The following is a 72089-nucleotide window of genomic DNA, read 5'->3' on the forward strand; positions in this document are numbered from 1 at the left end:
GCGAGTAGTATCAACTGATGGTATTGGAAAAAGGGACTACATGTGTCCTCGCTTTGTGCGGTTTTCATGTAGTGATGGCAGTCAGAAATGTTGCTGCTGGTGGAAAACTCAAAGAAGAATTGTTGCAAAAGATGCCCAATGCTAGAATTGATGTCATGGAGATTGATCTCAATTCAATGGATTCGGTACGGAAATTTGCTTCAGCATATATTTCTCGCGGTCTTCCTCTCAACATTCTCATGTAAGAAGGGCCTTGCATTGCTAAAAATATTAAATCATCAAATAATTTCAGAACAATGCCATTGACAGACTGTTACCTAACTTATATTTTTGTTGTTAATTTTGTAGTAACAATGCAGGTATCATACCTGCTACCAAGTTCACATTTTCAAAAGACAACATTGAACAAGTATTTGCAGTCAACCATTTGGGTATGTTCAGTACTGGTTTTAATTAATTGCATAGTTCAGATGGAGATTGTGAGTTTTTATAAGAAATTATGACCTTATAACTAATGTTACCCTTAATTACTTTAATTTCCTCAGGTCAATTTCTTTTGACGAACCTTTTGTTGGACACCATGAAAAAGACAGCCCGTGAAAGCAAGATTGAGGGAAGAATTATTAATCTATCATCGGACTTGCACAGACGGGGTCTTGAAAAAGAAAGAATTATTTTTTATGAGATCAACGACAAGAAAAGGTATGATCAGTTCATATATTTCATCTAATTCAAATGCACCATGTAACATCGATGTGCGGTGTTCATGTAGTGATGGCAGTGAGAAATGTTGTTGCTAGTGGAAAACTCAAAGAAGAATTCTTGCAAAAGATGCCCAATGCTAGAATTGATGTCATGGAGATTGATCTTAATTCAATGAATTCGGTCCGGAAATTTGCTTCAACATATATTTGTCGCAGTCTTCCTCTCAACATTCTCATGTAAGAAGGGCCTTGCATTGATAAAAATATTGAATCATCAAATAATTTCAGAACAATGCCATTGACAGACTGTTACTGAACAATGCCATTGGGTAAAACATATCAAAATTGATTCGTAAATGAGTTGAGCATGAACTAATATCTCTTATGCTATAACAGGAAGAGGGAGCTAATATAACTGCAAACTCACTTCATCCGTGACTTATAGCGACCAATCTCTTTTCAGCCAATGGTGGAGCAGTAAACTGTAAGTATCTAAGCCTTCGCAGTGCTTCTTTATAAGCCTGTGCAAAATGCATTTTTGATGTTAATGATTTTCTGAAATCAATTGCATGGATAATGACTAAGGTTATGGTACACATACTAAAAAACATTGAACATGTTTGTTCTCTCTCTATTCATTTGTTCAATTTAATGTCCTGTATAATTTATCCTACAAAGCGATTGGCAACAAGTTATTGTTGGTTTTAGGGAGCATCAACTTCATGCTATTTGGAACTGAATCTAAAAGTTAGTTCCTGATCTTTGAAATTGTTGATTTGTTTGCAGATCTTTTAGCTACTTTGCACACTAACTGTTTGATTGATTGTTTACTTCAATATGTTAGTAGTGTATATTTTAATAGATGTACATGAATTCTGTTTCCATTATATGTTCTTTGTTTGTGTTATCTTAACATGATTTGTAAAAATCATCTCCTTCACCGTGTTCAAGTAATTAGATTGCTATTTTAATTATTTGTCAAACTTAAGTTGACATCATTGTCTGGGTAGAAAATATGTTTCCTTTTCTTTAGTGGAATATTGGATAAGTATGAAAGGTTTTAGAATGCCAGACTCTCGGTACTTACTTTTATTGACCTTTTAAGAATTTTACAATTTAATGTTGGTATAGGTTGCTCAAAGGCCACAGCTTTCCTGGAAAAGTTTAATAACCAGGAGAACATACCCGACTGATTACCCAACCTTGTTGTCCTCAAGCATTAGGAGTCCTACAGATCATAACTGTGGACCAAGTAATAACATGGATGATTCTGTTGAGGTACTGTTGATAGTATTTCTTTAGTATATTACAACAGATATAGTATATAGAAAGCAATCTAGGTCGTATCATTTATATTGTACTTCTCTATAACTGTTTAATGTAGAAAGAAGCTCACATTACAAGCCAGATAAACACTGATTCAATTTATAGTAAATTGAAAACATCAACTTCTACTAATGAGAGTGCAACCAAAGAGGTCCAGAAGTCTACAATGGGTGCCAGAGCTACTGATTCTGCTAGGATACTGAATTTTACTAAAGAGTTGTCTGCACCAGATGTCATTTTAGGTATCTTATTTCTTAAAATATCATATTATTAAGTCATGAGTTTTTATTTAGTTATTTAAAATATATATGTATGTATAAGTAAGCATTTTTTTTGAGTGATGTAAAACTTTGTAAAGTTCCACAGCTTAATGGAGCTATTACCTTTAAATTTCCATTGATTTGGGATTCTTGATTGCCTGTGAATAAAATTTATCTTGCTGCTGTTAGACATACTTGTGGCATTTTATTAGTTTGTTTGTGTGAATTTTCTCAGAAGTTTAAATCATTGCTTAATATATTTGTCCAGTCTGAATTTAACTCACCAGAAACTGACATTCATTTGTTGTAGTTTTATTTATTCATCTTTTTCTCATTGTATTGTAGTGCCAATGTGCAATCTTCTCATCAATTAGATTTCTTCTTCATGTCTATGTTACGATCTCTCCCGAAGCCTCCATCTCTTTAGTGCTTGGTAAATTGAACGTGCCGTCAAGAAGTTCTGCTAGCCATCTACAGCTCATCTTAGAGGTATGTAGATTTGAAATACTTTCTGAAAATCCAATTATAGTGAGTTGTGGAACCCGCGGGTGAATGCGGTTCCTAATAAGAAATGGAAATTATGCCAGACGGTACTTGGAAGTTAGGTATGTTTCTATATATTTAAGGATCCCCACCTCTGTTATATAATAAAAATAGTTGACAGTATTAGAATGAAGTAGTTATAGTAACATATTTTCAATTTAATATTTTAATTATTGTCAAATTTAAGTTGACATCATTGTCGGGGTAGTAAATGTTTTTCCTTTTGTTTAATATCTAACTACATTCTATCAAAACACATAAAACAAACCACAACCTGTAAGTCGTCACTAATTAAAAAGAAAAGTCATTACTTTCATATTTCCATTTTAAAAAACCAATTAAATGAAATTTGACCTTTGTATTTAGAACAAAAATAAGTTATATATATCACATTCTTAACAACTGTTTTTAATTTTTTTTCAAAAAATTATGTTTCAACCATGAGCAGGCAAGGCATTCTAGTGTATATATACCATCTCAGTTATGGACGAAGGGCTTCTTGGTCTCCTTCTGCACTTCACTAGGATCCCAGATCTAGAATCTATTAACATCATTAAAGAGCAACGTATTATGACGATTTTCTGTGAGAAGCTCATTTTCAGTTTAAAGGCAAAAGAGAGAAAGTTGGTTGCACTAGGTTTGAAGTACCTGTCAGAAACTGGACGAGCAATTTTTGGTGGGGAATCAGAGCCACAACCTCCTCATGGGTTCTGCTCATCTCTATTATTCATGTTTAGGAAACGTTCATCAAAACCTGCTTATCTTATACACAATTCCCCATGTGAAGAAGAAAGCCAGTTGTGCTTGTTGAGGGGTAATTGCATTAAGCCACTGGTTGATCTCCCAAATGATGAACATACAACCGTTCAAATCGCTGCAGTGGAAGCCCTCTCAGCACTAGTATTAGATACTTATAGTGCTAATTTTGAATATGTTGTTGATGAGCTTGAACGTCTAGGTGTAGTTAGTGCCATGTTTTTGCTGTTTTGGCTTTAGCAACACATTTGCACCCCTGGTCCTGGGCATATCCACAGCAACACTTTAACTACAATTTTCATTTGTAACCCTTTGGTATCCAGTACTTTGTTCTCTGAAAATGATGACCCGATCCTGTAATTACGACAATGCATGTTATTCTCTTATGAAAATAATGTTCTCAAATCTGAAATAATTAAGACATTTTGCTAAGTGCTGATGGAGATGTGGAAATAGATACCTATGCACATAGAAATCACACCATAATGAGAATCTTTACCCCGTTGCTTCATCTCATTCAATAAAGTTGCAACACGACGAGCACCTAAAAAGAAAGTAAAGGTCTTCAGGTCGACAATCTGCCAATTGAATAAACCATTTGCATATCCATCAAATTAGATGGAAGTAGAGGCAAGAGGGGAAGCTGCATACTGGATCATTTTCTGGAGTTGGTTAATATTTGTAAAATTAAGGAGAGACGAGTCCATGACACTACCTTTGTATGAACTGGAATAATTATATCCTTAAATCTTCCAGATGTATTTGTAGCAGGAGCACGCTTATGAGATAAGACCATGGAGACAGAAAGAAGAGGTGTACACCAGAGCAATTTCATGCTCGGAGAATTTCTTTCCACAAAGACATAAGAACTTACTGCAGCCTGATCTTGCTCTTCACGTGTCACGCCATAACGATGTGCAACATTTTCAGATGTAATTCTGTCAACTCCATTAATGGAGTATATTCAAGCTTAAGAACACTCATGTGAGAAGAAGATAATAAAACTGTTTTGATATATTTCTCTCTTAGAGAGAGGCAGTGTGGCTACATCATTTATATATATACAGGTCCTGATTCTAACTAACTGACAAAGCAGCCTAACAAACTTTTCTTCTAGAAGCACTAGTCTATTTGCTACATTATGCATCTGAGCTGGCACCAGTAAGCTGCTTTGCTGGCATAGTTCCATCATCCCCCCTCAAGCGAGGAGGTGCATACAATTTAAGCACTCCAAGCTTGGACATTAACAAACTTAAGGCATAAGAAGGGAGAGCCCTGGTAAATAGATCAGCAGGTTGATCCTTGGAAGCAATATAAGTTGTGGAAATAACCCCCTTCTGTAGTTTCTCATGAACGAGATGGCAGTCAATTTCAATATACTTTGTGCGCTCATGGAAAACAGGGTTAGCAGCAATATACATGGCTGAACGATTATCACAAAACAAGGTAACAGGCTTAAGGTTATGAAAACCAAGTTCATGAAATAAGGTCAATAACTAGGTGATTTCACAGCAAACATCTGCCATAGCGTGATATTCAGCTTCTGCTGAAGAGCGGGAAATAGTGTGCTATTTTTTAGATTTCCAGGACAATAGTGACGTGCCCATGGTGACACAGTATCCAGTAAGGGAGTATCCAGACTGACGAGTGAGAGGGCAACCTCCCCAATCAGCATCAGCAAAAGCAGTTAGAGTTAAAGAGCTGGTAGCAGATAAAAGCAGACCTTGGCCAAGAGTATGCTTAAGATATCGAACCACACGAAATGCAGCATCAAGATGACATTGTCGGGGAGATGAGAGAAACTGTGATAAAACATGAACAGCATAAGAAATATCTGGCCTTGTAATGGTCAAATATATAAGGCGACCAACTAAACGACGATAAGGTGCAGGATTAAACAAGAATGGAGATGTAATATCACTAAGCAAATTGTGATTTTGCTCAATCGAATGGTAGCAATTCGAGCATTTTCAAAACCAATATCTTTGATAATGTCAAATGTGTATTTCCGTTGATTAAGGTAGATGCCAGAGTCTGATCTAGCTGCTTCAATTCCTAAAAAATATTTAATAGGACCCAAATCTTTAATTTTGAAATGACCAGTAAGGTAAAGTTTGAAAGTAGCAATGGTTGATTGCACATTACCAACCACAAGAATGTCGTCGACATAGACTAACACAGCAATGAAACAAGCGGAAGTAGCCAAAATGAATAAAATGTGATCAGAGCTTGCCTGTGTGAAGCCATAAGCAAGAACCACAGAATGAAATTTTGAAAACCATTCACGAGGGGATTGGTTTAAACCATAAAGTGACTTGATCAGTTTACAGACCAAAGGGACTTTAGCATCATAAGTAGCAAACTCAGCTGGTAGACAATAACCTTATGGAATGGACATATACACTTCTTCATGTAAATTGCCATAAAGAAATGCGTTTGTAACATCCATTTGGGTGACAGACCAATTGTGAACAGCATCCATGGATAATAAGACACGAACCGTGGACATTTTAGCAACAGGAGTGAATGTCTCAAAATAATATAACTCTTCTGTTTGAGTAAAACCCCTGGCTACCAGACGTGCTTTATACCGCTCTACAGTACCATCTTGATGAAATTTAACTTTGTACAACCACTTACAACTAACCACCCTTTTTCCGGGAGGAAGGGGCATGACCTGCCATGTGTTATTAGCTTCAAGAGCAGCAAGCTCAGTAGCCATTGCTGCACACCATACATCATGTTGACAAGCAATTTTATAGGATGTAGGTTCAGGGACATGAGTAATATTGGCAATAAAAGCTTGATACTGAGATGTGAAGTTAGTTGTAGGTGAAAGGACATAGAAGTTGTTTACTTTGGGTGCCAAAGTGGAAGGAAGACCCACAAAATCCTGAAACTTGTTAGGAACATACCTCAAACGAGTACTCTGTCTAGTACTGATAACAGGAATAGGGTCAACAGGAGCTATGTCAACAGGAACCATAGGGGAGGCAGATGGAGAAGTAGTCGGCTGAACTATAGGAGGAACAGGAATATCGTGAAGTGATACAGAAGGACCTGGAACTAGTATATCAGTATAGAATGGATCCTCAGGCTGAGATATATGTGAGTTAAATAAATGAGCAGGAGTAGGTGAACGAGTCATAGTAGCAAAAGGAAAGACTGTTTCATGAAATAATACATCCATGGACACAAAAACCTTTCGAGTTGCAAGATCCATGATTTTATAAGCCTTTTGTGCAAAAGGATAGCCCAGAAAGATGCATCTAATAGCTCGATTACTAAATTTATCCTTATGAGGCAGAGTATTTGTAGCATAACATAGTGTACCAAAAATTCTAAGATGATCATACACAGGTGATTTTGAGAACAACACATGATAAGGAGTCAAACCCTTAAGACTGGAAACAGGAGTTCGATTAAGCAGATATGTTGCTGTTAAAATACAATCTCCCCAAAAAGAAATTGGGAGAGAAGCTTGAACTCTAAGAGCTCGAGCTGTGTTAAGAAGAGATTTGTGTTTTCTCTCCATAACACCATTCTGTTGTGGAATGTAAGTGCAGCTCTTTTGATGAATTATACCAAAAGAGGTTAAATGAGACTGAAAATCAGAATGTAAAAATTCGGTACCATTATCTGTACGGATGATTTTGACAGAACAGGAGAACTGTTTATGAACATAAGCAATAAAGCTTTTTAGAAGATTAGATACCTAACTTTTATTAGCAAACAAGAACACCCAAGTAGCTCTAGATAAGTCTTCGACAATAGTCAAGAAATAGCTGTAATTACCATGTATCTTGTATTTGTAGGGGCCCCAAACATCAACATGAATAAGCTCAAACAAAGATGAGCTAGAGGTAACACTATCAGAAAATTGTAATCGAGTCTGCTGAGCTAAATGACAAGTATCACAATCAGCAAAAATAACAGATTGATTAAACATTACAGCTGGTAGAAATTTCATAGTAGATACAGAAGGGTGTCCTAAACGAGCATGCCACAAATTCGAAATAGTGGCAGAGTTAACACTATTACAATTGTTTATAGTTTGTACATTATGACAACTAGAAGAACATTGAACAGATTTAGGTACAACTGATAGAGTTTCAGAATTAGACATATGATGATGCAAAAGATAGAGTCCCTCATGAAGTTCACCAATCTCGATGGTCCTCTTCAAGACATGGTCCTGAATATAACAAGCATCCTTATTAAAAAAGATAGCACATGAACTGGTAGATGTGAGTTTTGGTATAGAGAGTAGATTGTAATGAAAACTAGGCACATACAAGACATCAGTCAAAACAATGTTAGTGTGTAAGATCACAGAACCAACATGTGTGACTGTGGTATGATGTCCATTTGGTAGATGCAACACATAATTGATTGTGTGTACATTAGATAACAAATTTAAATGAGGTGTGATATGATCTGTGGCACCAGAATCAATAATCCATGTAGTAGCATCTAAAGAATGTTTACTATGTGTATGACGGACAAAATGAGTGACATTGCCAGCCATATGTTGTTGACTAGTAGAAGCAGAAGGCCAAGCCATGCTAGTTGAAGGTGCTGAGCTAGTAGCTGCAGTTAGCTCTTTGAAACCACTTTGGATCATAGACATTAACTGTTGACATTGTGCAGAAGTGAAACCTTTAGCTTCAGCAACTTTAGAGGTCTGCACTACATCAGAAGTATTAGTGCTAACATTATAAGCATGAGACGTCCGGATCTGACTTTTAGGTCGTGGCTTCGGCTTGCCATAAAGACGATGCCAAGGTGGATATCCATGGACACAGAAACACTTGTCTTTAGTATGACCAGACATTTGGCAGAATTCACAAATAACTGAGTTATCAGAAGCAGATTTCTTAACATTGCTTTGTCTACCAATCTTATTGACAAACTGCCCTGTATTGTTCACTTGATGATCATGACTCTTAACAGATAGAGCCATAGAATCAGGCATATTACTCCCAATTTCTCGCTGATTCTCCTCTTGCATCAATAGGCTATAAGCATTACTCAAGGTAGGAACTGGAGTCATTAAGAGCAGATGACCTCTAATAGTAGTGTATTGCTCGCTCAAACCCATGAGAAATTGGGACAATTTTGCAGTTTTGCTGAAATTATCCAACTTAGCATTGACATTGCAAGACCATTTACCACAGTCACATTATGGTACAGAAGATAAAGCATCTAACTCTTCATTGAGTGACCTAAATTTTGTAAAATACGCAGAGATTGACATATTTCCCTGACTTAAGTAGGCAAGTTCTTTCTTCAAATTGAACAATTTTGGCACATTAGTTTGAGCAAATATGATGATAAGATCACCCCAAATACACTTTGACAAATTTCTGACGAAATAGTGTTTAGGATCCATGAAATCACAATATCGTTACAACGATTCCAATGCATAAGTAGAGCAGCATTAGACACAGGTTTAACATAAGTTCCATCAACGAAACCTAACTTCAACTTAGATGATAATGCAATTTTCATTGACCTAGACCACTACGAAACCTAACTTCAACTTAGATGATAATGCAATTTTCATTGACCTAGACCACTGATTATAATTTTGCTCATTCAACGTGATCGTAAGCATTTATGAAATAAATTAAGTGAGATATAAATTGTGAAATGATCATATGTTTGTTCTCATTGAGGCTACACCGCTTGGACAGGTTAATATTGACACTCTTGAGGCTTGAACGAGCTGATTAGCATTTTGCCTATTTTGTTTGTTAGTTTTATACATTTTCAGGCATGTAGTGATTTACCAACACAATTTTATAAATTTCGAATTCGGGATCAATTTGAAGATTCTGACGTGTTAGAGGTGTTCATGCCAGAAATGACACATTTTGAGCGATCATAACTTTTTTTCTTAACATATTTGTTAGCTATCTAGTCGGTTTGGCTAAATTACAAATTATGAATATAGTCTCAACTTGACATGGTAAACTTTGAATCAAGATTGGCGCCACAATTAAACCAATAAACTTGCAACAATTCCCTTGTCTTGTTCCTTAGTTGCAGCTTGCAACTCTTTTTCACTGCTATCGTTGTTTGTAACAGTAGCGTACCGACTTCACCAAAAAAACACGAGTTGTATTTACACATATGAAGATGACAAGTACAGTACAGGATCCCGTAGTCAAAGTATTGGCTATCATTTGCAGTTTCCTCTGCATATGAGTTTCCATGCGATGCAAACTCTATATTCTCTGCTTATTTATGACGCGTTCAAGTACATTATATGATTACAAGTCAAACTTTTGGTTTTCATATGCAAATCCACTTTTTTTTTTGTGACTTCGCTTCCTAATACATTCTCAAATATGGGCATGATCTGGAATACATGTAAGCCAGAGCTGAATCAGAGATGTAACTCTAATCAGGTCTAATTTCTCTTCTTTTTTTTTACATTTTGTCGGGATTAAAAATTAAAAATTAAGATTTACCTGTCACTCGGAGGTCAGCCGGGACTCGAGCACTAATTTTGCCACAACTCCAAATGTATAACAAAGTCTAAAAAATTAAGGTTGACTCCAATATATGACCATACTAATGCTAAAAAATGTCAAAGTTAACTCGTTGGTAGTACTAAAGCAATTACGCACACACATTACACATATGTGTTCATTAGACAAGTTGAGTGACTTTGTGAGGTCTGGATTGATTCATGAATACATGAACACTGATGATATTGAGTTGTTAACAAAAGTCAAATGACTACTCTTATATAAAGGATCTAAGCTACATTGAAAAAAAATATACTCTACTATCATCATTATTAATAGCATCTCATATTATGGACAAACTTTTCATACTTCTTCTCTTATCAGCTCTTTTCCATATATTGGTTAGTGCAGATGGTGAGTGTCTTTGCTCTGTTTCACTTGTTTGCATGTTTTTATTATATAAGTTTAGTTATTTCAATGTAGCTTCAGACTGGCTAACGCTCGTATATCTACCATAACTTTGCAGTTGCCTATTACATTGATTGTGGTTCTGAATTGAGCACCACTGATAGTTTTGGTACAATATGGCAAGGAGACGGAGACCTTATACAAAGTGGGGTGATACAAAAGGTGCAATCTAGCAATGCAGATCCTGATCCTATAATGGACACTCTTAGACTATTTACTACTGGGAAAAAGAATTGTTATGCATTTGATGTGGATGAAGGTGGAAGGTTTCTTGTCCGCGCAAGCTTTAGATATGGAAATTATGACAAGAAGTCCTCTCCGCCTACATTTGATCTTCAGTTTGATGGGAATTTCTGGACCACTGTTGAGACTTCGAATGATGAAGTCGTGACTCATGAAGTTACATACGTTGCAAAGAAAAATGTTTTGAGTGTGTGCGTGGCACAAACAAAGGCTGATCAGTTTCCATTTATATCAGCTCTCCAAGTTCGTAGTGTGGATTCAGATGTTTACAGCAATGCAGATCTCAGTTATGCTTTGCTTTTGCAAAGTAGGGTTGCTTATGGGGCAGATGTTGTTATCAGGTACTACTGATAAATTTCTAGCTAGACCTTGTTATCAGGTACAACTTCTTGCAATTTTTTTAATGTTTTTCAGAATAGCTACTTAAATTCCCTTGATTTTTTCAGGGTATCGAACGACTTCGATCGAACTTGGACTCCTGCAATATTAGGGGATGGACTGATGAATGTCACAAACGATTCACTAGATTTTATTGTTACAGCCGAGAGCCCCCCTATAGAGGTGCTGCGAAATGCAATCACAACATCAACCACTTCAGATGCATTGATTTTGGCTTCTGGATTTCCATCTGATGTTGTTTCTGTGTACATAAGCATGTACTTTTCTGAACCAACAGAGGTGACAAAAACAAGATCCTTTAAATTGTATGTCGACAACCAAGAGGCCTCGGATACAAATATTGAACCACCATATGGAAACGTAGAACACGATAGAGGTACTATCGATGTTTCTTCAAACACAACATTGTCATTGGTAGCTACCACGGGTTCAGAGCTTCCGCCTCTCATCAACGCTATGGAACTTTTTTATGTGAGCAAGGACCAACTAACAAATGGAACACATGCTGATGACTGTAAGTAAATAAACTAGTCATGTCTATAATAATTTAATCAGTTCTTATAATAACTGTTTTTGTTTTCTGTTTTTTTGTTACTATTAGTGGAAGCTTTGGGTTTGCTTCAAACCACATTTCCTGCTTTACAAGATTATAGTGATCCTTGTCTTCCAGCAACATTTACTTGGGACTGGGTCGAGTGTAGTAATGATTCCACGCCTCGCGTAACAGCACTGTAAATAATCTTCCTTCTCTTGTACATATTGTTCAGTCAAACCTGATATTTCTGTATCTAGAAAAGTTGATCGTCCGACTTTGAGAAACATCATTTTATAAATTTATAACTCTTATCAAAAGGAAATAAGTATCCTTGATCACCATTGTGAAACTTATGCCAGGCTCCTTCTTTTCGATTATTTATTAAATCAGTGACATCAAAACTTGTATTACAGGCATCTTGATAGTTATGATCTGACGGGATCACTTCCAGATTTAAGTTCCATGATTGGTCTCAAAACAATGTGAGTTCTATATTCATCTACTCTCCTCCTTGAACCTTAAATAAAGGAAACCGTGGTCCGTGGTCCCTGTCTCCGTATATTAATGTTTATTACTCACAATATATGATGAAATTGTCCATTAATGCAGAGATTTGCACAATAATAGCTTCACAGGAGATATTCCAGATTACCTTGGCACCTTGCCTAACCTTAAAGAATTGTGAGTAAAAAACATTCTACCACAAATATGCAGACGATGCAATAGTGTGTGTTATTGTTTACCATCCTCCACTCGACTAGCTGACAATCTCTAATAATCGGTTTACTTTCTTACACAGGAATTTGGCGGATAATCAGCTAAGTGGGAGCATACCGACATTACTTTCAGAAAATAAAAAGATTAAACTAAAGTAAGCCCATTTTATCGATACAAATGTATATGAGAGGATGCCATATTCTGGATTTATGTAATGCTCAATTAATTTGGAAAATTGTACTGGCAGTGTTGCAGGAAACCCCAACTTGTGTACATCAGGGAAATCATGTGATGATGCAACAACCACTACCACTACGACTACCAGTACGGATACTTTTGATTTCCCAACAAGAAAATCTTCATCTTCAACTGGTAAAAAGAAGAACAAAAAGCTTCCAGTGATTCTTGGCACCACAATTCCATTAGGCCTGTTTGGCTCTGCTTTTGTAAGCCTTCTTGCATGGCTGCGCCACAAGAAGAAGAAAGTATCTAAGGCTTCAACACACCATGCAGGTTCGGGTAAATTCTTCATTTCATTAGTGTCGCATTATATAATGTAAACAAAATTTTGGCATGAGCTAGCCCTTACACGTCATGTACTAAAACACAAGCCTCCGCCTAGACCCGAACTCTGAAATCTTTCATTCCGCAGAGTCCATTAGCATATGCTGGCTATATGTTCAACAGATTCTGCATTATACATAAAAAGATTCGTTAACATTTGTAGGACAAAATTTTGGAGGAAGGGGTGAAGCTGTAATGGAATCGATAAAGGTGGACATAGAGAATGAAGTTGTAGATGAGGCGTCTGATGTAACTATTCAGGAGGAGCCAATACTACACAACTCAGCTTCTTAAATTCTTCATTATCCGTCTGTGTTCATTTCGATTCTCTTCCACGTATATTGCACTCAAATTAGTGCAGCAGTTCTATTTTTTTTTCCTCTACGAAGATAAATATAAGATTTTGTAGGATTTGTGGTACATTTTTTTTGGTGTTGAACATACAGATGAGTTATTGTGCACATTGTTGTCAACATAGCTTAAGACTGTTCATGTACTTTAGAGATTGAATAGTAGTTCATGTCTTCTAAAAAGAAATAATCACGTTCATCCTTTTTTTAAAAAAATTTCATAAGAGATCATTATTTTTAATTTATCTGGATCGAAATTAAAAATTATTTTTAAGGATAAGTTTTACTCATAAATGGAATAATTTAACAAATTAAAATTCGTTGAACAGGTCATAGAAAAAAAAATAAGATCAGTTCCGTTCTTATTAATCTCATAAGCTAAAGTTAACTGACTTTGGTGATGAAAAGTCAACATATTGCCAATAGGAAGGAGCTATCATTCAAAGTTCAAACAGCCTTTTTCACTGACTTTGTTGATAGTACAATCCGATAGTATCTCTTCTGTTATATACAAATCGTGGAAGAATAATGCCAAAGTTGTCAAAGTAAACTTGTTAATACAACTACAAATATAGTAAACTAAAACAATGGAATTTTTGGTTAGTAGAACTCCAGCAATCTTGAGTTGTTAAGCAGAAGAAGTCAGAAGACCACTCTTTTATAAAATGGCCTAAGCTGCAATGTTAATGTCATACTTACTCATATTATGGCCCAACTTTTCATGCTGTTTCTCTTGTTAGCTCTGTTGGACAAAGTTAGTATTTTAGACTAAGTTGTGAATCATTTTGAGACTCTATATGAGTGAGACACATTATGTGTTAGTGGTGTGTATTTATTGGAACATATTCTCCTCTTCGAGGGAATTCCAACGCATATTTACACGCTCAAAATGAGTAAAAGGTGAATGAGAACTGATGTTCCAAAGTTTTATCTTTTAATATGAAAAGTGGTTTTGTACCACATCGAGAGTAGCACAAACCTATTTCTTAGTTTTTCTTATAAATACCATGTACCACATCGAAAAGAAAAACAAGTCCTTTCAAGCCTCTCTTTATAAATAGAGTCTTAGGGCATCAGTTTTATTAAGTCAAGGGAATAAGAGTCCTCTCTTTCATTCTCGGTCTCTTTAGTCTTAAATTTTCCAATACTCCGGTGATAGTTCTCGGGCTTAGTTCAAGTTCGCTGAGAGTATATTCGATCTATCGATTATACTGGTATCTCGTTTTATCCTGTGAGGCTATCGACTCGCACATACGGTGAGAGGCGAAATAGCTTTAAGGAGACAGTTTCAACTGGACTCGAGGATTTCCATTTGGTTATATTCTTCCTTTCTTTGTTTGATTTCGTTTACTCACGCACACACTTATTTGATTTATATGTATTAATCGCAGATTGTATTCACAATCTTAAAACTATTTATTTTATATACATCTGTGACTGATACATCTGTATCTGCTTGTTTTGTTGAGTAATAGATCGATGGAGAACCAAACTGTGAACGATTCGATGAACATGACGGCTGATCCCAACGCACAGATCACTGGATCTGATGGGGTTCACCAGCAGCCGATTAACCCTAACGCACGGATCGTACGATCTGATGAGGGTCAAACGCCTGTTGGACATGTGCCTTCGGGACATGTGCCTGTGGGACACACTGTCATTGGACAGTTTAGTGTTCCTCTTGGACAGATATCGGCAGGATTCACTCCTCCGATCATACATGCGGTGCCTACTGGTGTGCATACACCTGTAGTACAGACGCACGTACCATCTGTTCCACCTGTAGTGCCTGCTGTACCTGTTATGCCAACTGTGCCTGCTGCACATGCTGAAAAACCTGAGAAGTTCAACGGAACGAACTTCAAACGTTGGCAACAAAAGATGCACTTTTATCTGACCACGTTGCATATGGATCGCTTCCTTGAGGAAGAACCACCGTTGCTTACTGCTGAGAGTAACATGCAGACTGTGTATGCTGCTGATGCTTGGAAGCACTCTGACTACATCTGTCGGAACTATGTGTTAAATTGTTTGTCTGACTCGTTGTATAACGTATACAGCGCGAAGCCAACAACTAAGGTCTTATGGGAGTCACTTGACCATAAGTATAAAACCGAGGACGCTGGGGCAAAGAAGTGGATTGTTGGCCGCTTTCTTGATTATAAGATGGCAGACTCTAAGACTGTGGTCAGTCAGGTGCAGGAACTGCAGGTGATCATTCATGACATTCATGCTGAGGGAATGGTCATAAGTGAGTCTTTCCAAGTTGCTGTTGTTATTGAAAAGCTTCCACCTGGATGGAAAGATTTTAAGAACTACCTTAAGCACAAGCGAAAGGAGATGTCTATGGAGGATCTTATTGTTAGACTTCGTATTGAAGAAGACAACAGAGGGTCCGAGAAGAAAGTTAATGTTGTCACTGAGAAGGCAAACATGGTGGAGCACGCTCAAAGCTCCAAGCCCAAGAAGACTAATTCTAGTAAAGGGGCAAAGCTGACACCCAAAGGAGGGATTTCGAAGTCGAAATTTCAGGGGAAGTGCTACAACTGTGATAAAGTTGGTCATAGGTCTTCTGACTGCAAGAAGCCCAAGAAGCCCAACAAGAAGAAAGAAGCAAACATGGTAGAGAATATCTCCAAGGATATGGGTGATATAGACCTCTGTGCTACGGTCTCTGAAGTGAACCTGGTCGGTTCTAATCCACGTGAATGGTGGATTGATACTGATGCTACTAGGCATGTTTGCTCAGACAAGGCGATTTTCTCTAGCCTCAAAGCTTCTGATGCTGGTGAGAAGCTCTACATGGGGAATTCAGCAACTTCTACCATTGAGGGTGAAGGCACGGTGATCCTGAAGATGACCTCTGGGAAGAATCTGACTTTAAAGAATGTACTTTATGTGCCTGATATTCGCAAGAACCTTGTGTCTGGTTCTCTGTTGAGTAAGCATGGCTTTCGCATTTTAATAGAGTCAGATAAAGTAATTTTGTCTAAGAGTGGTATGTTTGTATGCAAGGGTTATTTAACCGATGGGCTTTTTAAGCTCAATGTAATGTCCGTTAAGGACGATAATGAAATGAAGAATTCTTCTGCTTACTTGCTTGAGTCTCCTAATTTATGGCATGCTAGATTAGGACATGTAAATTATGACACTTTACGACGTTTAAGTGCAAAAGAATACATACCTAAACTTACTATCGATTCAAAACATAAGTGTGAGACTTATGTTGAGGAAAAATTAACGAGATCACCATTTAAACGTGTGGAAAGGAACACCAAAGTGCTAGACCTAATACATAGCGACATATGTGATTTAAAATTCGCTCCAACAAGAGGAGGAAACATGTATTTTATTACATTCATTGATGATTGTACAAAATACTGCTATGTATATTTGTTGAAAAGCAAAGACGAAGCTATAGATGAATTTAAAATCTATAAGGAAGAAGTTGAGACACAACAGACTGAGAAAATCAAAGCGATACGAAGTGATCGTGGAGGTGAATATGTTGAACCATTTGGAGAATTCTGTTCACAACATGGTATAATCCATGAGGTCACTGCACCATACTCCCCTCAGTCAAATGGTGTGGCTGAAAGGAAGAATCGCACTTTGAAAGAAATGATGAATGCGATGTTGTTAAGCTCTGGGCTTCCACAATCGATGTGGGGAGAAGCCATCTTAAGCGCAAATAATATTTTAAATATTACGATGCGCAAGAATAAGGATGTAAGTCCTTATGAAATATGGAAGAAAAAGAAACCAAGTTATCAACACCTGAAAGTGTGGGGGTGCCTTGCAAAGGTACTGATCCCTACACCGAAGAAGGTGAAGATAGGTCCTAAGACTGTGGATTGTATTTTCATCGGATATCCTCCACATAGTACTGCATATCGGTTTCTTGTTCATGAATCCAAGATTCCTGATATTCAAAAGAATACCATTATGGAATCAAGGAGTGCCTCATTCTTTGAGACGATGTTTCCCTGTAATCCAGGAAACCAACAACCTACGACGTCTAAACGATCTCATGAGTCTGTAGATGACGATAATGAGAGTGACGAAAGTGAAGACGAAAATGTGGGGGTAGTGAGAAGGAGCAAAAGACAATGAACGGAGAAATCCTATGGGTCTGATTTTATGACCTATTTGCTCGAAGAAGGTGACCCAAAAACCTATAAGGAGGCGGTTACCTCACCTGATGGACCTATGTGGAAAGAGGCCATCAAGAATGAAGTTGATTCAATTATGCAGAATCATACTTGGGAACTAGTGGACTTGCCAATTGGTTGCAAACCATTAGGTAGCAAGTGGGTTTTCAAGAAGAAGTTGAAAACTAATGGCACTATTGATAAGTATAAGGCCAGACTTGTGATTAAAGGATACAAGCAACAAAAAGGCCTTGATTATTTTGATACATATTCTCCTGTAACGAGAATAACGTCCATAAGGATGATGTTTGCTATTGCTGCAATGCGTAATCTAACTGTACATCAAATGGATGTGAAAACAGCCTTCCTAAATGGGGACATAGATGAGGAAATCTATATGGAACAACCCGAAGGGTTTGTTGTCCCAGGACAAGAAAGGAAAGTTTGTAGATTGGTGAAATCATTGTATGGTTTGAAGCAAGCGCCTATGAAATGGCATGAAAAATTTGACGAGGTCGTGCTGGCTAATGGCTTCAAAATCAATGAATGTGATAGTTGTGCCTATTACAAGGATAACGAGAGTGGCTATGTCATAATGACGCTATATGTAGATGATCTACTTATTGCCGGAAGCAATGATAAAGTGATCAAATCTACCAAGGACATGTTGAAATCAAGATTCGACATGAAAGACATGGGACTAGCAAATGTAATTCTGGGAATTCAAATTTCTAGAACATCAGAGGGTCTCACATTAAGTCAACCACATTTTATTGACAAGATCCTTGAGAAGTTTCTTAAGGATGACTTTGAGAAAGCTAGGACACCTGTGGATATGACTTTGCACCTATCCAAGAACAAATGTGTAGCTGTTTCCCAATTGGAATACTCGAGGATAATTGGTAGTCTGATGTACCTCATGAGCTGTACAAGACCAGACATTGCATACTCAATTAGCAAGTTGAGTAGGTTTACGAGTAATCCGGGAGCTGATCACTGGAAAGCGATCATAAGGGTACTAAGGTACTTGAGGGGAACTCGAGACTATGGACTGCACTATGCCAGATACCCAGCAGTATTAGAAGGATATACTGACGCAAATTGGATATCTAGCAAGAAAGCACTTAAGTCTACGAGCGGCTATGTGTTTACATTAGCTGGAGCGGTAATATCATGGAAATCCTCAAAACAAACGGTGATAACTCATTCCATGATGGAAGCTGAGTTTGTGGCACTAGATAAATGCGCCGAAGAGGCTGAATATCTACGTTAGTTTCTAGAGGATATTCCAAGATGGCCAAAGCCTGTAACTGCAATAGGGATTCATTGTGATAGTCAATCCGCTATTGGCAGAGCGCAGAGCACGATGTAAAATGGAAAGTCTCGTCATATATGACGATGACACAGTTCCATTAGACAATTGATCTCAACCGGAATTATCACTATTGACTATATACCGTCAAAAGATAATATTGCGGATCCACTAACCAAAGGGTTATCAAAAGAAGTGGTTGATAAATCATCGAGAGGGATGGGCCTTAAGCTTATTGCTTAACGGCATCATGGTGGACACCCAACCATTGCTGACTGGAGATCCCAAGAACTTGGTTCAATGGGACAACTAAATCATGATGACCAAATCACTGTGGGGTAACCCCTGGCCTGTTCCTATGATGAGGAAACAGTGAGACCCGTAAGGTACGAGGTTAAGCTTTGAGCTTTTAATGATCTTTGATGAATACATGGAGTTCAGGAGTGAACGCATGGAATTCAGTTGAGTAAACGCGGGTTACTCTATAAGATAAAGATCACCTATGTGGGAGAGAAGTGGGGCCGCTTCAAAGGAGAATTGCGAGGCACAATTCTTTAAAAACTCCTGCAGAACCAGGACGATGTTCCATGGCCAAAATGGACATAATCATGAGAACTGAATGAGTCAGGAAAGATATAGTGATGAGTATGTCATCGTTTACACAAACGGTCGAACAGTTCAAGGACATCGCGTCATACTGTCTACCAGTAAAGTCGATATACTTATTCGAGCGAAGGTTCAAGGAGCATTCTCTACCTATCGTATGCTATATCTGACCGCCGGAACTATCACCAAGTCAAGCTCCGCGTCTGTCTGTCTATGTGGTGCGTGCTACTGGACCATCAATCTCATTTGTGGGGGATTGTTGGACAAACTTAGTATTTTAGACTAAGTTGTGAATCATTTTGAGACTCTATATGAGTGAGACACATTATGTGTTAGTGGTGTGTATTTATTGGAACATATTCTCCTCTTCGAGGGGATTCCAACGCATATTTACACGCTCAAAATGAGTAAAAGGTGAATGAGAACTGATGTTCCAAAGTTTTACCTTTTAATATGAAAAGTGGTTTTGTACCACATCGAGAGTAGCACAAACCTATTCCTTAGTTTTTCTTATAAATACCATGTACCACATCGAAAAGAAAAGCAAGTCCTTTCAAGCCTCACTTTATAAATAGAGTCTTAGGGCATCAGTTTTATTAAGTCAAGGGAATAAGAGTCCTCTCTTTCATTCTCGGTCTCTTTAGTCTTAAATTTTCCAATACTCCGGTGATAGTTCTCGGGCTTAGTTCAAATTCGCTGAGAGTATATTCGATCTATCGATTATACTGGTATCTCGTTTTATCCTGAGAGGCTATCGACTCGCGCATACGGTGAGAGGCGAAATAGCTTTAAGGAGACAGTTTCAACTGGACTCGAGGATTTCCATTTGGTTATATTCTTCCTTTCTCTGTTTGATTTCGTTTACTCACGCACACACTTGTTTGATTTATATGTATTAATCGCAGATTGTATTTGCAATCTCTTTGCAATATATTGGTCAGTGCCCAAGGTGAGTTTGTTCAGCATCTGCATTGTTTCACTTCTTGCATGTTTGTTTCCGACAAATGATTATAATTTAATTGTTAGAATGTAGCTTCTTACTAGCTAATGATCGTATTTATGCAATTACGTGCAGTTAAGTATTACGTTGATTGTGGTTCTGTGCTGGGGAAGACTGATGTCTCTGGTAATATATGGCAAGGAGACTTATTACTTGTGTCAAATGGGGTGATACAAGGCGTGCAATCAAGCAATACAGATTCTGATCCTATCCTGGACACTCTTAGAGTATTCACTACTGGTAATAAGAACTGTTACAATTTTGTTTCTAATAAAGGTGAAAGGGTTCTGGTTCGTGCAAGCTTTAATTATGGAAATTATGACAACAAGTCCTCCCCTCCTACGTTTGATCTTCAGTTTGATGGAAACTTCTGGACCACTGTCAAGACTTCGATTGATAAAGTTGTGACCTATGAAGTTTCGTATGTTGTGAAACGTGATGTTATAAGTGTGTGCGTAGCACAGACAAAGTCCGATCAGTTTCCATTCATATCAGCTCTTGAAGTTCTTAGCATGGATTCGGATATTTACCGCAGTGCAGATTCCAATTATGCTTTGCTTTTGAAAAGTAGGGTTGCTTATGGTGCAGATGCTATTATCAGTTACGTATATAACAATGTCTTAATTTTTACTGCATCAAACAAGCTGTATGTATGTAGTTATTTTTTCGATTTGTACATTTCAGAAACTGTTTGTGATATATAAGACTCATATGTGAAACACATTAAGCCTGTGACTCACCGTATCATCCTTGGAGCTACGTGCCCCACTTTGTGCAAATTGTTTTTGTCTACGTAGCTAAATTTCTTGTTTTGTTTTAGGTCGCCAACCGATTATGATCGAATTTGGACTCCTGCTGTACTTGGGAGAGGACAAATTAATTTCACAGACGATTCACTTAATTTTGCAGTAACTGGTCTTCCTATAGAGGTGCTGCAGAACGCAGTTACAACCGCAAGCACTTCTGATAATTTGATATTGGCTTCTGGATTTCCATCTAATGTTGTTTCTGTGTACATAAGCATGTACTTTTCTGAACCAACACAAGTTACAGGAGAAAGATCCTTTGTGATTTATGTGGACAACCAAGACAAGTCTGCTTCGAATATTGTACCACCTTATAATGATGTGAAACACCAGACGGGTACGGTGGATGTTCTTTCCAACTCAACATTGGCATTGGTTGCTACCACGGGTTCAGAGCTCCCGCCTCTCATCAATGCCATGAAACTTTTTTATGTGAGCAAGGACCAATTAACAAATGGAACACATGCTGATGATTGTAAGTATAACTACCTAGTACTAACATCTACTACATTTTAAGCTATTCAGTTGTTACTAACGTTAAAAGTCTTTAACAATTGCGTTTTCTTGGTTTTTGTTTCAAGTGGAAGCTTTGGGTTTGCTTCAAACACTATATCCTGTTTTGCAATATTATAGTGATCCTTGTCTTCCTGCAACCTTTACTTGGGACTGGGTTGAATGCAATAATGACGCCACTCCTCGCGTAACAGCACTGTAAATAACATTCCTTCTTGTACATATTGTTCAAATAATCTCACTATATAACAGTCTAATTTTTGAAGAGATATTGATTGAACATCATACAGTTTGAAATGTTACATTTACGTCGGGACTTCATTCTTGGTGAGTACTGGTTTCATTACTGACTTGAAACTTGATTAACAGGCATCTTGACAGTTATTATCTCACAGGGGCACTTCCAGATTTAAGCTCCATGACCGGTCTCAAGACAATGTGAGTTTCACATTCATTTACAATTACTGGCCTTCACCTTGGCTCCTTGTCTTCGTATAAATATGTAGTATACACATACATGATAACAATGTCCACGATGCAGAGATATGCAAAATAATAGCTTCACTGGAGTCATCCCCGATTACTTTGGAACCTTGCCTCACCTTAAAGAATTGTGAGTATTATTCACTCTACTACAACAGATCAGTATGCAGTAGTGTGTCTGTGTGTGTACATTTGTGTTATTGTTTCTCATATTCCATTCAACTTTTCGAAGTTTTCTAATGAACTATATACCTTTTTCCCAAAGGAATTTGGCCGATAATCAGCTAAGTGGAAGCATACCGTCATCAATATCAGAAAATAAAAATATCAAACTAAAGTAAGCCCATTTTGGTTCATACAATGCAAGAACATGTCATATTCTGGATTTATGTAAACACTTAATTTAACTTGCAAAATCGAACGGGAGCTACAGTGTGACAGGCAACTCTGACTTGTGTACATCTGGGAAATGCGAAGATGCCACAACCACTACCACTACCAATACAGATACGCCTGGATTTCCAACACTAACAGGGTCACCTTCAACTGGAAAAAAGAAGAAAAAGACACCGCTAATTCTTGGTACCACAATTCCATCTTTTTTGCTTGTGTCCGCTTTTGTAAGCTTTCTCGCATGGGTGCTCCACAAAAGGAAGAGAACATCTGTAGCCTCAGCACACCATGCAGCTTCAGGTTACTTCTGAATCTCCTCTTATATCATCATTTCATTCATGTGGAAAAATGTGACACTAACTAGACTATATTATTTTTTGTTGCACTATATTTAGGACAAGGTGGAAAGATTGGTGAAGCAGTAATAAATGAGATGAAGGTAAACATAGAAAATCAAGTTATAGATGAGGCTTCTGATGTAATAAATCAGCATTCCTGAAATCACATAGCAGCCCCCAGTGTCACATAACCTTTTACATATTAATCTGATGCATTTTCCAATTCTTTGCTGCCTCATTTGTAATATTCAATAATTATTGTTTGTAGAATTGTAGTATATAAAAAAAATATGGTCCATAAACATTTCTAGAGTGAAATTGCTCAAGGAAATATGAACATTACTCCCCGAAAGATACATGAAGCCTCAATTTTTATTTACTAATCTTGTGTGTTAAAGATGTGATATAATATTTTTAAAAGATTTCATATAATTTTCAAGAAAAATGTGTTTCTTCTTCTTCTGCATCCAGCATGAAGTTAAACAGTTCATTTAGAAATTCAACTTAATTGACAAAGTGTTGGTGAGAGTGCGTACTTATATAAACAATTACGTGATAACTCCAGAACAATACTAAAACATGACAGTTTACATTTATACAAAAAATCAGAAGAAATGAAGACAAGACAAATACAAAGAATCAAAAAATTAGAAGAAGGTTTGAAGTCTGTTTACAGGTTACTGAGAAAAGTTCATTAATATGTTCATGCTTCAGTGAAAAATAAAGTTTAAAGACTTTTAGGATTTCAGAAATGTTGAAAATTCAGTATATAAATGTTACCAGAAGATTTTGGTGTATCGGCATTGATTAAAGATAGACATAGTAAGAAACATAAGAATCTGAACAATTGAAGATAGGGTAAAGACAGAGGTTAAAGAAGACAGTTGTAGTCTTGAAGTTATACTCACTAACAGGAGTTCATTTATATATTCAAGCGTCAGTGAAGAACAGTGAATAAAATATTCAAGATTGTAGTAGCAATGAAGACGTTGTCTAAATTACTAGAAGGGATTCCAGTGAAAGTACATTTGTTTATTGGCAGTCAGTGTTCGAAACGATAAAGTTGTTGCAAGCTTAACAATGTAATTAAGGCTATAATACGAAGACCTAAATCGAAGTTAGTCGTCTGTGAACTAGACCAGTTGTACTAGGCGTCAACAGCTGGTGAAAGGAATCTGAGTATTATTTATAGAAGAATTGTTAAGTTGAGAAACGTACTTGGATTGAATATTTATCTGTTAAAGTACGAGAAGAGGTGTGCAGGGGATATAGTTAAAACAACTCGAGGATTTGGCCAATTTTAAAGTTTAACTGTTAACTTAAATAAATTTATTTAATGGATTTTAATATAATTTATTTATTAAACTTAAAAAAAATTATTTCATAATCTTTAAATAAGTTTATTTTATAAATCTAAATTAGTTTATTTATATAAGTTATATTTAAGTTTATTTTATAAATTAATTTAATTACAATTTAAACTTAAATAAAAAAAAGGAAAAAGAAAAATAGAGGTGGGCAATAGAAACTAAGTACAAGTACTAGTGCCCATTGTCGCAAGTTAATAAAGAAAAGGGAAGCTATGTATCTTGTGCTCGCAACTAACTTTGTAATCAAATGAAGTACTTGTGAGTGGTCACCTGTAAGAAAACAAGTTACCAAAATACTCTAAAGTCACTTGGTTACACTCTTATTGCAAGTAAAGTAAAAGAAGCTACAATGTGGTAGCCAGCTAAGTGTGAGTGAAGAAAATGCGAAGTACTAAAATCCTCCTAGCACTCTTTCCCAAGTAAGCAAGTCCAAGCATCTCAACCACAATTTTATTATACAATCAATTATTTTTGTGGTTGATTTTTAGTCATATATTTTAATTGATATAAGTGTACACTCAAGCAGCAGATTCATGAGAGAGTTTCGTTCATCTTCTCTTCCAAGAGAGCTGGTGAAAATAGAAGCAAAGAGAGACAGGGAGATACGCACTCAAAGTTATATCTGTTAATCTTCTCACCGGAGTAACGTTATAATGTTCGATTTAACTCTTGTATAAGGGTTATTATAAACGTTACCCGCTAATTAAATTCTTAGACAAATAAAAAGCTAGATCATTGTATAGGATTTAATTTGTTGATCTTTGTAGAAGATAGGAACTTTGTTGTTCTTAGATTGTAACCGGTTAATTTATTTACCGTAGTGTAGCAACACCCTCGTGGATTTATATACGAATATATATTTTCCCGAATATCTTGTGTTCCTCATTTTACTGTTCCAAACACTATTCGCCTCAAGAACACGGAACCATTAACCGAGCACTAAATTATATATCCGCAAAAGATTCAAAAGAATTTTTTAATTTAGTGAGTATCGTATTCAACCCCCCTTCTACGATACTTCGGGACCTAACAATTGATATCAGAGTTGACTGATTGATACATAAATCAGGATCCTTAGCCCAGTACAGCTCGGTGTGTAGAAGTTGTTGGAACTCCAATTAACGAGAAAATCTGTTAAATAAATTTATTTTATTAATTTAAATTTACATAAATTTATTTTATTAATTTAAATTTACATAAATTTATTTTGTAAATTTTCTTTAGCAACTTTATTTTATAAATTTAATTTAAATGAGTTTATGATTTAAACTTGAATAAGTTTATTTTATGAATTTATTTTAAATAAATTTATTTTATAAATTTGAGTTAAATAAATTTATTATTTAAATTTTAATAAATAAAATTTTTAAACTTAAATTTATATTTTCGGTTAATTTTTCTTTGACTGGCTGCCAGACTGTTTTTTTTCCTCTGCAAATTAGCTGCCATTTTCTTTCAGTGTATAAGATGGTTTGTTTGGTTTTGTTTGAATAACTGCCAATTTCCAAATGAACAAGGTTCATTACTGTGTCGAGGTACAACAAACACGCGGATAAGAGCGTTGACTCTGCAGTGTAGTGAAACACACGCGCGTGTAGGAAACAAACAGTGACAGTCACATGCTATAATTAAACAATAGCCAGAGTTTAGCTTAGCAGTGCAATGTTTTTTTAATAAGTGCTAACTTGCGACCACCTCACTCCTTGGAGTCGCAAGTTAGTATTTTATCACAAAAACTAAGTACTAGTGTTAGTACTCAGGTCCACCTGTGTAAGGAGGGAAGTCACAAATCAGGAATGAACATTAAAAAAAACAAGGAAAAGACTCTACACGCCCTTTACTCGCAACTCACATGCTCACATGCTCTTGTTGCAAGTTAGTTTTTGACAATTTTTTCCAAGTGTAAGAAGCAGTCCTGGTCACAAGTAAGGTGTAGAGGAGAATGAAGTCTCTAGTTAGCTGATGCATGCACTTCATATTTTTTATTTCTGATTGTTGAGTGGCATTTATGACACTTTATAACGCTCCATTAAGCTTTGAATTGGTGTTTTTGTACTCAGGTTCTTGGTCTTTTAATGTATTTTCTAGTATTTTTGCATTTCAGGCATTAATCCGGAATCTAGGTGAATTAGCATTGACTTGATGCTAATATGGTTTTAGGATGGTGTCCAAGGAATAAAGCTCGTGAAAACCAACTCATTGCAGCAAGAAAAGAAGAAAAAGTAGATTTTCCAGAAGGTCGGCGCGCCCGCGCTGTCATAGCGCGCGACCGCTCCGAAAGAGTAGAGATACAGCGCGCCCGCGCTGATCAAGCGCGTGGCCGCACCGGGTCGGATATTAAAATCATGATTCTTGTGGACTTTTGATTGGAAGGACTTCTACTATGCATGGGCTGCTATATATACCTAAATAAAGGTCGGTTTTCATAAGGAGACGTACCAGGGCACAAGGAGAAGGCGTAAGAAGACCGTTTTAGCACAATTCAACGAAGGCGAAGAAGATCTAGTTTTTACTTGTGATTCTTTATTTAAGTTGTAACTATTGGATGCTAGTTTTCTTATTCGTGAACCTATAATCTTGTTTCGTACTTGGTTTATTATTTATTAAATATAAAGACTACGTTTATTATACCATGCTCTCATCGGAACCCACGTTGATGATGAGTCTGATTATGGGCTAATCGTTATCGTGGAGTTCTAGCGGATTTATTTATGGATTTCTTTAGTTAATTTATTTCGATGCCTTAGTATGTGGTGATTGTATAATAACCTAGTATTGGTTGTGCTTATTCGTCTTATGAGCGTCGCGAACTTATAAGTTAGCGTGTTAATTCTTAATGAAGCGAAAGTGAATTTAAGGGTTTAGAACTTGTCATGCTAGCATAGGTTCATGTTTTATTATTATGCATGATTCGTAGGTAATTTTAACCATCTTACTTGCCCTATGTAATCACGATAGATAACTTGTTCATTAAACCGTTATGTTGTCAAATTTTATAGACATATATGATCTCAATATAATTGGTGTCTATTCAGCTTATATCTCTTTGGTGGATTTCTGGTAGTATGGTACTCGTGCAACGAAAGTTGGCGTTTATCAGTTTCGTGTTATCTGATTAGTGTCATCACCATTACATGCTAAGGTTAAGAATGAAGAGGCTATTGAATGAAATATTTAATGAAGTTAAAATCCCATGTTTGTGTCATATATTATTCAACTCTCTTTAATCTCTTAGTTAATATTCTCTAGTATAATTCTCAATAGTTAATCGTAGTATAATCAAAACCCAAATTGTTATTTATCTTAGCATTGAATAATAGTCATATCATTGTTGCATAAGTGCATAAATCACATAGTTAATTTAACCGGTCTCTGTGGGAACGAACTAGAAATAATTCTAAATTACTTGCAATCGCGTATACTTGCGTGAATTATTAGCGCGTGCTTAGCGACTAACAAGTTTTTGGCGCCACTGTCGGGGACACGGTGTTAACTTTTAGTTTATGTGTTTGTCATCAGTGATCGTTAAAGTTCATTGACTCGGACATTGTTACTTACCTACTCTTTTCCTTGTCGTGTTTTAGGTACTCTAGCGAGCGTGTATGCATACGCGTTCGCGGGCTAGTAAGAGAACTTTAGATCAATCCGAGGAGGAAGCTGTAGTGATTCGAAGGGAAGTTTTTTAGGACGAAGAGAAAGTAGAAGAAGAAGAGAAAGTTGAGGAACCAGCTTTAGTAGTGATGGGAGATCAAGAAGAAATTTCTCAGGCTTTGATGGAATATTCTCAGCCTAAGATCAATGATATTCAGTCAAACATCATCAGACCAGCCATCTCGGCTAACACTTGAGATCAAGTTGAGCACAATTCAGATGATACAGAACTCAGTTTAGTTTGGGGGTTCTCATACAGAAGACCCCAACATGCACATGAGGGATTTCATCGAGATCTGCGACACTTTCAAGTTCAATGGGGTGACTGAAGATGCTATCAAGTTGAGACTTTGCCATTCTCTCTGCGGGATAAAGTAAAGTTCTAGTTACATTCTCTACCACCAAGGTCTATCACCACATGAGAGGATCTTGCTCAATAGTTTCTCACTAAATTATTTCCTATGGCGAAGACTGCTTCAATCAGGAATGCTCTTACTCAATTTGCGCAGCAAACTGGAGAATCTCTGTGTGAGGCTTGGGATCGATATAAGGAGATGCTAAGGAAGTGTCCACACCATGGCATGCCTGATTGGATGATTATAAACTGTTTCTACAATGGTTTTGGCGCATAGTCTAGACCTATGCTCGATGCAGCATCAGGAAGAGCCTTGTGGGCTAAGAGCTACAATGAAGCTTATTAATTGATCGAACTGATGGCTACTAATGAATGCCGGAATCCTTCTCAGAGACTAACTCAGGGTAAAGTAGCAGGAATTTCGGAGTTGGATGCAGCAACTGCTATAGCTGCCAACTTAAGGCTTTGACGATGAAGGTGGACATTTTGGCTAATTATGGAGTTAATCAAATCACTAATATCTGTGAGCTTTGTGCTCGTGCCCATGAGACTAATTAGTGTGCTATTTCTAGTGAATCAGCTCAGTTCGTGAGCAACTTTCAGAGGTCGCAACAACCTGTGCCAGCCATCTATCATCCTAACAACCGCAATCATCCTAATTTCAGCTGGAGCAACACTCAAAATGCGGTTCAACAGCCTTATCAGCAGTACCCAACAAAGCAGTATAACCCTCCTGGTTTTCAACAACCGCAATATGCCCCTATACAATAACTTCAACTTCAGCAGTTACCGCAAGCTAATGAAAAATCTGAATTGGAGGAATTGAGGCTCATGTGCAAGAGCCAAGCTGTTTCTATCAAGACCTTGGAGAATCAGATTGGGCAGATTGCTAATGCATTATTGAATCGTCAACCTGGCACGCTTCCAAGCAATACTGAAGTGCCAGGTAAGAGGGAAGCTAAGGAGCATGTTAAGACAATCACATTGAGGTCTGGTAAGGTTGCAAATCCTGAAAAAGCTAAGACTCCAGAATCTGAAGTTAAGGCTGAAAAAGAAGAAGTGCAGAAGGAAGAAGAAGTGGAACCAAGGAAGACTACTATTGAGCACACTCCTCTTGAGGGTAATACAGGGGAGAAAATCCTCCACCTCCTTTTCCTAAGAGGCTGCAAAAGAAAAAGCTGGATAAGCAGTTTGAGAAGTTTCTGGAGGTGTTCAAGAAACTTCACATCAACATACCTTTCGCCGAAGCTCTTGAACAAATGCCTAGTTATGCGAAGTTTATTAAAGGTATTCTCTCTCGGAAGGTGAAGCTTGATGACTTAGAGACCGTTGCTCTCACAGAGGAATGCAGTGTTGTGCTACTACAGAAGTTGACTTCGAAGCTTAAAGATCCTGGAAGCTTCACTATTTCATGCACCATTGGAAATGTGTCATTTGACAAATGCTTATGTGACTTGGGAGCTAGTATCAATCTGATGCCTTTGTCAATTTTCAAGAAGTTGGATTTACCTGATCCAAAGCCTACTTATATGACTTTGCAGTTGGCCGATCATTCTATTACTTATCCATGAGACATTGTTGAGGATGTTTTGGTTAAGGTGGATAAACTCATCTTTCCTGCTGACTTTGTAATTCTTGATTTCGAGGAGGATAAGAAGATTCCCATAACTGATGCCTTAGAAAAAGCCTTGTTGGGGAACTCCGATAGTGAAGATGATGAAATGGATGAGAAGTTACAATTTCTGAATGCTTCTCCCTGGAAGAGGAAAATAGACATGCCTTTTGAATCTCTTGGAACGGAGGATCTGAACAAAGCTCCTAAGTGCCTCAAGCCATCTATTGAGGAAGCTCCTACTCTTGAGCTTAAACCACTACCTGAACACTTGAGGTATTCTTTTTTAGGTGAAGCATCTACTCTTCCTGTGATTATTATATCTAACCTTTCAGGTAGTGATGAGGAAAAACTCTTGAGAATTCTGAGAGATTTCAAATCGGTAATTGGATGGACGATAGCAGATATCAAGGGAATCAGACCTTCTTATTGTATGCATAAAATTCTGCTAGAGGAAGGTAGCAAGCCTACTGTTGAGCAACAAAGAAGGCTAAATCTTTGTCATGAAGGAAGTAGTGAAGAAATAAATTCTTAAGTGGATGGATGTAGGGATCATATATCCCATTTTTGACAGTTCTTGGGTAGTCCAGTTCAGTGCGTACCAAAGAAAGGAGGTATCACAGTCGTTGCTAATGAGAAGAATGAGCACATTCCTACTCAAACAGTCACGGGGTGGAGAGTCTGCATGGATTACAGGAAGCTGAACAAGGCCACAAGAAAAGATCACTTCCCTCTGCCGTTTATTAATCAGATGCTTGACATATTGGTTGGGCATGAGTACTACTGTCTTCTGGATGACTATTCTGGATATAATCAAATTTGCATTGCTCCAGAAGATCAGGAGAAGACTGCTTTCGCTTATCCATTTGGTACTTTCGCCTTTCGAAGGGTTTCTTTTGGGTTATGTGGAGCATCGACCACATTTCAGAGATGCATGATGGCTATCTTCTCTGATATAATTGGTTAGAATGTGGAGGTGTTCATGGACGATTTCTCTGTGTTTGGTGATTCAATTGATGAGTTCTTACAGAATCTAGGCGACGTTCTCAAGAGGTTTGTTGAGACCAATCTGGTTCTCAATTGGGAGAAATGTCACTTTATGGTGCGACAGGGCATTATTCTTGGGCACAAGGTCTCTAGTAAGGGTCTTGAGGTGGACAAAGCCAAAGTGGGGGTCATGGAAAATCTTCCCTCACCAATTTCTGTTAGGGGAGTTCGCAGTTTTCTTGGTCATGCGGGCTTCTACAAGCGGTTCATCAAGGACTTCTCAAAAATTTCTAAACCTTTGTGCAATCTTCTGGAGAAGGATGTTCTGTTTAAGTTTGATGATGAGTGCTTGGCTGCTTTTGAGTTCTTAAATAAGAGTTTAATCACGAAACCGGTCATAATTGCACCTGATTGGAGTGAACCATTTGAGATGATGTGCGATGCAAGTGACTATACAGTTGGAGCAGTTCTTGGGCAGAGAAAGAACAATATATTTCATGTGGTCTACTATGCTAGTAAGACCCTAAATGGTGCTCAGCTGAATTATACTACTATGGAGAAAGAACTTTTGGCTATTGTCTATGGTTTTGAGAAATTTCGATCTTATCTGCTTGGGACGAAGGTAATAGTATTCACTAATCACGCTGTAATTCGATATCTCATCTCGAAGAAGGACTCGAAGCCTAGATTGATTAGATGAGTTCTTTTGCTTCAGGAATTTGAGTTAGAGATCAAGGACATAAAAGGTACTGAGAATCAACTCACTGATCATCTCTCTCGTTTAGAGGATCCAAGTGTAACTTCACTAGATAAGATGTTAATAAATGAGTCTTTTCCCGATGAGCAGCTGTTTAGAGTGCAAGAGGAAGAACCGTGGTTTGCAGATATTGTAAACTACCTTGTGAGTAATCTCATGCTTCCCGACTTGTCGTACGGTCAAAGGAAGAAGTTTCTGCACGAAGTGAAGTGGTATATGTGGGATGAGCCATTTCTTTTTCGACAAGGAGCTGACCAAATCATCAGGAGATGTATTCCTTACAGCGAAACGGGGGGGATCTTGCGAGATTGCCACTCAACGCCTTATGGAGGACATTATGGTGAGGAAAAGATAGCAACTCCTATTCTTTAAGCAGGTTTCTTTTGGCCAACTTTGTTTAAAGATGCTCATCAGTTCGTTTTGAAATATGATCGATGTCAACGTGTGGGTAATATGTCCAAGAGGGATGAGATGCCTCTTAATGTGCTTCTCGAGGTTGAAGTCTTCGATGTTTGGGGAATTAACTTCATGGGGCCATTTGTCTCATCTTATAACAATCAGTATATCTTGTTGGTGGTCGATTAGTATCGAAATGGGTGAAAGTCAAGGTGTTGCCAACAAACGATGCGAAGGTAGTGCTTAATTTTCTTCATAAGCAGATATTTACAAGATTTGGAACTCCGAGAGTCATAATCAGTGATGAGGGGTCACATTTTTACAATCGCAAGTTCACTGCTATGATGCAAAGGTATAATGTGAATGGTCAAGCTGAGGTATCTAACAACTAGATCAAACGTATTTTAGAGAAGGTTGTGTGTCCATCAAGGAAAGATTGGTCTTTGAAGCTTGATGAAGCTGTTTGGGCGTATAGAACAACATACAAGACTCCATTGGAAATGTCGTCGTTTAAGTTGGTTTATGGTAAGGGGTGTCATTTGCCGGTGGAGCTCGAGTATAAAGCGTATTGGGCTTTGAAGAAGTTGAATCTTGATTTGGATGCAGCTGGAAAGAAGAGGATGCTTCAATTGAATGAACTCGATGAGTTTCAACTTCAAGCTTATGAAAACAATAAAATGTATAAGGAGAAAGTCAAGAGGTGGCACAATAGGGGTCTAGTGCTAAAATCATTTGTGTCGGGGCAACAAGTTCTTTTGTTTAACTCTCGTCTCCGTCTTTTTCCTGGAAAATTGAAGTCGAGGTGGTCAGGGCCGTTTATTGTCCAAACTGTGTTTCCACATGGAGCTGTGGAGATTTTTGAGAATGATTCGGGCCAAGCATTCAAGGTAAATAGTCAGAGGTTGAAGCATTACTATGGTGACACGGTAAATCGTGAGGTGGTTAGTGCCATTTTATTGTTCATTTGATCTCACATTTCTACGTCAAGCTAACGACGTAAAACAAGCGCTTCTTGGGAGGCAACCCAAGTTTGTTGTACATTAGTAAATAGAGGAAGTAAGGAGAAAGGAGAAAAATAGAAAAAAATAGAAAAACAGAAAATTTCAGGGCCAACTTCAGAAGCTGAGCGCGCACTCGCTGATCTAGCGCGCGGCCGCGCTGGAATTTCAGAAACCGAGCGCGCCCTCGCTAATCTAGCACGCGGCCCTGCTGATTTGGCAGAAAGTGAGCGCGCCCGCGCTGATCTAGCACGCGGCCGCGCCGGGTCCCTGTTGCAGAAAAAAATTAAAGGCAGTTTGTGAAAAGAAAATCGGGGTTTTTAATAGAAAATCAATTTCCACCCGATTTTTACTCTTCCACATCCCAAATTTCCCTCTCCAAATCAAACCCATTATTCCCATTATTCCCATAATCAATTCTCACTTCTATTCCATATCTAATTCTCTTCCAACCTCCTATATATACACACACACTTATACACAAACTTCTCCATCACTTCTCAATTTCTCTAACACAATTCTTTCTCAAACACTTATCTTTTATTCTCTCTTATTCAATCCCAATGGCACCCAAAATACAGCGAACTCAAGTAAGCATCATCACCACTGATTCTTCAAGTGCAGGTGGTGTGAGGCCAAGGTTTTCAAGTCCCGAAGCTGAAGCGGAGTATGCGAGGCTTCTCTTAAAGCCCCAAGAAGTGTGGTTTTCTGCCATCAGGGAAAGATGGTAAGTTATTGGAGATGATCTTGGAGACGGGTTGGGTTGCTTTTTACGAGACATCCGCTGCTGTGCCCATGAGTGTGGTTCGTGAATTTTATGCTAATGCAAAGGCAAAAAAGAATGGTTTTACTGTGGTTCGGGGGATGACGGTGGAGTATAGTGTTGAGGCAATAAGGAGGGTGATTGAGCAGCCCACGAGGAAGCCCGATCAGGATACTTGGAATGAGAAGACTCCGAAGGAGTTTGATTTGGATTTGATAGTTGCTACTCTTTGTGTGCCTGAGACTCACTGGAAGTTCAAGAGGGGCACAACTGATTATTCCACGTTTCCTGCTTCGTGCATGAACAGGTTCGCACGTGCTTGGAATTTGTTTATCTGTGCTAACATCATGCCATCATCTCATGTGCATGAGATTACTGTGGAGCGTGCACTCTTGTTGTGGGATATTCTGCAGGGGGACTATGTGGACCTTGGTATGGTTATTCACCAGGGGGACTACCGGTTTTTATACCCTATGCATCCATTATGACGAAGCTGTGTGTGGCAGTTGGTGTTCATTGGCCAGCACACGAGCAGCAGCAGCTCTCGAGTGCCCCGATTGATAGTTCGACGCTGTTGAACATGACAGAGTGGGGAGGAGGAAAGTCTGATTTGAAGGGGCTTGGTTACTAACTATAAAGTCTAAGTATTTATGACATTACTTAGAAATCCTTTATGTAATCAATGTTTATCCTTAGTCACTTATACTAATATAAAAGGTGTGAAATTTTTTCTTAAGTATAACTATTGTCATTGTGGATAATAATTTATTAAAAATAACCATATATTGTCCAATTAGAATAATTTTTATACTTACTTGCAAATTCCTTAATACTTTGATGTAGATGCAATAATTAATGAATCAAAGTATATGGAACTTAGAATATATTTCTAAGATTGCAAACAAGACAATGTTGGTTAATGTTTCTTTATTTATCGAACCAGTATTGTTTGAGATATTACAGTTGTTAAGAGTTAACAATTGTAAAATATTTAAAATTGAATGCTAATGTCTATTTGATAGATAATTGGTATTTAATTCATTGATATCTTATTTTAATATATTTGAATTATGATGTTAGACAATCCCATGTCAAATCAGTTTCATGATTTAAATTATAGTAAAGTAGCGTGCAACACAATTATTAGTATCTAAAATACTTGACAAGTATCTGTCAATGATATATTATTAATATTTTGTTGCAGATAATTGTGAAATTTTAAGTTATAGTGAATTTATATGAGTTATTATATCTGACAGATTCACCACAATTTAAAATCAGTAGTATAGTCATTCGTATTAAGATTACTTATCAATAAACAATGTTGTTGGTAATAATTTTATAAATATAGATTATGAAGCTTTTGACATGAATGAGAATTGCTTAGACTTTATCCTAAGTGATCAATGCTTTTACAAAAACTCGTTCATATTAAAAGATAAAATCTTTCTTTCTCTTCATAATACTGCTAGGTCATGAGTCTGTGTCTTTTTCATATTAAAAGACATGATTATTTATCTTTTTATGCATAAAAATAGACTTGTGCACTCGAACAGTTTTAGAAGAAAATCAAACTCTATTTTACTTTGGTGATTGCTTAATTCATGATAATCTTTTTGAATTCACTATTGTACATCATTTCTCTCAAAAGATTAAATGCATAGTTTTCATTCATTATAGATCTTAAGAGCATTTTATCTCTATATTTCCATATATTATGTGATGCTGGTTCAGCCTCCAATGGCCTTCTTTCATTTGTTAGTCATGAGGTTGAAAACCCACAACGTCCATCCCGGAATGTAAAGACCAACACGGAAACAGAACCAACCAACACTCTCTTACCCCTAAAATGAAGTATGAATGAGTGTGAGGGAGAAAATGCCTTAGCGCACCACATAAGGAAGGTTCTGAAGTCAACCCTGCAGCTCTGTCTCCTACAAAGATGAGTAGTATTAAAATTGAGGCAACTGTTAGCTCCCATACATCTTCTCAAAAAGATGTACTGGATGAAAAGGCACAAAAATAGTTACTTGATTTATCCTCTCGACAGGGTTTTATTGAATTTCGCCTATCGGCCAGGGTATCCGATGTAGTGTCACCACCTCAAACATAAACAATTCTTGATGCACAAGGAGAGTTTACACACACAAAGGAAGAGTTGACGAAAATAAGAGTTTCGACCATTTTAAGGTCATATTCGATTCTTCAAGGTTCTTTAATGGATCAATTTCCTATATAGGTGTTATGAGAGGATACTGATCCAATAGCCATATGTTAGTGGTCAGTGTCTACTTCCCTAGGCTTAAATCCCCTGGATGCATCTACGGATAGTGGATCTGACATACATACATTTTCTACGGGGGAGATAATACCATATTTTACATGGTATGTATGTGATTTAAACATGGTATTTTACATGGTATGTATCTGATTTAAACATGGTATGTTTTCATCCGGGATATCGCGTGTAATTATTCTTATCAATTAATAATTTTTATATGATTATTATGTGATTTTTGGTAAATTATCTGATGATTGGTGTGGATATGTGGATGCTTATATGTGATAAAGTATAAGTATGCTAATTTTATTATGACCAGAATAAAATATAGATAATTACGGTATTTTTCTGGTAATTTTTGGACTGTTATACGATTTTATATTGATTTATTAATTTTTTAATTATTTTCTGAATAATTACAAAATTATTTTATAAAGCCGGGAATCGTCCGACTTCAACCGTTTTATGTTTTTACAACCCGGAACTACACCGAAAACTCCTTCCTGACCCAATCTGGTAATTCCGGACATTTTTCGTGTTTTGACTTTTTCGATCCGGATTACGGTTTGACCCGTACGCGGCCCGGCGCAAGATTTTCGATACGATAATCATTTCGGTGAATCAACAAACCCCGTATTCTTGAAAGACAGGATATTATTACGTTATTCTCATATATAGTGTTTTATAAAAAGCCCGGTTGGGATAATTATCCAAAACTGATATCAAATCGGACCGTTATTACAATTACTTAGTGGCTAAGTAACTAATTTAACGATCCAAAATGATCCAAAATGAACCAATATTCCGTAAATATAAATAGCATATTTCTTATTTCATTTTATTCGTTTATTCATTTAAAACCAGTAAAAATATAGTAATTACAGAGAAAAATCCTAAAAACGATACGTTGTTGAGAATCAAACGTATGAACGAAGGTGTTATCGAACTCTGATTCGGGCGTGCAACATATCAAAACGAAGCTCTAGAAATCTTCTTTCTAAATCAACGATTTGTTTTTGCCCAGAAATCAAGGTATTTTTCTGATTTAATTATTTAAATTGAAATTAATTATGGATTAAAATATAAATTTTTGTTCTTGATATTTTTGATATGATTTGATGGCATAATCGTGTAGATAATATTTTTCTGGTCAATTTGGTATATTATATGTCAAAAACTGAGTTCAATAACATGTCCAAATTGATGTTTGATTATCAAAATAATAAAATTAGGGTTTATATACTTTGAATGTTCTTAATTGATTTTAGGAACTTTTGATTTACTAAATCTGGGTTGAAATCACTTGCACCATCATGTAGATCGCGTAAAACCGAATTGATCCATATATTCGATTATATTGTTTGATTCCTGAATCGATCTCGTCGGGAAACTTACAGAACAGTCATTGTACTTTTCCCAAAACTTACAGTTTAGTCCCTCATGTTTTAAAATTTTATAAAAAAGGGATTGTTGTTTACTCTATTTTTAAAAACGATTTTTATATTATTTTAAAAATCAGAAAATTGTTTATTTAATTATTTTAAATTCGGAAAATTATTATAATTATTTATTTATTCAAAAGTAAATTGAAATTATTTTATTAATTAATTTTAATTAGTTTTTAATCATTTTAATTGATCGATTAATTTATAATTAATTGATTAATTAATTAAATTAATTATTTAATTAATTATTTAACTAATTTTAATTGATTTAATAATTAGATTTAATTATTTAAAATTAATTTAAAATTTTCGAAAAATAGTTTTGAGCTTCAAAATTTTAATTAAAATTATTTTCAAGGCTCGATAATTATTATAAAATTATTTTAAAGTCAGATTCGGGTGTTCGAGCCCTAATTTTTAATTATAAAATGATTCGGAGTCCTGTTTTAATTCCGAAAAATGTTCAAAAATTCGTAATAAATACCTGGAAAATTAATTTGACCCCGAATCTTCATTGAAAAATTATTTTGATCGGATATCTTGCTTGCTATGTGCTACGTGCTAAATGATTGATGTGTTATATGCCTATGTGGTTATGGTTTGACTGTTTTAGTCATAACTTTTAATCAATAAATCGGATTTGGGTATAACGAAGGATAGATAAAAGCTTATGACGTCTATGTGACGATTAGAATAATATGAGTATGAATACTTGATAGATACTTGTGATGCCTAGAAGAGTCAGTGAGGCAGAGAAAAGGAAATCAGTGATCCATAAATAGAATCAAAGCGTAGAAAGAGAAGAAAAGTGATTGATAAGTAGAAGCAGGGCATAGAAAGAGAAGAAAAGTGGTTGATGAATAAAACTGTTAGATGAGTACAAGTAAAGTGGAAATCGTCGGTGATAAAGCAAGTACTTCTGAACCTTTTTTAAGATATATTGCAAATATTTTTGAACTGTTTCATAATATGTCGCTATTATTCAAAATAACTCATGTTTTATGCTACAAGCACTTTAAACTATTTAACCTTGAACCCTGATTCTTATTGATCTTGAGCCATAAGCTTTATTCTTCATAAATCATTGATTGTTGAATTCCCAGATATGAGCCATACACATACAATACTACTCCACAATTACATATCTACCATATACTGATGCTGATATTGAGTTTCTTAACATACCAACCCTTATTCCCTGTTTAATAGAAGACCAATTCTTGGAACCCTTGAACCCTTGGTCTTCTACATTCTGATTCTTTCCTTGATTGAAAGCCAATCTTTTTGAATTCCTTGTTATACCTACATGGTATTGTGAATTACCATATGCTTCAAGATAAATTTTGTTTATGATTCAGCTTATAGATTACATTGGTTATCATTTTGAATTGTTTTAGAATTGGATGGTTTTATAAATATGGACCAGATTCGTGGTCGGACCAGATTCATGGTCATAGTAGGCCAATGCGTTCCTTGGATCCAGTATATAGAGCAAAGCTGGGAGCCTTGCTCGGGGTTAGTGCATGACTGATCAGCAGCCTAACCTTGGTTTTTAAAATAAAAAGTAAATATCCAATTTTAATCATTTCTTACTCAGAAACTTGATTCTTCTGAATTATTTCAATTGGTGATTGTTTAACCTCAACTACTGTTATTATTATTTGCTGAGCTAGTAAGCTCACTCTTGCAAAATTTTTATGTTTTCAACAGTTGGAAAGGAAATTGTTGGTAACGAGGATTCCCTGTCCAGTGTGCGAACTAGGATTTTCGTTTAAGTTGGATCGAGCTAGCAGGAGCTTTATATTATAGAGGAGTTGTGTAAGATTGTAAGTACGATATCATTAGCCATTTTAAGTTCATATAGCTGGGATTTGGTATGATGTAATAAAAGTTAAGATTATGGCTTGTTTTCATACTTTAACCTGTTGCAATCCATGGTTGTGTACAGAAGGGTCAATGCATATAATACTTTATATACAGGTTTAAATATTATGGTGTATTGTGAGCCCCAAACTTCTGACCCGGGTTTGGAGGGCGTCACAGGTTGGTATCAGAGCTACAGGTTATAAGTCACTGAAACAAGCCTAGATTGTCCGGAATGGATAGAGGGTTAGGATTAGGATTAGGAAATAGAAAGATAGAATGTCGAGAAGTTGAGTGCGATCAAATAGTAGGTTTTAGTGGGATTCGTTATGAAAATTGACATCATTATCTAGTGACGTGATTTTCAGATGGCGGCGATGGAAGATTCTTTTATCCCTGGATCGTCTGATCATTCGGAGCCTTCATTTGGAAGACTATCATCTGATTCACGCCTTGCTCGTCCACCGGTATTCGCCATGTCATCTCTTGTTGCGACGGTTGCACTTTTTTACATTATTATCTCATCCCCTGATGCGAGGCTATCTATTCGAGAATTTCCCCCCACATGCTGATTCTAGTTCTACCGGACATTTAGTTATGCGTGCATCTTTTCTGTCTACTCTACATTCTGTTCTATAACATCAGTTTAAAACCCGCCTTACGAAGTAACAGCACTTACGAGGATGAATTCGAGAGTTGCAATATATGGCGAGTACGCGAGGTATTAAAAATTTTAAGAAAGAACCTAGAGAGAAGATTCATGTGTGCCGGAAAATGGCTGCTACCAGGTTATACGGAACTACTAATAAATATGTCAACCACGATTATCTTGTGGAGTGAGCTAGATGGATCTTTAAAGAAATTTGAGAGGATTGGAAATTGAGAGTTTTCTTGAAATTAGATGATGATATGATGACCAAACATGATACGAATAGAAGTAATGTGATATAAATCAACCTTGTGTTATAGAATAAATCTGATGATTGCTGGATAGATTTGTTATACTCAGTAACCGTAAGAGATAATGATGGGAATATTACCAGTATGGAAGACTACAAGTGAAGTTACGAATAAGATAGTATGCAATGGTAATTGGAATTTTGTTGACCAATGAAGGTAAAATGAACTCAATAAGGGGTAAAAGATATATGGAAATGAATGGGCTCTTATCTGATTATTTTCCTAATTTGATTTCTTGTGATAGTTGAGAAGGACGACAACCAACTCATATAGTAGTGACGACCATGTGTATGATTTTCAAAATTTTAAACCAATTTTCCAAAGAGATTTTCTTCACAAAATTTTTCTAAAATTCCTTGGAACAAAATAAGTTTAAAAAAAACTTGGTTGTCCAAATACTGTTTGAGTTTCTTGTTCGATTCAGATTATCCAAAAGAATACTTGTTTTAGAAATTAGTATGGTTCGTTTGGAAGGACAAGTGGACCCCCTATTATGGAGAAACTGTTTATTCAATTGATGAGATGATTAGAGCATGAGGAATATATCGATTCAAGAGAAGCTGAGTACGAGCAAAGAAGATTAAGAAAATCTCTAGACCTTCTAAAGGAAGAATGTTATTATCAAAAGAGGCGACAAGTTGAACGATTAGCAGTATAAGCGAAATTTGAAGTTATGAACATAAATCCTGTAAGATTGCAAATAAAATCGTATATGAAGGTGGAAAAGTGACGCTAAAGATACAAGACCTAGTAAGTGGGAAATTATTTTAATAATCGATTCAAGAAAGCATTTTTGAGAACTTTCTAAAGTTGATATACGACTCGGCACGGGATCTATTGATCGGAAAAGCATTGAAGCTGTAAAAAGATAAAATGCAGATGGCGACCAATGATATCAATCTTTCTTATCATTCTTATAAATCTCGAGTAAAGTATGAACTTCTTTTATGATCAGCTTTATAAGGTGATTGTTGAATCCCTTTCAAATCATTCCTTCTTCAAAATATTATTTCCCAATCGGGACAAACAGTGTTATGGTGTGACGCTTTGTCGAAATGACAAAGAGTCTGGTGGGACACCACCTAATCATGTGCTGTGTGCCATATGGTATGAAAGACTGGTCATCTTGAGTACTAATATGGTTGTCTAATTCCTATTCAAATCATTATTCACTCTTTCTTCTTAAAATCCTGATTTCTTGATTCATGAATTTCTCCGATTGTTTCCATATACTCTTATTCCTTACAAAAGGTTTCCAATCAGAATCATATACGTAAATTCCTTCTTGTGTAAGATTTATTCTTTGAATATCTTAAAAAGAAGTGAAATAAATTCGCATAGCAGATGGAGTTATGTGAAAAGTGTGGATAATTGCAAGCCGAAGGATGTTGGACATTTACGTGCAGAGAAGAACTATTATGCCGATAACGTGATAGTTGCGAGAGCATCAAATCAAAGGCGGAAATCTGTATACATGATACGCTTCGAGTCTGAGATTTTGGCGTGAATCGGAGTAATTAGCAAACTATATGAGATAAATTAACTAGAGAACAAGAGAGGCAAGCTGCATGTATCAGATGAGGCAAATGATCGATTGGACAATGAAGGCGAATGAAGAAATTCTTAATAATAACCATATAATCGATTAATACGTTATGGAAATGAGGCATACCTCAATCATGTGGGAGATATTTGTCATAAAGATTCAAGATCGAAGAAATGCTAGTTACGAATAAACTTTAAGTGTGTTCATCAAGGGATAATTGGGTTTTCCCACTCAAGTAAGTGAGCTGTGGTAAAACTTATGCTTGTAGTAGGGACGACAAAGAAGGTTCAATATGGAAAGACATAAGGGAAGATGAAGGTATGGCAGTTTGACTGCAACAATTTTTAAAATGTGAAGTTTTTAAAACCAATTGAACTCATTCGCAAGATTATTGGTTGAGACCAGGTGCTGGTCATCAGAAGTTGAACAAGTTAATCAATAAGAACAAGTGTATATTGCCAAGGATGGACGAATTGCTAAGTGGAGAGCTTGATTTGAAACATGAACTAAAAGAATTCTAGAATAATTTATAATTATACTCAGTATTGATAATCCGTTATAATCAGAAGATATGAGAAAGGACATGGTATCATCAGAATTGTTCACTATAATCCTAGGTTGAACTAAAATATGGGTTGTACTGGTCAGTATTATATGCGGTGGTGACATAATGAGTTTAGAAGGTGGCAGTGGATTGGTATATTTGAAGGTTGATGATTTTTTGGTTGAGTGACTGTTGGTTGCCTGATTGATTGTTGGTGTCGGTTTAAGCCCGACTGGTAGTCAATAATATAAAGGAGATGCTGCCCAAATTTTCAGAAATTACCCTACTTTTAAAGATAGAAAGTATACTTCCATGTGTAATTGATATTCATGTTGATACTCCAAATAATTGTGATCTCGGTTCTTGAAAGAGATTGTTACAGCCAATTCGACTATATGTAATTGGTTTTTGATATCATTTAGCTAGTCATCACTTGGTACAATTGATCAATTAAGTAAGTTAATTGGTTAATTTTACCAATTAATGGTTAGTTAGATGGAAATCGATTCCAATTAAATTAAGTCAAATTTTGATGTAACTTTCAAATCCGAAATCAAAACAATGAGGAATTGGGGAGAAGTAAGGACGCTTGTAGAATTTAGAAAATTTCTGCAAATGCGTGAGTTTTTACTTGAATAAATACGCTTTCATAATGGACAAGAGAAATAAAAGTTAATCGTATGGAAAAATGAGAAGAATGTTTCCAAGAGCTAAAGATTTAAGATAAAGCAACGAGAAGAAAGGAAGAAGGGAGGTGGAATAAAGTAGAGATTAATAACTACACCAATATGGATTTCATAAGACGGTCAGGGAGATTTTATCATCTACAACAAAGTTTTATCAAAGAACGTCTTGTTTCCCAAATTGTTGTGATAATCATACAATAAATGATTTGTCATGTATTTCTGTTTTGGATAAAATGTGATATACAGTTTTAATTCAGTTTCCGATTGATGTTGATACCTAGGTTGTTGTTAAATATCGAAAGTGGTATTAATACAGATGATTGATGTTTACTTCAGAATGGGATGTTGTGAGCATCAAAGTTCGTATTAATATCTAATTTGATATGACAACAAAATGAGTATTAATGTTAAAAGTTCAGTTTTCAATAAGCTATGAGAATGAAGAACGGAGATAGAAAAGGAAGAGGAATCAAAAGGGTGATAAAGAAACTTTATAAGATGCCAGAAAAAGCAAACGTAGTAACAGAAGCATTAAGAAGAAAGGAAGGACTGAACATGTTGACAGTATCATAAGAATTATACAAGGAATTCCATAAGTGGAATTGGAAGTCAAAGTTTGCAAGCCTAACAATGCAAAGATGTATAGTATGACTTTTTATCCGGAATTGCTAGAGAAGAATATGGGATTCCCCCAGTGACAGAATTGAAGAATAAAATTTGACAAGAAGCTCACAACCCAAGATATTCAATCCATCCATGGAGTACTAATATGTATAGAGATTTAGAGGAAAATTATTGGTGGCCAGATATGAAGAAAGAAATGATGGGAAAGAGTAGCAAATGTTACATGTATCAAGGAGTTAAGGCGGGACATTAAAGACTAGATGGGTATATTTCGCCAAGAAACGTCATGGTGGTGCCACCTGAGAACCAAAGGTGAGGAAAGCGTTAATTGCATTATTATTGATAGGTTATTCAAACCTAATCAATTTCATTTATTAATAAACAGTTTGGCCAATAAATGGGTTAGTTGCTGCTGGAAGAAATGATGGTACATCATCAGATCCAGAAATTTATTGTAAATGATCAATATTGTTTAATGTGAGATTTGACGAGAGTATTCAGAATATACATGTCGAGCCAAAATAGTATATGCCACTCCTAGATGAACGTACATTAAGTAAGGCGGAACTAAAAAGATAGGAATTTGGTTAAACAACGATAACTCAAGAGATTCAAGCTACTCTGAAGGTATGATACGAGACATAGATATCAAAGAAGACTTTCTGATAGTATGGCATAAATAAAGAATAAACGTTATATGTGATTAGACGTCAAGGAACGCATTGCATTCAGTCTCGTATGAGAACTCCTCAGAACCAAAATAAATGATAATATAGGTTAAAAGTATGTCGGTGATGCCTCCAGGTTAGTGTACTTTCTTTAAAATGGTAAGAGATCTTCGCTCGATAAACATCCTCGATTGTGTTTCATGGAAAATAAAATATGATGATAGTTTGTGCGTGAGTCATATGCAGTCGAAATTTTCTCATTAATTCTTAACTCTTTAGTAATCTCGAGAATGTTAGAAATCGAATATGCCATGGTTCCAGTATATCAATCGTAGATGGACGAGAAGATAAAAAGAACGATTAAAGAGCCTGGAATGCGATTGGAAGCGATTATGAACTAAGTTAACTGAATAGAGAAACATGTAGGAATGGAGTTCAATAACCAATAGCTATTACAAACGTTCATGAGCACGATTTACTAGAATTACAAAGAAAAGCTAATTAGTAAGCATTATGCTGGTCCTTTTGAGACAATAAAATAGTCCTGATAAGTGTAAGTAAGTTGGCTTCACCGCCACACGTTTAGCAGATTCATAGGGTATTTATGTGTGTATACTCAGGAAGAGTAATTTAGCTCCATTATATATAAAATGGAGACTCGAGTTGAGTTATATGAGCAACGGATAGAATATGATGTCAGCGAGAGGTTATTAGGTAATGGTTGATGCTGCGAGTAAAAGTTTATGAAAAGTTGTAAGGTTGATGAATCAACCCGAGAAAATGAGAGTAAGATACTTGAAGGTATCACTATCGGATCCTTAGAGTGATTCTGAAGACATAATCCTTTTAAGGGGGGAAGGATGTAACATCCGGGATATCGCGTGTAATTATTAATATCAATAAATAATTTTTATATGATTATTATGTGATTTTTGGTAAATTATCTGATGATTGGTGTGGATATGTGGATGCGTATATGTGATAAAGTATAACTATGTTAATTTTATTATGACCAGAATAAAATATAGATAATTACGGTATTTTTCTGGTAATTTTTGGACTGTTATACGATTTTATATTGATTTATGAATTTTTTAATTATTTTCTGAATAATTACAAAATTATTTTATAAAGCCGGGAATCGTCCGACTTCAACCATTTTACGTTTTTACAACCCGGAACTACACCGAAAACTCCTTCCTAACCCAATCTGGTAATTCTAGACATTTTTCGTGTTTTGACTTTTTCGATCCGGATTACGGTTTGACCCGTACGCGGCCCGGCGCAAGATTTTCGATACGATAATCATTTCGGTGAATCAACAAACCCCGTATTCTTGAAAGACAGGATATTATTACGTTATTCTCATATATAGTGTTTTATAAAAAGCCCGGTTGGAGTAATTATCCAAAACTGATATCAAATCGGATCGTTATTACATTTACTTAGCGGCTAAGTAACTAATTTAACGATCCAAAACGATCCAGAACGAACCAATATTTCATAAATATAAATAGCATATTTCTTATTTCATTTTATTCGTTTATTCATTTACAACCAGTAAAAATATAGTAATTACAGAGAAAACCCCTAAAAACGATACGTTCTTCAGAATCAAACGTATGAACGAAGGCGTTATCAAACTCTGATTCGGGCGTGCAGCATATCAAAACGAAGCTCTCGAAATCTTCTTTCTGAATCAACCATTTGTTTTTGCCCAGAAATCAAGGTATTTTTCTGATTTAATTATTTAAATTCGAATTAATTATGGATTAAAATATGAATTTTTGTTCTTGATATTTTTGATATGATTTGATGGCATAATCGTGTAGATAATATTTTTCTGGTCAATTTGGTATATTATATGTCAAAAACTGAGTTCAATAATATGTCCAAATTGATGTTTGATTATCGAAATAATAAAATTAGGGTTTATATACTTTAAATGTTCTTAATTGATTTTGAGAACTTTTAATTTACTAAATCTGGGTTGAAATCACTTGCACCATCATGTAGATCGCGTAAAAATGAATTGATTCGTATATTCGATTATATTGTTTGATTCCTGAATCGATCTTTTTGGGAAATGGGTTGAACCGGCGGCGTATTTTTCCGATGGCTTTTCCGATCGATTTACTGGTTGGTTGAACAAGATATGAGCATGAATGAATTCCTGGCAATATACTCTACAATTTCGCACCTTTTCGTGCTGTTCTGGGCAGGATTGGGCGTCGCCGGAAAAGCTCGGACCGCCGTTAATGGCGTCCGGCCGGCAACCGGCGACGGGGACGGGAAACTTAATACTTTTCCCAGACTTACAGTTTAGTCAATCATGTTTTAAAATTTTATAAAAAAGGGATTGTTGTTTACTCTATTTTCAAAAACGATTTTTGTATTATTTTAAAAATTAGAAAATTGTTTTTTTAATTATTTTAAATTCAGAAAATTATTATAATTATTTATTTATTCAAAAATAAATCGAAATTATTTTATTAATTAATTTTAATTAGTTTTTAATCATCTTAATTGATCGATTAATTTATAATTAATTGATTAATTAATTTAATTAATTATTAATTAATTTTAATTGATTTAATAATTAGATTTAATTATTTAAAATTGATTTAAAAATTCCGAAAAAATAGTTTTGAGCTTCAAAATATTAATTAAAATTATTTTTAAGGCTCGATAATTATTATAAAATTATTTTAAAGTAAGATTCGGGTGTTCGAGCCCTAATATTTAATTATAAAATGATTTGGAGTCCCGTTTTAATTCCGAAAAATGTTCAAAAATTCGTAATAAATACCTGCAAAATCATTTTGACCCCGAATCGTCGTTGAAATATTATTTTGATCGGATATCTTGCATGATATGTGCTACGTGCTAACTGATTGATGTGTTATATGCCTATATGGTTATGGTTTGACTGTTTTAGTCATAACTTTTAATCCGTAAATCGGATTTGGATGAAACGAAGGGTAGATAAAAGCTTATGACGTCTATGTGACGATTAGGATAATATGAGTATGAATAATTGATAGATACTTGTGATGCCTAGCAGAGTCATCGAGGCATAGAAAAGGAAATCAGTGATCCATAAATAGAATCAAAGCGTAGAAAGAGAAGGAAAGTGATTGATAAGTAGAAGCAGGGCATAAAAAGAGAAGAAAAGTGGTTGATGAATAAAACTGTTAGATGAGTACAAGTAAAGTGGAAATCGTCGGTGATAAGACAAGTACTTCTGAACCTTTTTCAAGATATATTGCAAATATTTTTAAACTGTTTCATAATATGTCGCTATTATTCAAAATAACTCATGTTTTATACTGCAAGCACTTTAAAGTATTTAACCTTGAACCCTGATTCTTATTGATCTTGAGTTATAAGCCTTATTCTTCATAAACCATTGATTGTTGAATTCCCATATACGAGCCATACACATACAATACTACTCCAGAAATACATATCTACCACATACTGATGTTGATATTGAGTTTCTTAACATACCAACCCTTATTCCTTGTTTACCAGAAGACCAATTCTTGGAACCCTTGAACCCTTGGTCTTCTACTTTCAGATGCTTTCATTTATTGAAAGCCAAGCTTTTTGAATTCCTTGTTATACCTACATGGTATTGTGAATTACCCTATGCTTCAAGATAAATGTTGTTTATGATTCAGCTTATAGATTATATTGGTTATCATTTTGAATTATTTTAGAATTGGATGGTTTTATAAATGTGGACCAGATTCGTGGTCATAGTAGGCCAATGCGTGCCTTGGATCCAGTATATAGAGCAAAGCTGGGAGCCTTGCTCGGGGTTAGTGCGCGACTGATTTAGCTGGGATTGGTATGATGTAATAAAAGTTAAGATTATGGCTTGTTTTCATACTTTAACCTGTTGCGATCCGTGGTTGTTTACAGAAGGGTCAATGCATATAATACTTTATATACAGGTTTAAATATTGTGGTGTGTTGTGAGCCCCAAACTTCTGACCCGGGTTTGGAGGGCGTCACAGTAGTAGCAATGAAGACGTTGTCTAAAGTACTAGAAAGGATTCCAATGAAATTATATTTGTTTACTAACAGTCAGTGTTCGAAGCGATAAAGTTGTTGCAAGCTTAACAATGTAATCAAGGCTATAATACGAAGACCTGAATCAAAGTTAGTCGTCTGTGAACTAGACCAGTTGCACTAGGCGTCAACAGTTCGTGAAAGGAATCTGGGTATTATTTATAGAAGAATTGTTAAGTTGTGTAACGTACTTGAATTGCACGTTTATCTGTTAAAGTACGAGAAGATGTGTGCAGGGGATACAGCTAAAGCAGCTCGAGGATTTGGTCAAGTTCAAAGTTTAACTATTAACTTAAATAAATTTATTTAATGAATTTTAATATATTTTATTTAATAAACTTAAAATAATTTATTTCATAAACTTTAAATAAGTTTATTTTATAAATCTAAATTATTTTATTTATTTAAATTATATTTATGTTTATTTTATATATTAATTTAGTTACAATTTAAACTTAAATAGAAAAAAAAAAGAGAAAAAGAATGAAAAAAGAAAAATAGAGGTGGCCAAAAGAAACTAAGTGCTTGTTTGGTTCCACGAGGGAACTAATTTACGTAGGAAGTTATACTTCCTTTCTACTTGCACTTTCCGGGAAGTGTAATAAACTTGTTTGGTTGACATTTATAGGTATATGTAATTCGTAGGTACTTTGTTATCATGTTTAATTTAATTTACTTATTTTATTTTTTCATAATAATTATTTTGAGTTATTATTATTGTTATTGTAATTGTTATTATTATTATTATTATTATTATTATTATTATTATTTCATTATAATATATATCTTATTGTTTATCTTAATTTTTTAATTATAGACAATAAAAAATAATTATACAAAATTATATATCTTTTCAATATATTTTTGTATTAATGTATTAAAAAACATAATTACTAGTATTTTAACACATGACTTGAAATTATTTTTGTTGTCATCAATAAATTATAAATGTACATTTTAAATTTAAAATTAAATTTAATTGAATAATAATAAAAATTGAATTGAAATAATTATATTTCTAATTAAAAACTCGTATGCTAACTAAAATTTTAAATATCAAATTGTATTACATGATTTTAAAAATTAATATTATGAAATATTATTTGCACCTATACTATAATTTATTAATATAGTGAGTTAAATTTTCTTAGTTTTTAAATAACTTTAATAACAAATATCTTTCATTTAGACATAAATTTTAGATTTTAATTATTTAATATATGGATTGATTTTATATCCAGACATGGGAAGTGTGACTAATCTAGGTAGGGGTGGGTGAACAACTTCCCACATTGTGTACATTTGGAGTTCCTAGGTAATTTGTAACCAAACAACTATATCAATTATCACTTCCAGGTATTTGAAGTACCCATCTAAATTTCTGTCAACCAAACGACCTCTAAGTACAAGTACAAGTACCCAATGTCGCAAGTTAAATAAAGAAAAGGGAAGCGCATCTAAGTACAAGTACAAGTACCCAATGTCGCAAGTTAAATAAAGAAAAGGGAAGCGATGTATCTTATGCTCGCAACTAACATTGTAATCAGGGGAGGAACTAGGGGGCCGAAGGGAGCCCCGATCCCCGCCAATTGCGGAATAATCCCAAAATTTTAATATAAAATTTTAAAATTTACTATCAAAAATTTTTTTGGTCCCCCTAGATTTAAAAAAAAATTGAAATTGAGAATTGATTATACAAAATTTTATTGATTTTGTTAATTATTTCATTCAAAATAATATTGATTAGATGTAAATCATGAAATTTGTTCATTAATCTTAATAATTAATAAATAAACATATTAGATAAAGATAGTACAATTTGAAACAAAAAAAAAGATGTTTAAAACTAAAGTCTAAAAACAGAACATACTTGCTCAGTTGTTCTGCTCCGGTCCCAAAATCCCCAATACACACTATACATACAAGTTACAGAATTTCAATCCCTAATATCATCTCTCTTTATCTACTCTACCTTTGCATCTAATCCGTAAATATGAGTAAGAGAAAAGAGATTACATCCTATTTTCAACCCAAGAAGAAGCAAACAACTACTTGTGAAGATGAAGAACCTTCTGTCGCCTCAATTGAAGTCACTGGAGATGGAGTTGAGCCTCTGATTTTTGGTGGGATAAACAGAAACTCCGAGCAAAATCCTCAAAATCCAGAGATTGTTAATGAAGGTATTGATTCTGAGAACACTGATGAAATTATTGATTTCAATTCGTTAATACGTGATCCTGGTTTGCGGAAACAAATTGAGACTTATCATCCAAAAATGGAGTTCACATTTCACTGCTATATGTAGTTTGATAAGAATGTATGGTGCTACTCGCTCGATTTTAATTGATGTTGCTGCTCAAGGGACAACTTTTTCTCAACGAGGTGATGCTTAAGTGCTATTAAAATGTTAATGTCTTATAAATTTGTGTTTATTTTACATGTGGTTAAGGAGATAATGGCTATTACTTACTTTGTCTAGCATTACAACAAAAGTCTCAAGATATTTTAAATGCCATGCATCTGGTTTCTACTACAAAGATGTTGATTCAAAAATTGAGAAGTGATGGTTGGGAGAGTCTCTTAGAAAATGTGAGATCATTTTGTGAACGACATACTATCTTGATTCCAGATATGAATGCTCCCTACTTTGATGTGCTTAAATCTCTTCGTCAACAAAGAAAACAAAAGCAAATGGTGACAATGGAACATCATTACCGAGTGGAAATCTTTACAGCTGCCATAGATCAACAATTACATGAGCTAAACAATAGATTCAGTGAACAAATGACGGAGCTTCTCATTTTAAGTGCATCAATAAATCCTAGGGATGGTTACAGGTCTATCAACATAGAGAACATTTGCAAGTTAACTGAAAAGTCTTATCCAAAAGATTTTTTGGGAGATGAAAAAATCTATCTACAATGTGAACTACAACATTATGGGTTAGATGTTCCGGTTCATCCAGATTTGAAGAATCTGTCTACTCTTGGTGATTTATGTCATGGATTGGTAACCACAGGAAAGCTGACATGTATTCATTAGTTGATAGACTATTAAAATTTGTCTTGACTCTTCCAGCATCTACTGCAACATCTGAACGAGTTTTTTCTGCTATGAAAATTGTGAAAACAAGTCTTCACAATCGAATGGAAGATGAATTATTAGGGATTATTTGATAGTGTATATTGAAAAGGAGATTGCGGAGACCATTTCTGCCGAGGAGATCATTAATTCTTTTTATTTAATCAAAGAAAGGCGTGCACCTCTCAAATAAATCGGTATGTTTTCTACTTTTATTTATTTTGGTCCCCACGTTAGATTACTGGTTCTGTCCCTGATTATAATCAAATGCAATCAAAGGAAGTTAAGTACTCGTGACTCGTGAGTGGTTGTAGTAAGAAAAAAAGTTGCCAAAATACTGTAAGTCACTTGGTTACACTCTTATCGCAAGTAAAAGAAACTACACTGTGGTCGTCAGTTAAGTGAGTGAAGAAAATGTTAAGTACTAAAATCCTCCTAGCACTGTGAAAAGCAAGTTCAAGCATCTCAAGCATAATTTTACTGTACAATCAATTATTTTATTGTTCCAAACATTATTTATCGAAAACATTAACTGAATACTAAATTATATATCCGTAAATAATTTGATTTTTTTTAATTTAATGAGTATAGTATTCAACCCCCTTTTACGATAATTCGGAACGTTACACAAAAATATTAATTACTATTACAAAATACAATCCAAACATTACAACCATTTTAAATTGAGATCCTAAACTTTACTGGAGGCCTTGTATGTTAAAAATATTCTATTAAAATTTGATACTTGGATTATATTTGATTTTAACTTAGTTATCAACGTGAAGAAAATTACTTAATCATGTTTATTTAAATCTAAAATGAAATTATAATTTTTTTTAAGATGCTAGTAGAAACAGGTGTATTATCGTTCTCTTCACGAAATTATACAAAATATTAAAAATTTATTTGTAAGAAAATCAGACAACTAAAAATGCATCATAACAATATTATTTTTGCCATCTGACAATTTTTTAACATAATCTAGCTATAAAATAACATATGTAAAATTATGTATTTCAAGATGCTCCTGTAGAGAAACTTTCCATGTCAGATAGAGTTTCTTTACCCCTATACGGTAGATTCTATATGAATTACACAATTTTCATCAATTCAATAAATTCAAGTGTATATCATATTTATACCTATTTATTCACAAAGAAATGTCTATTCATTATTTCGCAACAAATCAACATATCCTTGTTCCAACTAAAACTATTAGCCGATTGACTCGTTATATTGCTTAAAAAAGGCATACTATCATTATGCCATGATTACGATAAAAGTTGCTTTTAAAAAGGCATGCTACCATAATGCCATAATTACGATAAAAGCCGCCATGATGCAAACGAAAATAATAAACCGTCACCGAAATGCAATTTACTCTAAATTTATCATATGGCCAAACAATAGCACAGATTCTATTTCATCTCCACATGATTCCCCTATAAAATTTCACTCTTCCAACAAAACAGAGCACAAAGCTTACAATTATATATTTGACTAGAGCATGGCTTAGGGTATTTGAATCCTTTTAAGAAACCTACTCCATATAACATATTTTACTTGAGTGTACCATCATGAGTGTAGTGCAAGCTAGCGAGGGTGGAACCCACAAAAACTGCCTAAGATATACCAAGTAAGAACACTGATCGGACATGTTAAGCTATTTAAAGATAGACTCAATTCATGATTTTTATAGCCTGCTGAATATAAGATCAAGAAATTTTAGGTCAAGGTTGTGAGGTGCCCAAAACCAACCCCTTCAATGCTGGCATTAAACTCTCCAGTTGCTCCCTTTTGCTCAAAATACGATCAGATGAACAGTCTTCTTCCTGCCATATTAGAAAAACAATGATAACATTTCTAAGCAACATATAACAAGATGTCTGCTTTTTTGTTTTCCACGTGCTGTTTGAGAGTGAATTATAAAATCTTGAGAACGAGCAGTGTCTAATCTGACAAGAACAGCATTAAATTAAAAATAATCAAAGCACACTAGCAACCAGATCATATGGCATTCTGTAAAAAGCATACACTAAAATTACAACAATCATTTTGTCAATTTCTTAGGTGTAGACCTAGCTTTCATTTATAAAGAGCAGTGCGTCTTACTTCCGCCAGACTATGGAAGCAGTGATGCCATTTTGTTTGACCTATAAACTGTAAAAACTTAAAGAGATTCATTCAATTCATCCAAATACCAAACTTGAAATTGTAAAGAGGATTAAGATTAGGGAATGGAAGCCATTTTATTTGACCTAAGGGAAGATAGTCTTATTGCAGTAAGACAGCCACTTTGAGGATATGGAAGGCATTAAAGTAAGGGAGGATAGTCTTGTTGAGTTTTAATTAACAAGAAGTCATCCTAACATTCTCTCCCAGGAAAGACTTATTAGATAACAAAAGCTTAAGAAAGCATATATTTCCTGAACAAATCCCCCATGTAATACCAGGAAGAACAAAAACACATTAGGAAACACTGAAACCAAATCATTGCATTAAATTTCTGATTGCAATATGAAAAAATCTCATCAAACCAATTATACCTTAAAAATTATAAAGTCCCTACCGAACACTGGAAACTTTTAACAGTAAATAATTATTTAGCATGAAAAATAATAATTTACCTCGCCAGTCCCAGCAGATATTAGAGCTAAAAGGCTCACTGTAGCGCTATGGTAATCCACTAAAATCTTGTGCGCCGACTTATCCAATTTATCCTGAAATATGACACAAAATGTGTAAAAGAATAACACTTACCAATCATGTTACGAGTACCGAAATAAGCTCACATTGTCATGTCTGAGTAGTCCTTCAATTTTTGAATAAAGTTTTTTTTTCATTTAAAAAAGGACAACTATAATCCTTGAAACGGGATCACTTTTTGACCAAGATCTAACCTTTCCCATACACAGCACAAGATAAGACACTGAAAGTAGAATCAGTTAATATTTAGGCTTTCCCACTTTACTGCATTGTCCCTCGCAGATCTCCTGCTTTACACTTTTTTCATATCTTAGAATAGATGAATCATGTATTGATCACGAAATACATGGGAGAATCATAAGCTTCATCTTTTTTGGTCAGAAATTATAAAGAATTTACTAATACTATGTTCGTCTGGGTTCTAAAAGTCAACATATTGAGAAAACTACCATCAATTTCTGGCTGTAGAACAGACCGAGATGGTCGTGCTGACAAAACATGTGAATCTGATCAAGAAACGTGCATCCAAATCATATCTCACAGCCTCACAGGTACACACTTCTGTACAGTTACTGTATTATTTCTAATTCAAACTAAAATGTGCTAATTTTAGAGTAATGAACAGTGCAGAACAAGCACGTCTTATCATCGCTTCAGTACGGAGACCACATGTAATTCACAAAATATCTAGTCCACCAGAATGTCAAGTTGCTTAAATATTCAAACAACTGTGCAGGCTGTAATGCATTTCCTAACACTATAGTAAAAACTGAAACTCTTTTTACAGCTTTACAACTTTCTCAAAGATGTTTTTATACTAACTGCTTATATGGAAAACAAGTAACAACTGTATGACTTGCTCTTCACAAACAAATCTCAGAGCTCATTAAAGATATAAAAGAATTAAAGACTTCTGAAGAGCTCTCATGATTTACCTTCAATCGACCCACAGCAACTGAAATGGCCCTCCCAGGAGCTTGAAGAGCTCTGCTATGAACCTAATAGAAAAAAAAAGAGATAAAAATTAGCTACTCCATCAGAGCAGGTAGCCAAGACAAGTAGTGTAAACGGGCAATTTTTTTTACCTGTATATAAATTAGAGACACAACTTTGGGCAGAAGAGCAACAGGATCAGTTTCAGCAGCTACTTGTGACATCAACTCCTTCATATATAATACAAGATATGAGAGAGTTTGCATATGAACACAAACTTATAATGTCTAATTCTTTTCTATCATCAAGATTGAGAGGATCCCTACAACATTCTCCACCTATTCTATATATCCTAGTTTATTCTTGTGCAATGCACGGATCATTTATTAATCTTTATTTAAATATTTATATTATATATTTTATCAATACTATTAATTTTAAAAAATCTATATATTATACAAACAGGTTAATGCTCTCCTAAGTACATGCTCACATAAGTTGGGTGAGATTTAAATACAAGGTCGACATTTTTGTAATTACAGAATTTGATCATATATTTACAACTATGACATTATAATGTACTACGTACTTAGGTATTTCTTTAAGTACGTACTTAGGTATTTCGTATACGACACGATAATACGACACGAAAACGACACGGAAATAATGGGTTTAGGTTGACATTTTTGGTACACGAACACGAAAGTACACAAACACAAAAGTACACGGATGAATTCAATGTCGGTTTTGGATTTACCCTTAAATACACGACATGAAAAGAAAGTACACGAAATAAATAAATAAATATATACATGTATCATAATTATATGAATACATATATCTTACAATAATATTTTACATATAATTTTTAGAAAAAATAGATACAAAATAGATTCAAATTTAAATTTCTCATTGACTTAAGTCTCGACTAGTAAAAACAAAATATTTAAATATAAATTATATTTATCTTTATTTTTATTATTAATTTTAAATTACACGAAACGTACACGAAATGAAGGTACACGAACATGAAAGAAAACGAATCCTTAACGGTTCGAATTTGGGTTAGGCATTCATGACACGAAACACGAAAGTACAAGACACGAAAGTACATGAAACGAACGAATTGCCAGCTCAAATTGCAAGTAGCGGGGGTGTCAGAGGGTCATAATTCTTCACCTCTTACAAACCTACGACTAAGGAAGCTCTTGAATATCAAGTCAAATAAGCCTTTTTATATTGCGACGGATTTTAAAAAATCTTAATTCGAAAAGTGAAGGTAACAAAACACTGAAGTGAACCCAACTTCTAACAGTTGGCAATAGCTGTCATAGTTTAACCATTGTAAACTACTTCAAAACGTTACATTCAGTTCAAGGAACCACATCCATGTCAAGTTTCTCTTGCAATTCAAATAAATAATTTAAACATACAAAATAATCAATAAAATCAAACATACTTTGCGGTAAGAATGAAGAAGAGTTCTTTCCAATTTCTTGTCAAGCTTCTTCAAAGATATGCCACTGCATTAATCAAAGAGAACATTACACTTATTTCATTAATATAAAGTATTCTCCATAAAAGCCGATGTGATCACGAATACAAGTCACACACCTCTCTTCTACCATAGCTCTGAGAGAAGCTAAAAAGTTTTCCACCCTCTGTCATACAAAAGCACCAAAATGTAAAGCCTTTACATACAAAATGGAAAGTTTATCCATTGTATATAAAACAAATATGACATGTACAACATTAGAAGACCTAATAGAATAATCATGATTATATGGACTTGTGTTGAAAGTGTTTGTTCTATTTAAAGGCAGAACATGTTCGGTTATCAGTAGAAAGATATTAAACATATCAGAGCCTTGAATTAGTAGAAAACGTGCAACGCTTAATGACACCTTCACAAAGAACAGAAATTGTTTTTAACGTGGAACAATATGAAAAAGGTACCAACAACAGAGCACTATGTAGAAAGGGAATGGCGGAAACGTGTCACATGTCTCAATTCATCAATATAGCAGAATGCTAACACAGAAAATGGGTCATCTAATGCTATATTGTCTTTTGTGTCATTGGCATTTCTTTTTCTGGGGAGGATTGGTGGTGATGTGAATAATTATTAGCTTTGACAAAAGAAATCACTTGCCTTCCCTTCTAGAGCTTCAAAGACTGCAAAAGCTTTAACAGAAAGAGATCCAGGCAAGCGTTTTGCCTAAACAAAAAAAAAAGAGAAAAGGGAATAAATAGCCTACAGAATATAGTAACTTCATGAGATTACAATATGAGAGGAAAAGTCATACAAGAGCAAGTCTTTCTGCAGAGCTAAATGAAACAGATTCAGGATTTTGAGATTCCTCAACCTCAACTCCATTTTTCAATTTATTGTGCATATCCTGTGATCAAAAGATTTTTACTTAGGCCCACACTCCATGGACAACACATCAAAATTTAGTTTAAGGGACTGAAAGGAAGTGTCTAGAGATGTACCAAGTTCAATAAGAGAGTGTCCACTATAGAGGTTGCTGTGCTTCTCAGCAAATGTCTATGTAAGAGAACCTGATCCATTACAAGAAACATTTCAGTCACATGCATTATCAACGAACACTAAATAAAATCAGTGTGTTAAATCCAGAAGCTTACTGAGGTTGACGGGTCATCTTCAAACAAGTCTAATGCCTTTTCGTACAACTGCATATTTAGTGAAGACTGCAGAAACCAGAAGTTAAAACATGAGAAATATTTATAATTTACTATTTACCAAGTAGCAGATAATTAATAGCCTAACATGAGTGTTGGGAAGGGACCCATTCAACAAGCAAAGACATATTTATTTCACATTTAAATATTTGAGACTGGTTCTTCTGAAATCCAGTATATTTTCTTATATGAAGATTTGAAAGAAGTCTAAATTTCAAACTTCACACAGAAGAAAGTACAATTCCTATGAGAAAATAATGAAGAAGTCTAAATTTCAAACTTCAAACAGAAAGAAAGTACAATTCCTCTGAGAAAATAATGAATATTAACCAATTCTTCTACCATACTCCTAACTGGCTATCTAATCTATAACTCCAATCCATGCTAGAAACTGCTTCAGATTATAATGATAATTTAATATTTTTATTTTTAATTTTATGTATTATATGCAAGTCATCTTTGCCAAGTATTTGCTGTTAAGAACATATGAATTAGTCTTTCATGTGTAAACTATGTGTTAAAGGATACATTAGAATAAATATTTCATATTAAACCCTGTTTGTACTTTGATGTTTCGATCACTTGAAAACTTTTTTGTGAAAGAAAAGAAAAGAAAGTTGAAGATGTGATTTCCTCAACTTGTTCCCAAAGGCTTTTTTGAGGAAGAAAAGAAAAGATATCTGAAGATTTGGAGAGAAAATCTTTGCATATTTATCTTCAAAATCTCCTTCCCGCTTTTGGAAAGATTTAGAGAGAAAATAAAATTACTCAGTTTCCATTCTTTTCTTTTTCCTTCTTGATTCTGGAACACAACGTTAAGAAATATCATTAAAAGACTGCATCCCAATTAAATTCCAACACACTCGAATACTTATGGCATAGGCTAATTTCTTGTCACACAATTATATACACATTAAACACTGGATCTGTCCATACCTCATCAAGTTTCTTTTGTAAATTGTCAAATAAGTGCTTCATTCTTTGTGCATTGTCCGTAAACATAGCCTTTCTTCTCTCTTGCCATGAATGAAGGAGCAACGGTCTCAGATGCTGTGCCAAAGATGAGAGAACTATTTCCTGATCACCAATTCCTACAAAGTAATATTTGTGTTTGTCAACTCTGGACAATAAGCAGCCTCATAGTTTAAGCAAAAACAGAAGGGAGATGTCGAGGGTTCGAACCTTGACAAAGACAAGGCGGTGTGTGTGTGTGTGTGTGTGTGTTTAACTAGCAAAAAAAGAAAACAATGCACCTTGCTCCTCAAATTCAGGTACCAGCTTGTTAATCCTCTCAATCAGCAACTTCTCTGGAAAAATATTGATGTTGCCTTCGTTCAATTTATCTGCATTTTTCTTTGCCCCTGGTTTCAAATCTGAAACTTGGGCAGCCGTCGCCTTGCCTTTTTTCTGGTTTCTCTTAGATTTATTAGGAACAGATTCTTGGTTATCTGGACTGTTTTCAACTGCTACAGTCTTTGCATTCCCTGAAGATTTTCCCCTTTTCTTCTTCGATCCTATCTCTGATGTGTGCTTGCTACTAACAATCTCAATACCTGTTTCATTTGATTCGGCGGGGTTACTGTTTAGACTCTTACAGTCTTTAGAATCAATTGAGGTGTCCAGACTGTCTGGAGCCTGTGTCCCAAATAGCGCTGAAAGGCCTGAAGTTTGTGATTCCTTGTCCAAGCTATCAAACAGATTCTGTCGAGAAGGCAAAAAAGCAATATCAACAAGAATCTAAAAATGTAATTAGAATTTAGAACTATTTATTCTTGAGCTGATATTCAATATTAATTCCAAGATATAGAACCACCTTCTAATTTGCAGTACAAAATGAGTATATAACATTAGAATTATAAAGATTGCAAACTAACTGAACTACGACTAAAATCATAAAGGAACCTATAATGATATGGAGATGAAGTCACATATATTAACAATTAGAGGGCCAAAATTCGAGAACTTACAGTAAATTTTGTAAATTATAGTCAATCTTTTTGGATATAAAACAGGCAATTGTATTGAGCATACCAAATTGAAGCATGTAGGGATCAATATTAATCATCGAATTTTAAGGTTTTAATTGAAAAATGTAACTTGTAGAGCTATGACTTCCTCTTCCTCAAATTTAAGAAATACAAGAAAATAAAATAGATACTTGATTACATCAGCACTCTGGACAGTATGGTGGTTAAGAACATGGAAACTATCATGTCAAAAGAAAAATCAACAACTTATCAGTCTGGTCTTATTTTACAGTCTTTTATTCATTAACTACATATATGACTAAACTGTTGGTTCAATAATCCCTGGGTGATCTGCCTTTATGCTAAATATTTAGGAAAGAAATTTAGATGGTTCTCCCACAAAATTAGAAATAAGTGATCTTCCAACAAACCCTTCTCCTAAAATTTAGGAACAACACAATGGTTCCAGAACATGAAAATTTTATTAGATATAAACAAGCAAATATAAATTATATAATCAGACCTTGTCCCAAGGATGGTAAAAGGATCTACCTTAACGAATCCATTGGTGACCACATATGAATCCCCAAATATGTGCACTTCATTCGACTGAACGGAAAACAAAAATATAACTTTCAAATCATATTTATTGTAAACATATTGAAAAGTGCATGATCAGAGACATAATAAAAAGAGAAATTGACAAAATCAAATTGATCGACAAAAGAACTACCTTAAGGGCCACCTGAATGGATGGGCAGAGAGACAATATCTTCAAAGCATCTTGAGAGGTAAAGGCTGCTGGCAAGACTGTAAGGCTGTCTATCCTGAAATTATTCGATAATTGTTTCTTCATACAATGATAAGAAGAATAGAAAATTAGGGAACTTTGCCGGGAAGATACTCATTCCTTCGAATGTAAATAGAGACAGAAGATATATTTGGATACTCATCCAGTTCTATCTTAAGCTATGTGTCTAACCCTTTCCACTAAAATAATGACAGGAACACAAAAGCCAATTGGCCAAGACCGCTCAGAAAACTGTTGTAATAAACAAATGCCAAGACTGCTCAAATCAGTTTTTCAATATGAAATGATCATAACTTACAAAAGAAGGCAACAAAATATCAAAATCATATGCGACAAGTACACCGGTTCCACTGAAAACTTGAAGCTTGCAAGAGGAAGTCAGACAAACCGACACAAATGTGAAGCAATGTTTCCAAGGACCTGATTAGTTAATTGATTTAATTTTGTTTTGTAGGAAATTATATGAAGGAAGTGGTACATGAAAACTAAAAAGAAGCTGAAACGAGTTAAGGAAAAGAAGTAGGGTTGACCCCAAAAACACAACAGGAACTAACAAAGAACCTGATGTAGGACAAGAAAGAAGGTAAACAGTATTGAAGAATAAGAAAATTGTGGAAGCCCTTGAAGTAAGAACATTGTCTTTTACTTTAGTTAAGTATCTTTAAAAATTTAATTTGAATTAGAAAAGTAGTTTAGTTATTTTATTATAGACAGGAGCTACTCTTTGCAATTCAACATGATAATTTCGGAAATATAAACACTTGTCTTTACTCACTTGCTGGTCAATTTCTTTAATATTATCATAATCCTAATGGACTAATCCACGAGCCTCCCCTGTCAGATCCTCACACCCTACCTAAAGAAAATCGATAGTCTGGTTTAATTGCATCCAACGCTAATAGATACACTTCCTACTACAAACTCTTTCAAAGTCCAAGGGAGAAGGTACAAGGGCCATCATAACTATTTGCAACAAAAAGAACATAAAGAGACTCTTAAGAGAAGAATTTGTAATAACTATGAGATAGGCACCAGTCAAATAAAAGCTATTTCTGAAACAAAACACTCTTACTTTTAAAACGTTCGTTGAACAATGAAATGACAGCTCAGTTTATTTTAGAAGACAACTCACATAGGTTCTACAACCATTAATACATTACATCTTGATAAAATGAGGTGAATGAGATCACTAACAACATTAAAATCATTCTTGCATAAATTACAAACTCTGAACCAAATTCACTATTCTGTCTACCGTTTCTCCCAGTGCCTAGAACTGCCTACAGCTCTCAAATTAATTACAAGTTATCGGGTCTTTATAAATATTATGGAACATATTTATTTTCACCAGATTTGCATACAATTCTGAATATCTAACACGTGCATTTCACTGCAGGTGGATGCTATGACTGATTGTTCCCAAGAGTTTGGTTCTTCTTGATCCACTTTTCATGCCAAAAGCTGGCTTTCAGAGTGTGGGAAGATCTGGCCTCTGGAAGAGTTGAACAACTAACACAACCCAAACAGCCTTTAATAATATAAGAAATTTTATTTCATTGAGCTAACATGTAACACGAGTTCACACTACTACATTACATGTTTAAGCCAATATTTTGGTATCTGAATCGTAAATCTAAAGACCGTGATTAAATGAGAAGTTCATCAAGATTCTCCTTGGTCTCCTAATAGATGCTAGTATGCAGTAAACTCTACAAATATCAGCATTGAAATATCATTATAAATAACAAAATGAATTAGGGAATTTACCAGCTACCACGTTCTATTGCATCCTCTACGGAAGCATCCAAGATATCAATCATTGATGAGTGAACGAATATCGTCACTAGAGGTATACCGACAGGATATCGGGCCTAAATTGGTAAACATTTCCTTAATTTAATTAGAAAAAAGTAGAAAATTCAATAAATTAGAACTCACTTCCTTAGACTATGGCAGGAACACATCGCATCCATACATCAGAACATTAGAATACCTGCAGAAACTGTATGGCCGACGGAATTCCCAACTTATTTAGAGCTTCATAGCTAATAAAAGAATTCTGCACCACAAATGAGAACAGATAAAGAATGAGGAGCTTCATCATATGGAATATGGATTATGAAATTTAAGTCTCAATGCAAATGTACATATATACCTATAACGTATAACATATAGCATACATATATATCAGTTATATCACATATATACTACATAACTGAAGGTTAAGGTCAAAAAGAGTTGCAAGATTCCATACAGATGTATCATTCCTATATTTCCTCCATCTTAAAAACAAATATGTAGATACTATACAATTGTTTATTTTACAGCTTTGATAATTAGCATGACCTTGAAAGTGTAAACAAAGATCGAGCCTATTTGCCTGTTAAATTATTTCCAACTACAGTCCAAGTTGTAATCACCTTGGTTATGAGTACTATCAGCAAATAGTTAAGATATTTAATCTTTTGTTGGTCATCTTAAAAAAATCATTAAAGAAGATGCACACTGATTAAAAAAAACATAAAATGCAAGAAAAAATGAGTAACACGGTCATGTAGAGAGGCAAGTACAGTGCCTATTTTACAATACAGACAGCAATTAGCATAGATCTGCACTATGCAGCGCATGAGTCTTAAGATAGCCGATAGAATATATCTGTCCACTGTTTTCATTAGACTGACAATTGACAAATTGTCAAAATACATTTTGAACTTCACATACTTTTATGTAACGAAAGTCATAAACTAAATCCCCAACCTTGCCTACCTAACCATGTACTACTGCATATTAGAATATATTACTTCGGGAAAGACTTTTATCTGATTGCAACAACGAACGAGCAAGAACAAAAGAAAAATCAACTGCCTATCTATACTAAATGTCTTTCAGGACTATGACTACACATCAGGATTCTAATTTGGAAATTAAATATGTATACTTTTCATAGTACCAGTAAGCTATAAAACTAAACAAACCTCCTTCAAAAAAGTGCTTGGAATATTTTATTCTTTTGAAAATTGAACTAGTTTCGAATTTAAACAAAACGGTAAACCTTTTTATTTTTCCAACAGAGACAATCAACATTTAATATTCAATAAATAGCATGTAATCTTGATTTGACTCAGGAAAAGACTTCACTACTGAAACAGTTGAAAAGTCTGAGGACACGTCAACAATTCCGTTACTGAAAACCAAAGACTCTTTAAACAGTCAACCACTTTCTTGTAGAATATAGAGAACATTTCCCTTATACAAAATTTTAATACAGTTTAACCATAATCCTGGAACAAATATCAACAAACCACTGGACATGTGATAGTTTGGTCTTGCTAAAAACCTTATACCTGATTTTAGAAAAAGAAAATGAAGAAAGACAGTGTTTATTCTGCAGGCATGATATCTGATCTTCCACATAGCAAAGACCTTATACCAGGTAAACTACAGTACAAAATGTGCTTATTTTTCTATTTGAACGATGGGATTTGTGTTTCACTGTATCATATCTAATATGTAACCCCTGCTCCCTTAAAATGAACCACTCTTTGCCAAATTTGAACCTATATGCTGCTTAATTTACCATTTAACTTATATATACTGGTTTAGGACAAGGAAATTCAAGACGAAAAACCTGATTTCTTCTGCTTAAAATTATACAGAATAGTAGAAAACAGAGCGGACAAGTAGACCGTTAAAAAATCACCTGATTTTAAAATCATATTCCAACAAGAAAAGTTCCTGCAGTGTACATGATTGATTCTTGGACAATAGGACAGTTATACATGTAAATTTATATAATTTTTCAATCATTTGAATAGATCTAAATGAAACCAATGATTCCTACCTGTGAGAAGAAAGCATCTACAGAGTCTTTTTGAGCAGTTGCAAAGACCTGTGATTTAAAAGCACACATTAAACCTCATAACTGAAAAGTAAAATTAACTTCATGTTACATTACAGAAAAAAAATCGAGTCACATACTGTGGGTGTCCAGTGAACTCCTGCTCGAACTGATCCAAGAATCTCGCCTTCCTTCACCAATGCATTAAACAGTGACTGAAAAAAAGACCCGTCAACAGCTATGCCACTAGCTCCATCCATCTCTTGCAGCAGAAGCTGCAATGAGCTCCACAAAGCTGACAAATTCATTGGAACAGTAACGCCCCTCGCAGCACCGCGCACCATAGCATTAACACGGGTAACATATGCAGGAGTATACAATTGCCCACCTTCAAGTCTACCTTTTACCTAAATATTTGACAGTATACACTAAAGTAAACAATAAACGTATGTATATATTTGTAGACTACACTAATCATCTCAGTGGCATTGTATATTATGTATAAGAAAAAAGTGCCTTCTTATAGTAACTTTAAAGGTAAAACAACGTGAACATTAGTCATATTACAGCTACAACAGGCTCTATTAAATTATATTAACTGTTACTGAACTGGATAATAATCATCTTCTGATACATCATACGTTAGATACCAAATACTATACTCACTACTCAGTAACTGAATGTCAGAAATTATAAATAAATAAACCCGATAACGAGCCTCTTAAATAACAAGTTCAACTTAAATAAAAAAATTCAATTGCTAAATTTGGAAATAGTCCAAAAAATACCAACATTTTCATCTCCCAACTACTAATTCAAAAAAACATTTAAATTAACAGAAAACCGAACAAAATAACAAATAAATGTAAAATCATAAAATAGAATGAAAAATCTGTTAAATTCACAGCATATATAAGAAAACGACAAACAAGCATAAGATCATAATTACCAAATCTCCGAGTCGAGGCTCCAAAACAGTAACAAGCAACTCAGAACCAACTTGATACTGAGCAGCAAGTTCCGCCAACGCAATTTGACTACACTCTTGTAACCGCTCATTAATTTCCTCCGCAACAGTGTCCCAGTAAAAACTCGTTATAATCTCACCATTAATTAACATTAGCAATGAATCATTCGAAACAATACGTTGAGCTTGCTTTTCAACATGATACAAATCAACTCCAGTAATATCAGCTAAATCGATCAACGATACTCGCCCACGTTGCTTTATCTCAACCTCAATTTCATGCCTCAATTGTTCCTAACCATACACAAAACATAAATAAAATTTGTTAAACACTAAATAAAATTTAAAGTTATAAATATAAACAGTCCACGTCATGTTATCGATATCATCCATTTTCTGAGATTTTAACCTCAACTTTGTGCGTCAATTGTTCCTATTACATAAAAGACAAAATATAAATAAAATACGTTCCACACTAAACTAAATTCAAATTTATTAATATAACGTCCACGTCATGTTATCCGGATTAATAATTTATCTAGTACTATCAGTTTATCGAGATTTCAACCTTGACTTCATGCCTAAAATGTTCCTATGACATAAAAATTCATAATATAAATATAATTGTTTCCACACTAAACTAAATTCAAAGTTATAAATAAAAAGCCCACGTCATGTTATCGATATTATTTTTATTTATTAAGATTTCAACCTCAATCGCTCCTATCGCATAAAAACACACAATCTATTCGTTCCGCGCTAAACTACAAGTTATTAATATAACAGTCCACGTCAAGTTATCGAGATTCTTAATTTATCTAGTATCACATTATCGAGATTTCAACCTCAATTTCATGCCTCAAATGTCCCTATCACATAAAAAATGCATAACATAAATATAATTCTTTCCACACTAAACTAAATTCAAATTTATAAAATAAAAAGTCGTCCTGTTATCAAGATTATTAAATTATTGAGATTATTAATTTATCGAGATTTCAACCTCAGTACCTCAATTGTTCCTATATCACATAAAAACACAATATACAAATAAATTCAATACATACTAAACTAAATTCAAAGTAAGAAATAAAACAGTCCAAGTTACATTATCGAGATCATTAATTTATCAATTACTAATTTATCGAGAGTTCAACCTCAATTGTTCCTATCACATAAAAACACACTATACAAATAAAATGCAATATATACTGAACTAAATTCAAAGTTGTAAATAAAACAGTCCACGTCATATTATCGAGATTATTCATTAACGAGATTACTAATTTGTCAGAAATTATTAATTTATCCAGATTATTCATTTATCCAAAAGGAGGAGAGAGGGAGGAGGGAGAGTACGGGAGTGATGTATTCTTTGCCAGAGACGGTGTGGAGTAGATCGAAATCGATGATATGAAGTTGTTGAAGCTTTTGAACTAATTCGACGACGTTTCGATCAGATAAACGTACACTTGATTTAGCTTGTTGTGCAAATTCGAATTGTTTTTGTAGTTCTAATAATTCAGCATCCATTGTATGAGAAAAGATGGTAAATTATATGTGAAATGAAGATGTAGTCAGAGTGGGATTTATGTATGTGTTTTTTGGGAGAGCAAATGAGGATGCTACTCACTGCTCAGTTTAGGAGCGATCAAGTAATCGCCGGTGTCAATTTGGGTCTTCCTTTTATTTGTTGGGCTTTGTGTTGTGTTAGGACCATTTATGAGTTGACATGTCCATTAAGGAAAAGGCCCATTAGAGCAAGTCCAACAGCTCCCATAAACTTGCTCTTAAATTCAAATATAAGAACTTGCTCTTCACTTCAAATATAAGAAATATGACAAAAAAATGCGCTCCAACAGTGTCGTAGTGATTCCTTATATCACTAAGACAACTCTCTCATCCCTTATCTTTAAGGAACCACAAGTCATCCCTTATTTCATTTTTATCAATAAAAAAATTGATTTTTGTCTCTTCTTCTTAGTTCTTTTCTCTCTCTTACTTTCATATCTCATTCAAATTTATTATTATCATAATAATAAGGAATGAAGATAAGGATCATTGTTGGAGTTTAAATTCAAAATCATGTCTTAAATCACTAAGAATTAATATTTTATAATATTTATAAGGAACTCATTAAGAGACTGTTGGACTTGCTCTTATAGTCTCTATAAATAGGGAAAGACTCCTGCACTAAAAGAGGTCGGAAAATATATCTAGATTGTAGGTACAAGAGTAGCGTTAGAAGGAGAGGACCTACCTCAACAAACCAATGGAAGAAGACAGTCCACTCCATCAACATCAAAAGGAAGTGTCAACGAAAATGATCGAGGCTCAAGTCTCGACCACCAAAAATGTCAAGAGCGTAGAGAAAAAAGTAGATCTGAAAAAGAATACAACAATACAGCATCAGACCCTACTGTTTGACCAGGTAGATGCCATTTCCATCGAAAGGCCAACTCAATCGGATCCTATCAGTAGGAAAAAATGACCTAAGGGCCGTGAAATAGGGTACTGGTGGAAGCTTCCACATGGCAGAAAGTTCTATCCAGTGATATGCGATTACATAAGAAACAACGAAGTAAAAGCAGTAGTAAGGAGAAAAGGAGGGAGATCACGTGATAGTTTCTGAATAGTAGGACGAGGAACTTCAGCTACTAGAAAAGGAGTGTAAGCTGTTAACTGAAAAAATCAGACGCAAAAAAAGAGATCATGCACCTACATCGCGAGTTTTCAGAAGTATCAGAAGATTGTGAGTCATTTAAATATCAAACAGAAGAGTGCGACTCTACTTAGCTCCCATCAAAGCAATCAACCTTCTCTGAATACGATGAGTCAGCAGTCTCATCCCACTCGAAGGGAAGATAAGGGAAAACGAGGGTGTTAGATATATTTGATAATGTCATGGCTAATATGTTTTATGTTTAGCTTTCAGATCTTACGTGAACAGGATAAATCAGTATTTAACTGTTGATCAGTACTTATACTGGAAGTCATGACTTAAGGATATCAGTACTTATATTATCAGGAGATAATCATCAGAAGATAGATATCAGAACTTAAGTGCTGAAGGACAATCAGATAAGGACAGTAGCTGATTAAAGGAAAGAAGATCGAGATAAACATAAGAAGAGATATGCATGAAGAAGGAATTCCGTGAAGAATGGAATACTTAGAAGAAAAGATATCCGATTGATATATTTTAGGAAGCAGAATTATATTCTATATCGATTAGCGATTATCTTGTAACTGTGTAGTATATAAACACAGACATAGGGTTTACACTATATGTGTTATCATTATTAGAAAAGATTATTCATTATAACCCTTGCAGCTCTCGTGATATTTGTTCATCACTGAGAGGTAACAGTTCCATACTGTAACAGAGTTTATTGTTTCAATAAAGTTTGTTTTCTGTTACTTAAGTTCTTAAAGTTCGATTTGAGTGTACTATACACTGTATTCACCCCCTCTAGAGTGTGTGTGTGTGTGACCTAACAATTGGTATCAGAGCCTATCTGTTAACTTACATACAGTTAAAGATCCAAACACAATCATGTCGGACACAGAAACTCCAACTAAGCCTACCACAACTGAGGAACCACCAAAGACACAAATTCAGAGTCGGTATGAGACCATCAGAGTCCCCATACTGAGACCATCTGAATATCCCATATGAAAGGTAAGGATGACCATGTTCCTGGAAGCAACAGATCCAGAATACCTGGATAGAATCAAGGAAGGTCCTCACAAACCAACCAAACTCGCTGTTGCAGTTGCAGGTGAAGCAGCAAAGACCGTACCAAAGGAGAAGAGTGATTATACTGCTGAGGACATAGCATCAATTGCTAAGGATGCTAAGGTACGACACTTACTGCATAGTGCCATTGATAATGTAATGTCAAACAGGGTAATCAACTGCAAGACTGCTAAGGAGATATGGGATGCTCTGGAAACAAGGTGTCAGGGAACTGACACAATTAAGAAGAACAGGAAGACAATACTCACTCAAGAGTATGAACACTTTGACTCAAAGACTAATGAGTCATTGAATGATTTATATGATAGATTTGTCAAACTTTTGAATGATTTGTCATTGGTTGATAAAGAGTATGATCTTGAAGATTCAAACCTTAAGTTCCTGTTAGCTCTTCCTGAATGCTGGGATTTGAAGGCAACGACAATAAGAGACAACTACAATCTTGATGAAACAACTCTTGACGAAATCTATGGAATGCTCAAGACTCATGAGCTGGAGATGGAACAAAGAAGCAAGAGGAAAGGAGGAAAGTCAAGGACAGTTGCTCTTAAGGCTGAAGAAGAATTCCCCAAAGCAGCTTCCTCAAAGAAAGACAAGGGTAAAGCTCTTTTCATAAAGTCTGATACTGAGTCATCAAGTTCTGAGAGTGATGATGACTCAGATTCTGAAAGCTTGCCTGAGACTGATGCTGATGAGGAGATGATGAAGCTGTGTGCTCTTATGGTGAAAGGAATCACAAAGATTGCATACAGGAAGTTCAGGAAGGGAAAGAAGTTTTCCAGGAAAAGCATAAGTTCTGATAAGAAGAATTTCAGAAGATCTGAAGGCAGAGGAGGAAAGTCTGACAGAGGAGATTACACCAATGTTAAATGCTATAACTGTGGTGAGAAAGGCCACATATCTCCTGACTGCAAGAAGGTAAAGGATGACAGAGGCAAGGCTCTTGTTACAAAGCAGAAAAGCTGGACAGACACCTCAGACTCTGAAAGTGAGGAGAACTATGCATTGATGGCAAATGCTGATAAAGAAAGTGCTGAGAGCAGTTCTGAAGCTGCTGAAACAAAGGTACCTCAGACTACTTATGCTTTTCATACTGATGATATTAATGAGTTGAGAAGATATCTTAAAACCATGTTTGTTAGCTATAGAGACCAAACTTTAACATGTGAAAGATTAACTTCTGAAAATCTTGCATTTAAGAAATGGAATGATTTCTTAGAAAAAGAGTTAGTCATGTTCCATCAAACTCAGAAGGATAGAGATGATGCTTTTTATGTTAGGAATGAAGTGCTAAAATTAAATGAATCTCTAAAAACTGAGTTAGAAAAGGAAAGAGAGATTATCAGGACTTGGACTAACTCTGGCAAAACAACTCAAAATTTGCTAAGTAGTGGAAACTGGAAAGAGGGCTTAGGTTATGGAGAAGATAAGAATGATAAAGGAACTGAAGAAATTAAGCCTGTTGTTAATCAAAAGCCAAAGTTTAAACCTGTTAAGTTTGTAACTGTAAAGTCTGAAAATAAGAAATCAGAAGTTAAAGAGGAATTAATTTCTGACAAACTAAAACAGGAAAAGACAGCTGAAGTGAACATAGGCTTAATGACAAAGAAGCAGCTTAAGCATAAGCTGAAAGATGTCAAGAATGCAAACAAGGTAAAATCACCTAGGAAAAATAGGAATGGAAAGGAAGGTGTGAATAAAAGTAATGATTATAAATCTGTTCCTGATGCTCCTAGGAAAACATGTCATAACTGTGGAAGTTCTAACCATCAGGCTTCTTTTTGCAGGAAGAATAAGAATATTAACTCCTTACCTTCAAAATCAGGAGTTAAGAGTCAGTCTGTTAGATACAAACCACAAAATCCTTGTTTTCATTGTGGTAGTTTATGGCATTCCATTTATATTTGTAAGGAATATCATAGTTTGTACTATGATTATTATCAAATAAAACCTTCTTTGAAGAAAGTTTCCATTGTTCCTTCTAGTGTAAATTCTGATTCAAAGTCTGATAGTGTAAGTTCTGATAAGAAAAATGTTAACATAAACTCTGATGCTAAATCCGCTGCAAATGTTAACAAACTTAATAAGGCCAAAGGATCCAAGCAAGTCTGGGTCCTTAAAACTAATAATTAGTGGTCTTTGTGATTGCAGGGCAACAGGAAAAATATTCTAGTTCTGGACAGTGGATGTTCAGGACATATGACTGGAAATAAGGCCCTGCTATCAGACTTTGTGGAGAAAGCTGGCCCAAGTGTTTCTTATGGAGATGGCAATATTGGAAAAACATTGGGATATGACAATATCAATCTTGGAAATGTCATAATTAAACAAGTAGCTCTGGTCTCAGGACTTAAACACAACCTACTGAGTATAAGTCAAATCTGTGACAGAGGTTATCATGTTGATTTCTTTGAAGAACATTGTGAAATTGTGAGTAAATCTAAAGGCAAAGTTGTTCTGAAAGGATACAGACGTGGTAACATTTATGAAGCTAAGCTTTCAACAAGTACTGATGGCTCTGCAATCTGTCTGTTAAGTAGAGCATCAATTGAAGAAAGCTGGAATTGGCATAAGAAACTCTCTCATTTAAATTTCAACAATATAAATGAACTAGTCAAGAAAGATCTTGTGAGAGGATTGCCAAACACAGTATTTGCTCCTGATGGTCTTTGTGATTCATGTTAGAAAGCCAAACAAAGAAAATCTTCATTCAAGAGCAAGACTGAATCATCAATTCTTGAGCCTTATCATCTTATACATGTTGATCTATTTGGTCCAGTAAATGTCATGTCTA

The 72089-nt window shown here is 35.1% G+C and overlaps 4 protein-coding genes and 1 non-coding gene across 6 annotated transcripts in view; 3 read left to right on the forward strand and 2 right to left on the reverse strand.

Moving 5' to 3' along the window:
* The window catches only part of LOC141693846 (short-chain dehydrogenase TIC 32, chloroplastic-like), a 1096-nt gene extending 299 nt beyond the window's left edge, over window positions 1–797 (forward strand). Inside the window, exons 2-4 of the mRNA XM_074499024.1 lie at window positions 1–241; window positions 349–431; window positions 546–797. The exon at window positions 1–241 is cut by the window's left edge and continues 32 nt beyond it. Coding sequence (XP_074355125.1) covers window positions 18–241; window positions 349–431; window positions 546–730 — 492 coding nt within the window. The 5' untranslated portion in view covers window positions 1–17 and the 3' untranslated portion in view covers window positions 731–797. The remainder of the gene's footprint in view (window positions 242–348; window positions 432–545) is intronic.
* Window positions 798–10365: 9568 nt separating this feature from the next.
* LOC141692738 (uncharacterized protein At1g24485-like) lies at window positions 10366–13413 on the forward strand. Of its 2 annotated transcripts, none has more exons than XM_074497670.1 (9): window positions 10366–10479; window positions 10592–11117; window positions 11223–11689; window positions 11777–11906; window positions 12124–12192; window positions 12320–12391; window positions 12510–12581; window positions 12675–12946; window positions 13155–13413. In XM_074497670.1, the coding sequence occupies exons 1-9, from the start codon at window positions 10416–10418 to the stop codon at window positions 13283–13285; spliced, it is 1803 nt and encodes a 600-aa protein (XP_074353771.1). In that variant the 5' UTR covers window positions 10366–10415; the 3' UTR covers window positions 13286–13413. The 2 variants fall into 2 exon arrangements, with proteins under 2 accessions (XP_074353771.1, XP_074353772.1); XM_074497671.1 differs by having other exon boundaries at window positions 12675–12940.
* Window positions 13414–20472: 7059 nt separating this feature from the next.
* Window positions 20473–23107, forward strand: LOC141690850 (uncharacterized protein At1g24485-like). The gene is made up of 8 exons (XM_074495608.1): window positions 20473–21059; window positions 21234–21694; window positions 21801–21930; window positions 22102–22170; window positions 22274–22345; window positions 22481–22552; window positions 22643–22908; window positions 23004–23107. Exons 1-8 carry the CDS (start codon window positions 20473–20475, stop codon window positions 23105–23107), a joined length of 1761 nt encoding a protein of 586 aa, XP_074351709.1.
* Window positions 23108–28443: 5336 nt separating this feature from the next.
* LOC141694658 (small nucleolar RNA R71) lies at window positions 28444–28550 on the reverse strand. The gene has a single exon (XR_012563946.1). It is a non-coding gene; the product is annotated as a small nucleolar RNA R71 (small nucleolar RNA).
* Window positions 28551–52958: 24408 nt separating this feature from the next.
* LOC141689920 (E3 UFM1-protein ligase 1 homolog) lies at window positions 52959–67222 on the reverse strand. Its single transcript, XM_074494444.1, has 20 exons — window positions 66895–67222; window positions 65518–65829; window positions 64709–64975; window positions 64572–64619; window positions 62724–62789; window positions 62498–62601; window positions 60653–60746; window positions 60472–60528; window positions 59206–59653; window positions 58889–59043; window positions 57896–57961; window positions 57743–57811; window positions 57556–57648; window positions 57402–57467; window positions 56864–56910; window positions 56709–56772; window positions 55402–55479; window positions 55252–55314; window positions 54238–54330; window positions 52959–53442 (listed from the first exon to the last, which is right to left on the reverse strand). Exons 1-20 carry the CDS (start codon window positions 67066–67068, stop codon window positions 53341–53343), a joined length of 2466 nt encoding a protein of 821 aa, XP_074350545.1. The 5' UTR covers window positions 67069–67222; the 3' UTR covers window positions 52959–53340.
* Between the last annotated feature and the right edge of the window lie 4867 nt (window positions 67223–72089).

The sequence above is a fragment of the Apium graveolens genome, chromosome 10, assembly GCF_009905375.1.
Source record: "Apium graveolens cultivar Ventura chromosome 10, ASM990537v1, whole genome shotgun sequence".
Taxonomy (NCBI): Eukaryota; Viridiplantae; Streptophyta; class Magnoliopsida; order Apiales; family Apiaceae; genus Apium; species Apium graveolens.

Bases quoted from the DNA above. Each gene is read 5' to 3' on its own strand.
- LOC141690850 (XM_074495608.1), top strand. From the start codon at position 20,473: ATGCAATTACGTGCAGTTAAGTATTACGTTGATTGTGGTTCTGTGCTG. The intron at 21,931-22,101 runs GTAAATAACATT...CTTGATTAACAG, and splicing joins ACTCCTCGCGTAACAGCACT to GCATCTTGACAGTTATTATC. The intron at 22,346-22,480 runs GTGAGTATTATT...TTTTTCCCAAAG, and splicing joins TTGCCTCACCTTAAAGAATT to GAATTTGGCCGATAATCAGC.
- LOC141689920 (XM_074494444.1), bottom strand. From the start codon at position 67,068: ATGGATGCTGAATTATTAGAACTACAAAAACAATTCGAATTTGCACAA. The intron at 59,654-60,471 runs GTAGATCCTTTT...CCTTCTCGACAG, and splicing joins TCACCAATGGATTCGTTAAG to AATCTGTTTGATAGCTTGGA. The intron at 57,468-57,555 runs GTATGACTTTTC...TTTTTTGTTTAG, and splicing joins CTGCAGAAAGACTTGCTCTT to GCAAAACGCTTGCCTGGATC.
- LOC141692738 (XM_074497670.1), top strand. From the start codon at position 10,416: ATGGACAAACTTTTCATACTTCTTCTCTTATCAGCTCTTTTCCATATA. The intron at 11,907-12,123 runs GTAAATAATCTT...CTTGTATTACAG, and splicing joins ACGCCTCGCGTAACAGCACT to GCATCTTGATAGTTATGATC. The intron at 12,582-12,674 runs GTAAGCCCATTT...TTGTACTGGCAG, and splicing joins AATAAAAAGATTAAACTAAA to TGTTGCAGGAAACCCCAACT.